This window comes from Panthera leo, chromosome D3, assembly GCF_018350215.1.
Source record: "Panthera leo isolate Ple1 chromosome D3, P.leo_Ple1_pat1.1, whole genome shotgun sequence".
NCBI lineage: Eukaryota > Metazoa > Chordata > Mammalia > Carnivora > Felidae > Panthera > Panthera leo.
The window spans coordinates 53,177,845-53,248,670 of NC_056690.1; the positions used below are offsets into that span (position 1 = coordinate 53,177,845).

General features: G+C 36.8%; 1 protein-coding gene across 1 annotated transcript; it reads left to right on the forward strand.

Moving 5' to 3' along the window:
- The first annotated feature begins 15,415 nt into the window (after window positions 1-15,415).
- Window positions 15,416-50,334, forward strand: DSG1 (desmoglein 1). Its single transcript, XM_042910508.1, has 15 exons — window positions 15,416-15,463; window positions 24,944-24,979; window positions 25,235-25,366; window positions 26,793-26,948; window positions 29,035-29,179; window positions 31,037-31,203; window positions 33,379-33,513; window positions 33,819-34,004; window positions 36,551-36,810; window positions 38,099-38,238; window positions 41,620-41,967; window positions 43,601-43,734; window positions 44,065-44,137; window positions 47,042-47,250; window positions 49,242-50,334. The coding sequence occupies exons 1-15, from the start codon at window positions 15,416-15,418 to the stop codon at window positions 50,286-50,288; spliced, it is 3,216 nt and encodes a 1,071-aa protein (XP_042766442.1). The 3' UTR covers window positions 50,289-50,334.
- Window positions 50,335-70,826: the final 20,492 nt, after the last annotated feature.

A 70,826-nucleotide genomic window follows, 5' to 3' on the forward strand; every position in this document is an offset into this window, starting at 1 on the left:
TTGAACAAACACCAGGAAAGTAGTACTTGGCTCTCAGAAAAGTAATTCTGATGTGGGCTGATGGAAGCAAGCAAGTGATGGTTTGCAAAGACACCTTGCTAGGGAGTGTCCTGAGGAGGACACAGTTAAGGAAAGAGAGACTGGCATGACATCCCTGTAAGGCCCTTTGCAACCTACTTAACAACAGGAAAAGAAAATTCACTTGCATCTCCTCTTGGATTAAAATAAAGCATGGCCAGTTACAACAGAGCAAACCCCAAGAACGATCCTATCAGATCCTTTCTCTTTCAACTCTACAGGTTTGGGCTTATTGTGGCTTTGGTATACTTTCCCTGTAGTACAACACACTTTCCCTGCTCAGATCCTTCTTCATCTCCAGACATCCTCCATATTCCATTAGGATCCATCTCTACGGAGACTCCTCTCACTCTTTGAAGCATATTGGTGTTTTTTCTATAGAATTTTCTTCTATTTCTATTACAGAAGCTGTGGTGTAACATTTTAATTTATTTTTTACCTGCATATAAAAAAATCACACACATACCTCACATATATTCATGTGCTCAAATCCTAGCCCAATATGTGCTCAATAATTCTTGTTGATGCTTCAGTACCAGTGAGCGTGACTCCCCCGACTCTCTGGCAGCCTCCGCTGAGAGTGCCCAAGTTGTCACTGGTAACCCTGCTTGCTGGCCAGGAGATTAGCACTACCTCTTTCCCCGCCATGTTCTCAAGGATTCTTGAAGCAACATCCGTATCTATGGTCTTCAGTATTCTTAGATAGTGAGGCCTGGGTTCAGTGGAGCTGAGATTGCTCAGGGAGAGAGGGAGAAGAACTACTTGGGTATCTCTAATAAAATAAACACCATGAGACCACACGGATGGACCATAGGATTTGAAAAACTATTATCCTCAGGCTCAAATGACTCCTATGGCTATGAGACCATTCGTAACTTGGTTCCTGCTGAATCCTCTGGTTTCTCCCCTCATATTCCCCTTCTCATGGTTCACTTCTGTTGAACTACTTGAAGACCCACCAACTCACCATGATTTTTCGGCCCCTCATTTGTCCCGCAAACTCTTGCCTATTAAACAGATAGCATCATCTCCATTTCTCAAATGAGAAAACTGAAACTCATGGGCATTGATTGATTCACCCAAGGTCACACAGTGGAAGATGTGGATTTGGTCTCAATTTGTCTGACTCCAAACTTTATCTTCTCTCCTTTAGGTCAAGCAATTTCTCCTAATTAACGGAAGCATTCAGGTTGTTCTCCATTGCTGGTAATATCACGAAAAGTATAAAAATAGAACACTCTCTAGATCACTGTATCTCTGTAATTTGTGTAACATTTGTGATACACATGCCAAGGCAATTTAGAAATAGAATCTTAGTAAGTTTCTCTGTCCAAAGTTCTCTAATTTTAAGATACATCTAATCCACTCTGGGCACTAAGTAAATATATAGTCTTTGGCCAAGATCTCACTCTAAAATTGTGGATTTAGTAAATGTAAAATAAGACCTAAGAATTAACATTAAGAGCTTTTTGAAAAATAATTTTCCAAATGCTTTTTTGTGTGCAAGACATTTATTACCATGAAACTTCATACCTCCGAATGGAAGTAAATATGTTTGATGGCAAAAACTTATATTAAGATTCTGTAGTTACTTGATATTAGTCTGAGATGAGTTGATGATATAATATCAACACAAGATTGCTGATAGAATGGGGTGTTTCTTTTATACTTCTCAATCAATATCTCTGAATATATGCAGATGTCCCTGGGTGTTCTTCTCACTGACTCTAAATCCACAATTCTGTGACTCACGATATACAAGTTTGACTGCTTGGATGTGCAGTTCCAGAGGTTAGTCATCAGCATTTCATGATACCTAGTAGATTATATCATGGAATTTTGATGATGTTTGCAGTTGCTAGAGCTGAAAAACCTTCCCAAGAATCAGAAACATGTTTTAAAAACCTGTTCCCAGGTTTCTTGTTGTAACTCTGTCATAATTGCCAAAACATATGCACTACTCACTGACTACAAACTGAAAACTTATTCTTAAAATCCCCAATAGTAGAATTAAAAAAAAAAAAAAAACATTGCTTGAGATGAAGTGATGAGGAAGTAGATACAACAAATACTGATTATTTTTCAAGAAGGTGCAATGAAATAGAATTTATATGGAATTAACTGTAAGACATCAAGTCTAAACAAGGCTGTAAAAATTAAGGTGGTAAAATTTCTGAAAAATGGGGCTTTAAGTAAGTTTAATGTAAAATATTTATTGAGCATATATGGGCTCTTAGGCAATGCTAGGAAAGCAGAGGGCAGACGTGCTCCCCTATTTTATTTTATTTACTTATAATTTACATCCAAGTTAGTTGGCATATAGTGCAATAATGATTTCAGGAGTAGATTCCAGTGATTCATCCCCTATGTATAACACCCAGTGCTCATCCCAACAAGTGTCTTCTTTAATGCCCCTTACCCTTATAGCCCTTCCCCCACCCACAACCCCTCCAGCAATCCTCAGTTTGTTCTCCATATTTAAGAGTCTCTTATGTTTTGTCCCCTCCCTGTTTTTATATTCTTTTTGCTTCCCTTCCTTATGTTCATCTGTTTTGTATCTTAAATTCCTCATATGAGTGAAGTCATAAGATAATTGTCTTTCTCTGACTGACTAGTTTCACTTAGCATAATACCCTCTAGTTCCATCCATGTGGTTGCAAATGGCAAGATTTCATTCTTTTTAATTGCCAAGTAATATGCCATTGTATAAATATACCACATCTTCTTTATCCATTCATCCGTCGATGGACATTTCATGCTCCCTAGTTTTAAACAGCTTTTTCTCAGGAAACTCTAGAGTACCATTCATACAAGTTCTTATGGCCACACCCAAGTTCCTATGGACTCACTCTTTTGCTTCTAATACATAGGTCTTTGACCTTAGTAAGACCTCTAGATTCCTATACCCTGCTTTTCTTCAGAATTAATCATTTAGGGGATCTACTCCTCACTTCCTTCCCTTCCCAGAACATACTCCATAGTCTATTTCTTTGGATACTCTTGACAATATTCACCTTCATGTTATTCACAAATTTACCAAGAATCATCGATTTTCAAATTTGTTGACTTTTCAGTATTTACCATCATCCTTTTAGATCTGTTGACAAAGTTTGAGACACACGCTTTTCCTCTTAAACAACTCCCTTTTGTTTTCATTCATTTATTACTTAAAAAATATTTACTGAGCATTATCACGTACCAGATTCCAGAAATACAATTTTGATGTAAAGAACAGCATGGTTCCTCTTCCCATGAATATAAGAGTCTAGTGGTGAGGACAGAGAATAACAATCACAAAAACACATGTAACCTTGCAACTATGATAACTGCAAAGGAGACGGATAAGGTCTTGACATTTGTTCCCCTTTACTCTAAAAGCCATTGAAAGTTTTTAAAAGAGATTGTTATGTTTAGGCTTGCTCTTGGAAATACCTTTTTTCCAGCAATAGTGTAGTAAACAGATTAGAGGTTAGCCGGAATGGGATGTGGATCCGTTAGAAAGTTACAATAGTAATCCAGGTGAGGCACCATAATCGCTCGGCTGGGACAGTGGTAGAGTCAAGATGGAGAGAAGAGAATGAATCTGAGAGATATTTCCGTAGTAAAACCAGTAGAACTTGGTGATAGATTGGAAATGGAAGGGTAAGAAGAAAAAGTTGCTGATACCTCTCAGGCTTCTGTCTTGTACAACCAGATAGATGGTGGTTTTACTGGCTGGTCAGAGTGAAGGGACCCTGCAAACTGGTGCAGCCACTGTGAGAAACATTATGAAGATTCCTCAAAAAAATTAAAAATAGAACTACCCGAATCATACTACTGGGTGTTTACCCCCAAAATATGAAAATACTAATTCAAACGGACATATGTACCCCTATGTTTATTACAGCACTATTTATAATAGCCAAATTATGGAAGCAGCCCAAGTGTCCATCAATAGATGAATGGATAAAGAGGTGATATACATATGTATATATACATAAGTACACACAGTGGAATATTATTCAGCCATAAAAGAATGAAAGCTTGCCATTTGCAGTAACATGGATGGATCTAGACAGTATAATGTTAAGTGAAATAAGTCAGTCAGAAAAAGACAAATACTACATGATTTCACTCATAAGTGGAATTTAAGCAACAAACCAAGTGAACAAAGGGACAAAAAAGAGACAAAAAAAAGACTCTGAAACACAGAAAACAAACAGAGAGTTACCAGAGGGGAGAAGAGGTGGAGGGGGGAGGGGGTGCAACAGGTGAAGGGGATTAAGAGTACACTTGATGAGCACTGAGTAATATATGGAATTGTTGAATCACTATATTGTACACCTGAAACTAATATAACACTGCATGTTAACTATACTGGAATTAAAACAAAACAAAACAAAACAAAGTGAAGGGACCCTTTCTGAGAGGGAGAATGTAAGTTTTCAACACTCTGAGCTGTATCTGAAATTTCCGAAGGAAATGTCAAGTAGGCATTTGGATATATAGGTCTGGAGTTGAAGAATAAAGGTCTAGACTGAATAAGTCTATGGGTAGATTTATTGCATAAAACCAATCTATGGGAAGAGGGATACAAGACCAAGTTTCATGAAATAATGCATCGAATGGGTCGTTGGAGAAGAATATGCCTGCAAACAAACAGCAAAGCAAGAACTAGAGAGTTGGGAGATCAATCAGGAAAATGTTGGTGCTCTATTTTTCTCTTGTGTTCAGCACTGTTCTGGAAACTACTCATCTTAAAATTCTTCCTGTGATTTAAATTACATTGGATTGAACCAGTTTGACCACTTCTTTGAAGCACCTTTTCTATCTCTTTGCTAACTCTTCTTCCCCTTTACCAAGCAAAGAAAGTTTTCTCTTCAGATATTTTCATATCATTCTCTTCATCCTCTCCCTAAGTGATTCTACCACTTACACAATTTTGTTGTCATCTTGAAACTGACAACTTTCACATGTATCTCTCTAAACCTTATCTGTCCATCTACCTCCAAATGGACACTTAATATTGTCTCTTCTATTTCCAAAAGGTCAATTACAAAGCTTCAAATATCTTCACCTTTTATTATAAAATAAGGCCTACTGATGATAAAATATAGAAATGGGTCAGAAGAGTATAAAATTCAGCATGCAATTTCTTCTCTAATAAACAGATTTTTGTAATTCCAGACAATTTCTATGCATATAAAGAAATGAATATACACAACGCATATTTTTACACAAGAGGTGTGCACAGTGTTCTGCATCTTGGTTTTTAAATTTATTGTAACTTAGATCTCTTTTCATATCAGTATATTTAAATTGGTCTCATTTTTTAAAATTCCACTATATAAATGTACCCTAATTCATTTAACAAACTGTGCCCTGATAGACATTAAGGTTGTTACCAGTTTTTCACTATTACAATAATGCAATGAACATCCTTGTATGGGTATTTTTTATCAGTGTATCTGGGGCTAATTTCTGAGAATGGAAATGGTTGCATCAAACTGTATGTATAAATTTTTGTTATTGTCAAATTACCTTCCTAAAACATTCTACCAACTTGCACTTCCACTTTCGGTCAAGACGATGATTTCATATTTTTCTACTTCCTCTACAATAATGGGTATTATCCAATTTTTTGTTATCAAATTCTAATCTGATTGGTGAAATAGTTTTCTCTTTTTTTGTTGTTATTGTTATTTATATATCCAAATTTTTTTAAGTAGATTTCATGCCCACTGCAGAGCCCAACTCAGGACTTGAACTCAACCACCCTGAAATCAAGACCTGAGCTGAGGCCAAGAGTCAGAGATGCTTAACCACCTGAGCCATTCAGGGAGTCCCTATATTTTCAGTTCTGACTAAAGTTGGGCGTCTGTTTTTCGGCCTATTAATTTTGTAGAATTGTTAAATTCTACAAAAAAAGAAATTTGGGGTTTCATTATCATAAGGCGTCTTTCTGTAAAAAACAAGGTATATCTTTCTATTGATTCATGTTTTCTTCATGTTCCTTATGAAATCTTTAATATTTTTATCATGCAGGTTCTATACATTTCTGTTCTGCTTCATGATGAGGTAGTTTACATTTATGCTCACTACTACAAACTATTAGATTTCTTTTATTATATTTCCTAATTGATAATTATTTAGATTACCCATTTATATTTCTTTCATTATAATCCCTAACTCAATTTATTTACATTACTGAATTTTATTAATTAGGTGCTCAACCAACTTAATAAATTTTCAAGTTGTTTGCAATATATTTTTAACTGATATTCTTGGAATTCTCATGTGAATGAGAATTTATGATATGTGAATAATCATAATTTTAAGTTGTATCCAATATTTTTATTTGGCCATTCATTCCAGAAATAAGTCATATAATAGTGGGATCCTTTTCCTGAATTTAATAAAAATGTGCTTACCATTTTGACACTGAGCAGAGTGGTAGATTTTTGGATGATATATAATTTTTATCAAATTAGTGACTTTTATTTCTTCATATTCATTCTTTCATTTAGAAAGAAGTGATGAATTAAATCAAGCTTTTAAAAGCATCTGTAGAAGCTTTTTTTTTTTTTTAATTTGAGCTATTACAATGGTTAGACACTGCCATAGGTTTGTCTAATATTGAACTACCTTATATCTCTAGGGAGACTTTCAACCAGTCACAATTTTTTAACCTGCTCCCCAAATCCATTTGTCAGTATATCATTTCCAACTTCAGCAATTGTATTAATGAATAAGATTGTTCCCTTTGGTTTGTTATTGTTGCTTTTTGTTTTTGTTGTCTTTGTCTGATTTATTTTCAGAATTATATCTTTATAATCTGCCAATGACTAACGTTATAAATGAAAATCTCTTAGTTCTATTTCCCCTGCCTTTTTTCCCTTAGAGCATGCTATGCTATTTTGACTTGATTAAAAAAGGTTCTTGACAATGACTGAATTTTCATGAAAAATATTCTTCATGATATTTAATTATTGTTTTTTTTAATTGTGTCAATTAAACTATATTTCATCAAAAATTTATAACGCTATTCCTAATTTTTTGTTTTGTATATACTGGTGGTAAAACTATTTATAAAAATAGACATCAGGGGCACTGGGTGGCTTACTCAGCGCAACTTCAGCTCAGGTCATGATCTCGTGATTCGTGACTTCGGCCCCGTTTCAGGCTCTGTGCTGACAGCTTGGAGTCTGGAGCCTGCTTTGGATCCTGTCTCTCCCTCTCTTCTGCCCTTCCCTCACTCATGCATTGTCTCTCTCTCTCTCCCTCTCTCTCTCTCTCTCAAAAAAATAATAAAATAAAATAAAATAAAATAAAATAAAATAAAATAAAACAAAACATTTAAAAAATAGACATTAAAAACATTATAATTTCTAGGGTTAAAATGCCCAAATCAAAATTTTTCAATTGTCCCATAAAAAAGTTCTTTATTGCTAATCTTCATTATCATTGAACATTCTATGATTCAGAACAAAGAATCAAAAATTATGTTTAGTTTATGTCGCCTTATAATCTGATACAAGCCAGCATTATATTTTGTATATCATAACTGACATTTTTAAAGGTTCCAGGCCATTTTATTATAGAACATTCCCAAACTGACATTTTTCTGATTGGTTTCTCATTTAACGATTCAGGTTAAATATGTTGGACAAGAATACTATATAGGTGACATTATATATAGTTTTTATAGCATCATGCAAGGAGGCACACATTGTCAGTTTGTCCCATTACTGGAAATGATTAATTTGATCAGTTGGTGAAATGGTATGATATTTTGAGATCATGTAAATATCCAGTTTCCCAACAAATTTCCATTCAAGAGTATTAACATTCATTGATGATCTTCACCTGAATCAGTTATTATTTTGCTGGGTACACTATTAAAATAATCTAATTCTACTTTATCCCCCCTATATTTATTAGCTGGCAATCTTTCTAAAGAAGAACTTACTGTCCACCCCACTACCCTGTTGAGGAACACTATGGGCTCACGTATTCTTTTTTATTCAGAGCTCATTTGTAGCATTATTCTTTTTGATCCTTTTTGCATCAAACACACAAACTATGGTTACATAGCAGAGGACTTTGTTATTAGTAGATATATATAGTCATGGTATTGTGTCATGATATACACAACTTACTTCCAAATTATTCAAAGCATATAAATACACAAACTATACAAAATATGCCTTCCAAAATGTATGTGTATATGAACAGAGAGCTAATGTGAAAAAAGCATTAGCAGATTTCAAATTTGGATGAAGGCTGACTTTTTTTAAGCAGAAAAGGAACAGAACAAGACAGACAAAATGTTAAAAACTGCTTAGTTCTAACATCAAAACGTCAGGTTCCTTTTTCTTCCATTTCACCTAATATGAGAAGGAAGTGTTTCCCTCCAGTCCCCATCACCCTATTGCTTCACCATCATCCAACCTGTCTGCTGGTTTATTTTACTTTTGTCACACTTCTATATCCTTTTCCTTTCCTACTGAAACCAAACTATTTCAGGTTCATCACTTAAACTATTATGGTGGCTTCCAAATTCATCTTTCTCTGGTGTCTCTTCTCTATCCATTCCAACAGTTCCACGACAAATTCCCAAAGCAGGTATGACTTTGGTCCATACCTTGCTCAAAGCCCACAGTAGTTCTTTGCCATAGAAGATCATCCAAATACCTGAGCAGGGCATTTAAAGTCTTCCACATTCTGTTAACACATCAGCCCTGCTACCTCTCACAAATAGTCCACATAGGTCCAATTTTATTCCATTTTGGCTGGAAAAATGCATGTTCCCCTCTACTTTCTTTCCCAGCTACGTCTCCATTTATTGAGAATGTATTCAACCGAAAATTTCAAATTATACCTCTTCCATGACGAGTTCTCCAATTCCCTTAATGTAGAAATTATCTCCTTTTTTTCAGGGCTCATAAAATGTTACAGACCTTTCCTACAGCACATACATCAATGTGTCTCGTCATAGAGACAAGACAAGCCCCATCACTCCTTTTGAGATCCAGTCAAAGTTATAGCCTTCTTAAAGATAGAAAGTTCTATTACCTATTTTCATCTCTCCTGACAGCCAGCATAGTACCTAGTAGGCCTCAAGAAATATTGGTAGAATTGAATTTTGAAAACTACAGTCACCAAAAGTTTCTGAAAATGACAAAGTAAACTTTTAATGTGCTCATAGACTGTATACACACCCCTAAATGGAAAATACTCTAGACAAATTTCAATCAGTATATTATCCTGACACATATTAATACCACTATCATCAAAAGCAGGGTCTTCAAAAATGAAAAGCAATGGTGGAAAATGTTAAGAATGTGCAGAGTGACTGTACTTTGTTTACACCAAAAATAATAAATAACCTGGAGACATAAATTTGCTGCCAAGGGGTTTCAATATGAAGACATTTTTATCTGGAAGGAAATATGAATTTATGAGAGTTTTTGAAAAGAGGTGTGACATAAGGAGAACAATGTTTCAGAAACACTATTCTGGAAAATGAATGCAGTATGTATTAAAAGGGCAAGTGCACACATACCATTAGAAGTGTGGCACAGAATGACGGGTGAAGAGGGCCTGGAGAGGGTCTACAGCAGAAATGAAGACAGAAAGGCAACATTGAATCAAAAGGAGATATAAATTTGAAAATATAACATGAATTGAAAAGAATAAATCATGAATTTTAAAAATCAACTTTAGGGGCGTCCGGGTGGCTCAGTCGGTTAGGCATCCGACTTCGGCTCAGGTCATGATCTCACAGTCCGTGAGTTCGAGCCCCGTGTCGGGCTCTGTGCTGACAGCTCAGAGTCTGGAGCCCACTTCACATTCTGTGTCTCCCTCTCTCTGACCCTCCCCCGTTCATGCTCTTTCTCTATCTCAAAAATAAATAAAAATTTTAAAAAATAAATAATAAAATAAAAAAATAAATAAAAATCAGCTTTATTATGTCTTACAGGTGTAGTCTTTAACATTGTAAGATTTCTCCAACATCATCTCCAACAAAACAGGGTTAAGGGTTCCCAATGTGCCCCATGTTTGTTTCTATTTAGCAAGTCGGGGGAAAATCTGTTGTCTTTCCCATTCCAGCTAGCCTGGAGCCATGTGAGGGCAAGAACCATGGGATATTCATCTTTGTAACCCCAGTTCCTAGTATAGTCAAAGCATGTAGTAGAAAAAAAAATATATATATATATATATATGCGTGTGTGTGTATATATGCATATGTGTGTGTGTGTGTGTGTGTGTGTGTGTGTGTGTCGTAGAACTGTACTGATGATAATTTACTGTAAGTAAAATGAAGGACTGAACTTGCACATGAAATCCAAACAGTCCACAGGGGTGGTAGCCAATATATACAGGTAAGTGAGTAAGAAAGCCTTCCAGAAGAGAGTAACAATAGTTCTATTTCAGTATGTTTGCAGCTACAGAGTAACCTCTGTAAGGGAAAGTTCAAAATGATTTTGAATGTTCCACAATGCCTAGCATAGCAATGAAAATGAAGTGGATGCACAATTAAAATTATTTTTTTAATTTTTTAATAATAGCTTAGTCTCTAACCACTGTTATTTTATCATAAAATATTTAACTTTTAAGATACATCCCAAGGACCTCAAAATCATCTGATATTTTTTTCCCTGTTCATGAACATTCTTTCTATATAGAGAAAAATACGTTAAGATGTGATGCTATCAAATTCTTATTCTAGAATTGACTAGAAAAAAAATAAAATTAAGATTTTCCTTAAATCGGGTTTAAAAGAAAGGCAGAAGAGTTGGGCCATAGATTATTCTAGGCAATTAAACAGTCTTTCTGAAAACATAAAACTAAAAATATATTTCTATTATAAAGATGTATCTTTTCCTCGGTGATTAACTGCATTAACGTTGGTGGTTACTTCCAGTCAGGATTTCTGCTCATACACTTTGAATCAACTTTGTGGATTCTCCTAAGACAACTAATTTACTAATGAGTCATATTTTGTATTACAAATTATAATCTGTTCACCTAGTGCAGGGGTCAGAAAACTTGTGTAAAAAGCCAGATAAGTAGTTATTTTAGGGTTTGCAGGCCACTCTGTCCTAACTACTCAATTCTGCTGCAACAGAGGAAAAGTAGCCACAGACAATACATAAGCAAGTAAGCAATTTTTTTCAATAAAATAAGAAAAAAGGCAGTGGGACCAATTTAGCCCATGGCTATAATTTGTCAACACCTACTTCAAACCATTATTTTAAATGTCACTATGAAATTTTTCAAATATACAGAAAATCAAAGAGAAAACCATATACTATAATTTAGATTTAACAATTAACATTTTGCCACATTCACCCCATGTTATTGCTAAATTACCGTAAGGGAAATTTCTTTTCTTTTTAAGTTTATGTATTCATTTTGTGTGTGAGAGAGAGAGAGTGCACAAGCTGTCGAGGGGCAGAGAGAGAGGGAGAGAAAATCCCAAGCAGGCTCTGCACTGATAGCGTGGAGCCCAACCCAGGGCTGGAACTCACGAACCATGAGATGATGACCTGAGGCGAAATCCAGGGTTAGACACTTAACCGACTGTGCCACCTAGGCACCTGTACCATAAGGAAAATTTTTGTCACCAGTTTTGCCCATGCATAATTTAGCAGTGTCTTTAAAAATAAAGACATATTACTACATAACCTAATAAAATGTATAATAATTCCCTGTCTATATTTAAATTTTGCCAAATATCTCCAAAGTTATTTCTATAGCTGTTTTGTTCAAATCAGGGATCTAATGAAGGGTCAGACATTATATTTGGTTGTTACATATTAAAAGAGAAGTATCTTTTAATCTAAACAGCAGCCTCCAAGGGCACCTGGGTGGCTCAGTCAGTTAAGCATCCGACTCTTGGTTTCAGCTCAGGGCATGATCTCACAGTTCGTGGGTTCAAGCCCCACGTCGGGCTCTGTGCTGACAGTGCTGAGCCTGCTTGGGATTCTATGTCTTCCTCTTTCTCTGTTGCACGCTTGTTCTCTTAAAAATAAATAGCTTTAAAAAAATAATAGCAGCCTCCATCCCCCCAGACTTTCGTGTGACTTACTGAGAAATACTGTGATTTTAAAAAATGTGAACAAGATCTGAAATCAATACATCTCAAAGGAACATTAATATAAAGACAAATACAAACATTTTTGTTTGTATTATCCTTAATATAGTTACCTCAATTTCTCTATTTTTAAGATTTATTTTATTTCCCTTATTTTTTAAACAATTTGTGGAGCTGATTAGGGTAATTTGACACATACATGAAAGCAGAGTTCCACATATGACATCAAAGCATATTTCATAGGGTTTCTCTGAAATATATGAATCCACGCTATGGGTATTATGTATATGAAGGGGGATAGAATGGTCAGTTACTTTAATTAGGCTTAAGACATTCTAGATTCATAGAATCCATCACCTTTAGTGAAAGATACTGATTATTTTGTCTTTCAAGAAGGTATTACAGTATCTCAAACTGTGAACAAATATAGAAAGTAGGCACTTAAGACGACATTCTAGAGTTTGCAGTGCCTCATGAGAGAGAGGAAAATCCCTTCCCAGGAGAACTTTGATCCCTGTCAGAAAAATCTGTCAGCTTCTCGGGGAAATTCCAAATACAGAAATTACCCCAAATTTCATAAAATTTCTAGAAACAAGAACTGTTGGTATATATGTGGTAACTCCCACACTAACCAATATCAGATAGAAACAGGGTCTGGTGAGACCAGAAACCAACTTGTGTAGCAATGTTATGTGACAGTGTGATATGAAATCACAGATAAAGTGGCTGGAAGAAATAATTGAGAAAATGTGAATATAGAAATGGGAAGGGTTTGTGTTGACTGTGTTTTAGAGTATCTTAACTCATTGTCATCAAGAAATAGGATCACTAAGGAGGAAAAGGGACTGGGTAAACTCACATAACAAGAGTTCATAAAGGAAAGGGAAGCAAAAGGCATTAAATGGAAACTCAGAAAGCTAGAAGTCTCCCATATGAGAAAAGGAATATAACAGATTTAATGAAAGGGAGTTAAATTTCTAAAGAACAAGCATTAAGGCTTAGGACGAGACAGAAGATAATAAAAGCAATGATGCTCTCACCTCTCTACACTGTGCAATATGTTAACCACTGGCCACATGTGGTTATTTAAACTTAAATTAGCTATTAAATGGAGTTAAAAATTCAGTCATATTAGCTACATCTCAAATGCTCAGTAGCCACAGATGGGTAGTGACTACTGCACTGGATAGCACAGATAGAGAACACTTCCTTCCACGTTTCAGAAAGTTCCATTAGACAACACCGTTCTAAGGAGATGAAGATAGTAGGAAAGAGGAAAAGGCAGGGAAAGAAGTGAAGGGGGAGGAATGATGATTCATAAACTCCCTTTCCTACTTGTGCTTAATGTCACTCGTTCTCATGGGACAATCAGGAGAGCCACTGCTCTGCAACATTAAGGTTCTGTCACACCTCCTCTCCAGAGAGCTGCTGGAGAGATCACTGCCAACAAAGGCTCTAGGTGCCTGGGACTCTGGGAGTAGGGCTTTGAGTTAGGGGTGGAGCCAGGGTTGGGCCAGGGGAAAGGGCATTCACTGGATGAAGAGGGCCTGTGCATAGCCTAGCACCATGCCCAAAATTCAAGGTGGATAAAACATTCACTTGCCACTGAAAAGGTGAAAGAGAAGATCCTCTCATCTCTGGTGCTCAGTGAGTTTTCAGTCATTCACAGTCATACAATCCTACTACTAATATCTTGCTCAGACTAAGTCATAGGTCAACACTCACATTCTATCTTACTCCCCTAAGAGAAATTTGGCCTGAGACTATTCCTCTTATTTCATTTATTCATAACGATCAATTCTTATCATTAGCATTCTTATTCACTGAAACTACATACAGGCATTGCATTTCCTTCTCTCTAAGCTCCATGAGGAATGGCATGAAATTTCAAACCACCATTGAGGGACCTTCTTTGCCACACATCTGTAATGAAATGACTGCATTTGGTAGAGCCTCGGACCCTCAGAGATATCCTCTCTTTCTGAGATATGCTTTGTGTCTTTTTGACCATAATCAACATCTTCTCAGCTGGATCTCTTGTTCCACACTGCCATTTCAAGATTTCCCACCACTCACGATATGTATACTATACGCTGCCAGGTGAAGAGAGCATAACCCAAGAACACTTTCAGTGTTGCCCTGTGAGAGTCACTATTTTCATAAATTCCAGGGCTGCCTTCAGTCTCCCATTTGCATGTGTGGGCAGCCATTTCTTCAGTGTATTCCCCATGTTCTAATTGGCTCGCTATCCAGATTCTTGGCTCTGTGCTTGGGACTCGTCATTGACTTTTCACCCACCTCACCTGCAGAGCAGCTCTCTCTGGATTTTCATTAGCATTTCAGGCAGTGATCTTCATTTGTAAAACTATTGACAAGATTTTAATTGGTGGTCTTGATTTTTACATTTAATCTGGCTTAGAGATATTTTAAATTTTGTTTTGCTACATTTGATAAGGGCAGAACCTTAAAAAGGGAAAAGTACTTGAGGAGAGAAGACACTCGGTTAGAGAGAAAAGAGAGGCTTCCTGGACTCCAGCTGTCTGCTTAAAGGGAACTGTGACATATGCAGAGGACCTTATAACAGTAAGTATCATAGTTTTGCTTGTTTGGATTAACACTTTTTAAAAAAATCCTCACTCTTAACATCAGCAAATTTTCTGTTTCTTTTACAATAACTTAAAAAAATGACTGAATATTTTCTAACATCCACTGAAATGGAAAGTTTATGATTTTTGACTCTGACCTGAAGGTTCTTACTATTATTAGTCTGAACCAGATAATCCTTTTTGAATAATATCAGCATCCAGACTACACTTGCCTGTTTAAGAGAGAAGCTTAAGCAGCTTATAAATAAAGCACAGGGAAAGCCCCTATCAAGTGTATAACTCTCCATACGTCTGATCATTTTAGATGCTTGACACTGAAAGCCTTCATTAAAGAAGTGAATCTTCCAGCCCCACAGAGAGCTGCCTTTCAACTGGAAGAAGGGTGTGTCCCTAAGCTTTTACCTGGGAGCAATGATGATCTTGTCAAGCATTTCAGTGAGACCAGCCCAAGTTTTTAGGGTGGGGATCTAGACTGGTTATACGTACCTTCAGTTCTTCTCCCAGAGAAGGCAGAAACACCTCAAAGCCTGCATGTAAGAACATCTACTGAGAAATTATTTTAATCAGACACCAGCTGAGTGGGGGAAAGAAAAAGAACAGAGAAGAACAAACAAAACTCCCTTGGTCTTGGATGTAAGAGAACCCAGCTGCAATGGACTGGCACTTTGTTAGAACAGCTGCAGTGCTGTTCATTTTTCTGGTAAGTGGATTCTGTTAAAAAAAACCCTCATAATCATGCTCATTGTGAACAAGTGAGAACTTTTTTAGAAAGTGTTATTTAGTGTTATTTCTAACCTAAACCCATTAAAAGTTTATGTTAATGACAAGGTGATTTTATGAACTAGATTTTTAAATAGTGTTTCTCTCCTTAATTGAAGACTCGAGCATATTAATGCATCAGTGTCAACTCACCCTATCACATCTCTGATACTGAAGTCAGTGCTAAGTCATGCCGGGAAAATACTGACTTTGGGGAGGTCTTATCGCTGCTCGATAGCATTTGGTTGTTCAAATTCCTTTTTGCAGGGGGGCTCTTAAACTAATATCACAGGTGTGTCCTGATTTTTACCCTAAACATTTTTCCATTCTTTGGGTAACTCTGCTGGCAAATTCGCTATAAAAATGGGATACATATAAATTAAAAAGCATAGCAATTTGCGACTGGCCTCACAATCCAAACTGTCTCATTGGTTCCAGATATGTTTGGGATTCATAACACTAATATCAAAAGCCCCACACTGCTAAGCTATGATTTATTTAAAACATTTTTTAATGTCAAAAACCATGACAATCTGGGAGATTTGTAAATGATATAATAAGTGAAGGAATAGCTATAATTAAGGAGTGAGTATAATTATTATGATACTGGTTCTTACTACTGGAAAATCAGCAATGACTGATATGAAAGTTGTGTTTGATGGTCAGACAAATGTAATGAGATGTTTTATCACCGTCTCCTTCACACGTCATTAATTTTCTCTTTTTAGAGATAATAAAGATAACACTGAGTTGCTGCATCAAATTTCACTTCTGTTGGGAATTTTAAAATCAGAGTCTTTCTCACAGGAAGGTTAATGTTATCCAAAGAGGCAAGTGCCAGGCAAATCACCCTCCAATTTGGCAGCATATAGTCCTGTGGGTCATATTTGTTTCTACTTGCTTAAGTTTTGAACTGGATTGTTGGGTTTCTACAATAACAGGTCAGACCTTTGATTCAAACATGCTGGTTGGTCTGAATTCAGTTTATTAAGTAAAAGTGGTCATAGCAGTGGATTTGTTACGAATAAGCATCAATAAGCTGGTAGCTTTAGTTCCAAGCTGCCTTTAGAAGACTAGCCCTATTCCATGGAATTTTTAATGGATTTTTAGGATCAGTTAATATAATTTGGGATGAGTAAGGATTAATGAGCACTTGTATACGAGCATCTGTGTATTGCCGAGTAATCAAATGTTTTTATTTTTTGTTTATTTTTAAATTTTTGCTGGAGACTATTCATTTTTGAGAGACAGCGTGAGTGGGGGAGGGGCAGAGAGAGAGAGGGAGGCACAGAATCCGAAACAGGCTCCAGGCTCTGAGCTATCAGCACAGAGCCCAATGTGGGGCTCAAACTCATGAACTCCGAGATCATGACCTGAGCCGAACTAAAATGCTTAACTGACTGATCCACTCAGGCGCCCCTCAAATATTTTTATTTTTAATTTCATTTAAATCTGATCCATTAAGGCCTATTACAGTTTAATTTGATTAGTTTATTCAGATGCTTATGTGCTTTCATTTAATGCATAATATACCTTATTTCTTTATTTTTATGATTATTTCTAATTAATTACATCCTATGAAACTCCTTTAAACAGTCATTGTCTAATTAGTCATTCTTCAGTAAAATGTATCATTTTATCAAAATCATGTATCCTCATTGACCTTTCTTCTTTGTAGAGACGTTTCTGGACATTTGTGCTTTATTTTCTGAATTTGGAAAGTTTTGGTTTTTTCTTTGTGGATTGTTTGTTTGTTGCTATATTTTACCTTGGAATCAGTCACAAATTTCTCATTTGTCTTATGAGATGTATTTCTCAAAGAACTTACTGCATAATGAATTAAAACATTTCTTTTTCCTGTTATTGTAACTTTTCTGGTAAAACATTTTGCTTTCTAGGGTTTGAAAAATCATAATTTATTCTTACGGCAGATTTTATCAGATGATCTGGATAAATATCCTTTGTAGTTATATAATCTATTTCTGTTACAAAATACTTTTGTTTTCCCCTGAAAATTAACTACCTTGATAGCAAATTCTTCTACTTAGCTTATGGCTAGCCTCACTATGAATGTATGCTTTCACCAGAAAAAAAAAAGAAAAAAAAAAAAAAGGAAAAAAATCTATGTGAAGTCTTTATTCTTCTCCATTCAAAGTCTAGAATAAGTAAAAATCTACAGTAGAGAGCATACTTAGGCAATTTTAAAAAGCTTTAAGACATTTTTTAATGTTTATTTATTTTTGAGAGAGACAGACTATGAGTGGGGGAGGGGCAGAGAGAGAGGGAGACAGAATCCAAAGCAGGCTCCAGGCTCTGAGCTGTCAGTACAAAGCGCAATGCAGGACTCGAACTCACAAACAGAGATCAGGACCCAAGCCAAAGTTGGACGCTTAACCGACTGAGCCACCCAGGTGCCCCAAAACCTTTAAGACATTTAAACAGGCAATATATTTAATGCAAATCCATTTGTGAGCTGAGCAACCATCTGTTTATGTGTATTTTGCGTAGTCTGTTTAATATACCTTTTAGACCTTGTTCAGATTAGTGGGTTACATCAGGGAGAAGAAAGCTGAAGAATCTGCTCTTACAACAAGCAAGACTGCCACACCACTATTCCATTATTTAGACAAGCCGCCTAGACAGGCAATGGCTTATACCTGTTAACATTCTGCAAGCCAAAGAAATGCTATTGACCCCTCATTTATTGTTCTTTCTTTTCTGTTTCCATGAAGTTAGTGCATTGGGGGGGGGGGAGGAGGAGGTATATGGAATATATTCTAGGCTAGAGAACAATGTTGCCTATGTACCAAATACAAGAGATCTCTGTGAATGGTTGTGACAATAAGAAAATGTATGGCAGGGCCACTGTAGGAAAGTAAAATAGAACCAGTAGACTTTCTATAGTTCTAATGATTTCTGAAAATTACTTGCAACTTTGCCAGATTCAATTAGTCAACACAAATCAATACAAATCTCAAGGCGTCAAATTCTATAGAGGCAAAACTTCTGCAACTCACACTCAAAGAACAAATAAGCCTATCTTTATCAATTACCAAGAATAACCCAATTTGCACAGCTTATAATACCAGCCTGGCTGCTGCTCTTTCCATGGTTACTATTTCCTTTCAAAAGAAAACCTCTGACCACCTGATAACCCTGCTCCACAATTTGAACTTAGCTGAAATCATTTGGAATATAAGCAGGAGTTTTTCAGAGTATTTCTCAGCACAGGCTAAAATACACAGAAAACAATACATATTTTATTACATAGTTCATCAACTTATTTGAACTGGACATCTTCAATTCCCGTAATTGTGTTCACTGATGCATAAAGCAAGAGAAGGATTAACAAACTAGTACAGACCAAACAGAAGACAAGCAAAAGAGAGGATTCTTCATGCTTTCTTGTGCATATAGTGATTTACAGTGATATATATTATGGATAATTGTACATCAGTAAAATATTTTATAGAAAATGGAAATATTTCTGTTCACCTGCTCAGTAAGATTTACAAATTCTATTTAAGGAAAATAATTTCCATTTACACAGTGTTCTTGACTGTGGATTTAGGATCAGAGTCTTCTTGCACCTTTGTGAAAACAGGGACTGCAAGTTTATCATCATTTAATTAGTTTGAGTTGCCAAAGAGGATAAACATTTTGCCATGCCTGATTTAGGTAACAGAAGAACCTGAAGCACCGAGAATGCTGTCTCAATAAATTTGAAGGTTTGGCCCGCAAGGGACAAGATTCACCTATTTAATAAGTCTTATGAATATAGAAAAAAACACTCTTGTGTATACCCAGAGTACTTAGTTTCTGATAACTCTGTCCACTCTACATTCTTCAAGGACATTGGTGCTGAGTATTCCCATGTCCAAACATGCATTGCCTAACGAAAAGGCAGAAAGTATGCTCATCACTGTAGTTATTTATTATGCTTCCATCAGTGAGGGAACGCCCTTGCAGAGTGCTGGGACAGGCCACTCTTGTCGGTTACGCTTGCTATGCAAATTCCTTTAATGGATTTAGGCAGGTTGAATTAGTTTAAGTGCCATTGGCTGCTGATTTATATTCTCAATTGGTCTACGAGAATAGGGTGGAGCCTTTTATACTTGCCTAATGAAAAACCACATCTCCACAAAATAATGGTTGTCTGTTGCTCATAAAACTACTTGACTGTAAGTTATTTGAGGGCAGATTCTGTGTCTGATTTACTTTTGGATCCTTCATAATGCCCTTGCATCATAATGCAAGATTGCTCAATAGATGTTCAATTACACAAAGCAAGAGCATCCAAAGGCATTTGTGGGATAATTGATATTTTTCTTTCCCTACACATTCCAAAAAAATCAAGAAATTAAACATGGAAACAATCAGGTTGAATTTCCCCCAACACTTAGTTCTATGGTGTTTTATTACATTTACTTTACATTTCACCTAAAGTTTACTATCGTATTTTTAGAGCTTATGCCCTTTAAAAGACTTAATCCAGCCTTGGATCCCCATAATACACATTTGATACAAATCTATCAAATAAATAAATAAACCAATGAACAAATAAGAGAAATCAACCTATGAAGGTGTTGTGAACTCCAAACTGATAGTAATACAAAGACACAAGAGGAGGTTTATCGAAAGAAGCAAATTATTATATTTTAGCTTTGTCTCAGGTTCATCCTTGGGATGTAATATACAGTTATCCGATACATTAGCAGTTCATGCTTAATGACTAACAAGTGGCTATGGAAGACAACCTCCCAATTATTATATATGAGAGGTTTCCTTGTAGAAATCACTTAATACTTTCAAGACCATTTTATTATTTGCAAAGAAATGTAAACCTCACTATCAAAAGAAGAAAACTAAAAATGTATTCATTTCTAAGTGAATTTCCTTCACTAGCCTCCACAGCACATATTTCCAATTTATTTAGGAATCCAAAGTACTCTGACAGAAAACCACCTTATCCTTACTGTATGGACAAGGTCTAGATCAATCAGACGATTTTCTTCAACTTCCTCTCATAGTCTATTGATTTTAATCTCTGATCTTTTCTCTTCCTTCGTCTCTTCCTTCGTCTGCGTTCAGAGCCCTTTTTTTTTGCCTATTCCCTCCTGCTCTCTCCATTACACTTCTACCAACTAATTTCTTTTTGAACCTCTCTCTCAAATCAAAATCTATTTTCTTCACCTTCAAAAATCCATTTCTCCCTCTCCCAGAATATTTCCTTGGACACCACATCTAATTCTATGATACCATTTTTGTTTCCTTTTATAAACAAATCACCCAGGAAAGTGGCCATCTTTACGTTCTCTTCCCCTCCATCTTATTCCCTAATCCTTTCAGTCAGGAGGGACCTGTTCCATCCAGCCGGAAGGATTCTCCTGAAGGTCACAGGCATTCTCAGGATTCACTTTGCTCAAGTCTTTTATGCCACCTGACACTTGTTCACATCCGATCTCTCCTTCATTTCTCTCTTCCTTTGACATCTGTGACACTGCATTATATTTTCTTCCCATTTCTTTGGCTATTTCTCTTCTCTTTTTCTTTGTCACTTGTTTCTGTCACTGTTCCCTATTCCATCAATGTAGGAATTCCCCTAGTTTCACGCTCAGCCACAGGCTGTTTCTTTGTTGTATTTCCTCTTTTGGGTCTTCAAATTCTCCCATGATTTAAACTGCCCTACCCAAGCAGATGTCCCTCAAATCTGTGTATGTGGCCTGAACTACTGTTCATGGTGCTGATACATATATCAAATTGCTAAGCACCTTCACCCGACCATTTCTCTAGCATCTCAAAATCAATGTATTCTAACCTGATCAATTCTGCAACTGCCTTGCCCCTCATCTCTTGGTTTAAAATGGCCATCATTTGGGTGGAGGGGCGGCGCCTGGTGGCTCTGTCAGTTGAGTGTCCGACTTCAGCTCAGGCCATGGTCTTGCAGTTCGTGAGTTCGAGCCCCGTGTCAGGCTCTGTGCTAACAAACAGCTCAGAGCCTGGAGCCTGCTTCAGATTCTGTATCTCTCTCTCTCTCTCCCCCTCCCCTGCTCATGCTCTGCCTCTCTCTGTCTCTTAAAATAAATAAATGTTAAAAAAAAATTTTTTTTTTAATGGCCATCATTTCAGCTTCTTCCTTCTCTTGACTCTCAGACCTTGTCAAATTCAACCATGTGGAATCTCTCTCTTGATCTTTCTGGTCCGTTACCACTGCCACTGCTCCTATTCGGCTTCGGCTCTTCCTCATCTCTGGCCTGATTTGATGTGGAACACTCCACTGCTTGTGGCCTATAATCCTGTCTCTTGCCACCACCTGTGGTCAGAGTAATCTTTTAAACCCACAATTTTATCATGCCTTTTCCGTGATCAAAAAACTTTGATATTTTCCAACTGCACACAGAGATTTAGTGTTAGAACTGGAAAGGTAACCATATATAATTTAGTCTACCCCTGTCATTTTGAAAATGAGAAAACTAAGGCTTAGAGAATTTGGGAAGTACATTGAAAGCGTTCTGACTCTACCAAGTGCTCTTTTTATCTCATTATTTTGCCTTTGAACATCCAGTAGTGACTTCGTTTCAGCATTTATTCTAGACACTGAGCAAAAGACAATAAGGCTATGTCAACACAACATATTTTTAAGCAGACTTGGCAGTTTTTAATTACTGATTCAATTGAGAGGCTGACACTATGGTGAAACTTACTTGGTCTTCTGCCTAAATTGCCTCTCATGGGAAAAAGAATGACCCAGCTTCATAAAGCTGGAAGGTTTGTTAGTCATCTGGCATAGTTCTCCAAAACAAACAGTAGGCTCTGACACTGCAGTGTGGTCAGGGAAGTGCAAGACAGATAACAGATGCCTACACACTTCTGTAGCTATGAAGAAACAGCTTCCAAATAGACAAATAAGGCATCTCCACACCCCCATTCCACACCCACAAATGAGAGAGAAAAGAGTGCCCATGAGTTCACAGGTAGCAAAAAGTAACATCATCTTAATTCTGCACCCGCGAGGGACTCTATACTAACTTTTCAGTTACTTGTCCAAACCATTTGGGCCATCTACTTTTTTCTGCCCAGAATCACTATTATTATTGTTATTATTATACATAAATATTCCTAATCATAAGGCTAATATGAGATTAGATTAAAATCAGAATGTTTTGACTTCTCAAAGTTGTAACGTCAATTCGTTGCAGTATGTTGTATTTAGTAATTTAGTTGGAACAGGCTATCTTATATTTTATTGTAAAACCCACACCTCAAGCACAAATTTACGCTGAATTGTTGTGGAGGGTATTTAGCCATAAATTAATGTCCAAAACTCAATTTCCTCACCTGTAAAATAGAGATAATTAAATTATAGCACTGACCACATGTATTTCTGAAGATTGAATGCATGGATTTCTCTAAATATGTTGTCTAGTAATTAGTCACCATTCAGTGAATTGTAACAGTGATAATAATAATCAACATTACAGATACACAATGAATATATCAGTCCTATAAAAAAATTATCTCTTTACACTACTCTTATTAACCAAAAAATACATATTTTCCTGAAGTATCATTTATAATAATTTTTAACAACAGGTACTTAGAAAGCAAAATTTTATTTTTATCTAGTGGTGAGACTGAAACTATAAAAAGTAATTTACTATATTTTAAAATTACTACTATTAGTATATTATAATGCAGCTATAATTTCTTTTATCAATGATACAGATGAAATCTAATCATAATAATAATTTTCATACTTTGCAATTCTGAAAAAATTGAAATAGAAGTTGAAAATTTCTTATTTAGAGAGAAATAAACACAAGGGTTTACACCAACTTTAATGATTCTAAGTGCAAGTTAAAACTTAATAAATGCAACTAGCCTTCAAATACACTAAGTTTTTAGATAGGTATTTTACTATGTCTTAAGTATATTGATATTTTTTTTAACATTTATTTATTTTTGAGACAGGGAGAGACAGCATGAACGGGGGAGGGTCAGAGAGAGAGGGAGACACAGAATCTGAAACAGGCTCCAGGCTCTGAGCTGTCAGCACAGAGCCTGACGCAGGGCTCGAACTCACAGACCGCGAGATCATGACCTGAGCCGAAGTCGGATGCTTAACCGACTGAGCCACCCAGACGCCCCAAGTATATTGATATATTAAACTTAACATATAAGTGTCTGTCTTTTTAGAAATGTTTTAGGGTTTTAGAGAAAAGTAATTTAAATTATCCTGATCTTTCACTTACAAATCATATGTAACGATTGAGGCCAGAGCCAAAACGAGGCAGAGCTCTGCCTAAGTAGTTGTTTGTTGGACAGGGAAATTACTTAAATCTGAAGAAGAGACTAATGGAAACTGCTACCCACTAATTTGTCCCTAAATGCCTGCAATTTCTTCTTGCTATGGGAGGATGCATTTATATCACTTCTTTTTTTTTTTTTTCTTTTTTTTTTTTTTTTTTAGTGTTAGCATGAAACATCAAACAGGAACTCATTTTACAGAGGAAAGAAATTCTTTGCTTTTATCGTAGGCCTATTTATTCTCATATCTCAAAGCAAATATACCATCTTAAGACTTTCAAAAACACTTGAGGGGCACCTGGGTGGCTCAGTCGGTTAAGCTTCCTTGGCTCAGGTCATGATCTCACTGTCTGTGAGTTCGAGCCCCACGTTGGGCTCTGTGCTGACAACTCAGAGCCTGGAGCCCGCTTCAGATTCTCTGTCTCCCTCTCTCTCTGCCCCTCCCCTGCTCATGCGCTCTCTCTCTCTCTCTCTCTCTCTCTCTGTATCTCCCAAAAATAAATAAAGATTTTTTAAAAAATAAAAAATAAATAAAAATAAAAACACTTGAAAATCTCCCATTTAGGATTAGAATGTGAAGGAGCAAATATTCTGAAACTTTTCAGATACTTCCTGTTTCATATCCTTTCTTCACTCCAAAACATTTTTTTTTCTATTCCATCTATGACTAGTCAGATCCTGAAACTATAGTCAAAAGTTTAAGTATCATACCTTACTGTTGAATATCACTGAACAGCATTAGAGTATCTCTAGCTTTTCAGGCACAAGATTTACTAAGAAAGCCTAAATTTCCAACGCTCACTCCTCCTGGGTTCAATGTCCTAGCTCATATGATAATGAGTATCTGCGTAGGTGAAGAATGAAAAAGAGGTTAAAAAATAAAAGAAATTAAAAAGAAGAAAAGCATAACCGAAAAGTAAAAACAAAATGAAAAGGAATCCACAGTATCATCACGAGACCTGAGAGTTAAGAAAGATCCATCTGCTATCCAGAATGATAAAATAATTCTAATGACTCACAAGACTTGTTTGATTTTTTTTAAATGATTGGATAACATGAATTATAAAGCACTTAATTAAAAATTAACTGTTGTGATTATATTGTTTTCTTATAGGTGGTGGTGGAAGTTAACAGTGAATTTCGAATCCAGGTAATATACAGCAAATCTATTTTTTTCCAAATTAAAAATTGAGAAAATGGTTTGGGAGTCACAACATATTTTCCAAAGAAAATTCACCCGTATAAGTAAAATGAATGTTATGCTAAAATTAATAGATTATCAAAAATTTTTCCCAATTAAACATCCTCTCTGACATTACAATACCCTCTCCTCCAAAACCTTCAGTGGAGTGAGAATTCTGAATAAAAGTTAATAGATACTACTACTTTATCCTGCCCATTCAAGGTAAGAGATTACAACACCAAAAATGGCACCATCAAGTGGCATTCAATCAGGAGGCAAAAACGTGAATGGATCAAGTTCGCTGCAGCCTGTCGTGAAGGTGAAGACAATTCAAAGAGGAACCCAATTGCCAAAGTAAGTATCCACTCCAAAGCATAGAATCGAAAGTCAGAATGGATGGGGTGGTTAAAGCTCAAAAGAAAATGCCTTTTAAATATTTTATGAGTATAAATCACCAAGAAGTTATAACACAAAACAGAATTATAGTCACTTAGATTATGAAAACTGAACCACTAAAAGGATAAATTAAGAAATTTAGGCACACGGGTAAACAAACATTGACTAACCTCATTGGTAAAATAAATACAAGTGACCATATGTTACCCAAATTCTAGGTAGAAAAATATAGTGATTTAAATTTTTTTTTAACATTTTTTATTTATTTTGAGAGGCAGAGAGAGACAGAGCACGAGCAGGGGTGGGGCAGAGAGAGAGGGAGACACAGAATCGGAAGCAGACTCCAGGCTCTGAGTTGTAAGCACAGAGTCCCAAATGGGGTTTAAACCCATGAACCATGAGATCATGACCTGAGCCAAAATCAGTCACTTAACTGACTGAGCCACAATGCGCCCCCAAAAATATAGTGATTTAAATAATGAATTTAACACTCAGCATACTCAGAGGGACTATTTCAATGTGTATTCTTTCTGCCTTGATTGATTAGAATTGAATACCTACTTTTGGCTTTTTAAGTAAGAATTCACAATGCACTCTCTTTCATATTCTCTTGTATATCTTCCTTTGTACAAAGACACACACACACTCATAAATACATCCCCACACACAGATTCACAGACAAAAATATATATACATACATAAACACATATACAAATATACACACATTCAGATAGATATACAGACTCCCCAGTTAGAGTTGCATAGAGTCCTATAATATTTTATTTCAAAGAAAGAATCCCAGTTTCTACAAGTCATTTATTTGGGATGATCTCCTTACTTTTCTGATATCACATCCTCCCCATTTTCAGAATTAAGAACTTCTACAAAGCGTCAGATAACTCTTGTTACCTACATAAATCTACTTCAAATTCTCTTCTGAAACTTTACATTTAAAAAACATTTTGAATCAGGAGATCAAAGTTATATGATGACAACATTGCTAAACTCCTTGAGAGGGCAAGGAGTTCCCTACTCTAGAGCCAGTGCTAGCACAGAACCTGAAAATAACACAGACAATTGTAAATGTTGAATGAATGAATGAATGAATGAATGAATGAATGGTGACTGCATAGTCCTGCATTTATTAAGGTGATATTTTATTATTTTCTTATTTGGTAGAAATGGAATTGAATTTCTTTTATTACACTGCCAGTTATTATGGAAAATACTACAGCTATAACTAGAAAAATATCTATTTCCAGCATTTCCCAAAAGAAAACAGGTACTCACATTGAATAGTTCTTGGGAAAGATGGCTGTTGTTTATCAAACATAACACTTTCTATTTGCTCTCTGTAATATTTTCACCTGTGCTCTCTCTGCAGATTCACTCAGATTGTGCTGCAAACCAGCAAGTTACATACCGCATCTCTGGAGTAGGAATTGATCAGCCACCTTATGGAATCTTCATTATTAATCAAAAAACTGGTGAAATTAATATAACATCCATAGTTGATCGAGAGGTCACCCCTTTTTTCATTGTAAGTGGGCTCCATGTAATACATATGTTCAGGCTCAAATTATTTTTGGAATACCTTAAGCTCAGATCATTTGATTTGATTTCAGGAATCCCAATATGAGACATTTTTGATTGTCTCAATTCATGAGCATCTCATGACCCAACAGAACCAAAGTAAGATTAGGAGAAATGCCTTTATAAAATGCCTTACCAAAAATGTTAGCCTCTGGTCTGTCTCCAGTGGCAAGCTAGAATATTTGTTTGGGAGGGCAAGTACCTAACTCTTACTCCTTTTTTTTAAATATTTTTTTAATATTTTTATTTATTCTTGAGAGAGAGCAAGACAGAATGAGAGCAGGGGAGGGACAGAGAGAGAGGGAGACACAGAATCCGAAGCAGGCTCCAGGCTCTGGGCTATCAGCACAGAGCCCGACGCGGAATTGAACTCACAAACCATGAGATCATGACCTGAGCCTGAGTCAGACGCTTAACTGACCGAGCCACCCAGGTGCCCCCTTATTTCTTTTTCTTTAATTCAGTTGAGAATAATTGCTTCTCTTTAACTCCAATCCTGAGAGATTATTTTTGAGTTACTAAGGGAGCCTTTTCTGAATAAACATACTTTATTATAAATTCACATTGCTCAGTCTCACCTGAGCTCAGAACGTGCTTTGGAAATACTCTAATCCATCCTTAACTGAATCACACTTCCATTCTTGAGAGTGGCTGGGACAAAAGTCCAAACCCTCAGCTTCATTTGCACTTTAAGCAGCTGACCTGATGACCAACTTCGCTAAAAAGTGTGAAGCCTTCTGTCAAACATTCCCACAATTAATTCTCTCTCCCCCAGCTCAGAAATGTTCTGCATTAAATCCAAAAATAAAATTAATTTTCTGCTTTTTCCCCAGAGTTTATCCCCAAGATATCCATTGTTCCATAATTATCTGTTTCTTCAAGAACCTTATTCTATCAACTTTGTTTTCATCTCTCTTCTGCTTTCTCCATTGGCTGCTTCCATGTCCATTTATCATCATGATCAACACTTGTTAATACTTAAAATGAAAAGGAAATAAAGAAAACCTTCCTTGATCTTGTAAGCTCACTCGGTTAAAGCCCCTTCAATCCAGGGGTGCCTGGGGTCCAACTTGATTTCTGCTCAGGTCATGATCTCACGGCTTGTGAGATCGAGACCCACAAGGGGCTCTGTGCTGTCAGTTCTGAGACTGCTTGGGATTCTCTCTCTCCCTCTGTCTGCCCCTCCCCCACTCGTGCTCCCTCGCACTCTGTCTCTCTCTCAAAATAAATAAATAAACATGAAAAAATCCCCATCAACCCATGTGCCCAAACACCTTCAAATAGTAATGGATGTTTGTGCTTTCAGTCACACTGCCTGTTTGTACTCCTTAGGCTACTTCAATTCCTTAGCCTTCTATTCCAAATCTATACTCCTGCCTTACCTCTGACAATGTTTACTCACAAAACCTCTGAGTCACCATGCCAACCTATTAGCTTTTCTTGAAGCACAATGCATTTTTATATGATATACCACATGGGTAAAATAGCATCCATTATACTTATGTACACTTCATATATGAATAATAACAATAACAGCAGCTACAATAATAATACAGACACCCACATAGTCACCATTTAAGCTTACCAAATACTCCCTTTCTTTGATGCCTCCTTTACCCCATCCTCCAATAGCCCTGACTCCTAATTTCAAATAATGCATTTTCATTACTCTGCTTCTTTCCTCACATAAAACCCTTTGCTTGGAACATCTTGCCAATTCCCAGTTCCACTTGCTGAAATTCTCCTTCAAGATCTCTCTCAATAATTACATCCCCCTATAATGTTACAGTATGTTAAATCTTCTTCTAAATAACTTATCATGTTACCTTTTCTCAAATGGTATTTTGAGTTTGTGTTTGCCTCCCCTTATTGATTCTAAGTACTGCTTGCATCTACCTTCTGTAGCAAATAATAGGTCTTATTTATTTATTTATTTTTTTGGTTACCCACAACACCTAGCATAGTGTCCAAACAAAATAAAAACTTAATAAGTATCTGTTGCACCAAATAATTATTCTTATCTTCTCCCCTAGATCTATTGCCGGGCTCTGAATTCCATGGGTCAAGATTTAGAGAGGCCTCTCGAGCTCAGAGTCAGGGTTTTGGATATAAACGACAACCCTCCAGTATTTTCTATGTCTACTTTTCTGGGACAAATAGAAGAAAATTCTAATGCAAGTAAGTAATTCATTTTATGAAGTAAACAAGAATATACTGACTTCCAGATCACTCTTTACAGCCAAGCAACGAGAGGCCAACCTATGTGAAGGTACTACGTCATCATGAATGTAAAAGATTAAGTATAGAAAAGCAACCAGAACAGAAAAGCACGAGAAGTCTCCATAATGGCTTCCCTTTAACTATGGAAGTAGCTCCAATCTGGCACACACAAGAAACAACTCCAAAGAAATGAGAAGGGTCTTCTCATGTAACTCACGCGCACCAGCTCAGTTGTAGACCCCTCGGGAGAAATCCCAAAAGTACTTTGTACAGTGGTGGCAAGGGCACTGGGAGAATTTAGCCTCCCAGCCCAGCTGTTCTGAAGGGCAAATCTCATCCATTTCTGTTCATGCTGCCTTTTTTTTTTTTTTGTTAACCTACTTTCAAGTCGTTAGTAGAAATCACTTCCAGGCCATCTATTTTGTGACCACAATCTTCAAGAGTTTTTGTTGACAGTAAATAAACACAAAGCAAAACTTGTTTTCCCTTTTTATATATGATGTCATAAATATAGGTTTTCCTTGCTTTTTACTCAAATTACTTATTTTATGTATTTGGAATGTACTATAACCTTAACCTTGTTTGGCCCCTTCATGCATAGTGAAAGCTGATGGTCCCAAGTGGTTAGTTACGGGGCACCAGAAAACCTATAAACTTGGTAGAGCATTTATTTGTAAGAGTTTTGACTATCTGAAGGTATAATGTCCTCCTCATGGATTACTGTAAATGGCAACATTTTAACTGCCAAATATTGAGTCACTTGGGAAAACTAACTGTCTAGCACACCAGGGAAGATTGTCCTAAATATATTTAAAACAGCAGTGATGATTTCTCATTTAAATTCAAAACTTCAACTCACCATAGTTACTTTTGATCTTTGAGTGGTATAATTTACTATAAATTCCAAAAATCCTTACAGTGTACTTTTATTTATTAAAATACTAAACGTATACTTTGAATAGGTATCCCTTGTAAAATATCACTCTAAAAATGTTTGCTGTAAAAATTCACACAATATAGAAAAGAAAAATGGAATAGAAATCCACTGTTTGTTTTCCTTAGTACCATTCTTGAGAGGCAAGTGCGTGTGTGTGCACACAGTGAGAAGGGAGATATCTCTTGCATTTGTGTTTACAGACAAGGCACTTGTGCTAAAAAAGACTGAATGTAAAGAAGAATTCTAGCTCATGAACACTGGCAGCTTTTCCTTCTCTAGTGTCCTTCATCAAAACTGTTTATAAGATTCACGGAAAAGATAAGGGATAAGACAAAGTATGTAGTTAAGCATCTCTTTAAACCAATTTGTTACCTAACCGCTTCACTAAGGACCATGCAAAACAGAACTCAGCCAATGGGAACTTCCTATAATTCTTTCTCATTAAACTGTTTAATTCTCTCATGAGCTCAATGAACACAGTACTATTATCTTCCCCATTTGTAGGGGTGGACACTGAAGCCAAGATTATATAGCTAGTAAGTTCTATAGTTGGGAAAAAGTTGGTCTGGCCTTGATATCATTTGTTTCACCACAGTAGGCTTTAAAAAAAGGATAATACTAAAACATGAAAAGGAAACACAGAATAAAACATATCTTTGTTTTCTAACTGTCAGAAATGTGTAAGTTCCTGGGAAAATGTGATCTTTTTGTATAGGCAAAAGTTTAGAAAGGAGCTAAGCTGTTGAAGTAGACAGGGAAAATGGTAGAGCATACCTTATACGGACCAACCAACTTTAACACTTGTTAAAAAAGCAATATACTGTATTATAACAAAAATGCAAACTGTCCATTTCCAACCAATTTTTCTTGATTTCTAGATACACTGGTGATGAGACTCAATGCTACTGATGCAGATGAACCAAATAATTTGAACTCAAAAATAGCCTTCAAGATCATAAGACAGGAACCTTCTGATTCACCAATGTTTATTATCAATAGAAACACTGGAGAAATTCGAACAATGAATAATTTTCTAGACAGAGAGGTAATATTCTTTTTCTTTGATTGGTTTGTTAGTTTCCAAGGAAGTGACTCTAAAAGCAAGAGTATCTAAGAAAGAAAAAGAAAGCAATATGTTTAAATTTTCTCGTAATGGTAATGGTATAACAAATATCTTCAAAATGAAAAAATGAGAATTCCGCAAATACATTTTAAACTGTCACTTTTCATTCAATCCTACCTAAGAATTACCTCAATTTAAGACAACTAGATTCTGAAAGCACATGAGAATATCCATAAGGCAGAGGCAAAGTCTCTATTTTTTTCTATTTTTTAATGTTTATTTATTTTTGAGGGACAGAGCATGAGTGGGGGAGGGGCAGAGAGAGAGGGAGACACAGAATCCAAAGCAGGCTCCAGGCTCTGAGCTGTCAGCACGAAGCCTGACACGGGGCTCGAACTCACAAACTGCGAAATCATGACCTGAGCCAAAGTCAGATGCTTAATCGACTGAGTCATCCAGGCACCCCTAAAAGCTCTATTTTTTTAATGTGTTCTATAATGAAATAGATTTAAGAAACAGTTGCTATTACATCCCCCATCTTGGCGAGTCACAGTGCATGAACATGGTAGAAGCTCTAAGAATTCCTACAAGCTAAGAAACTTGTTTATCTTTCTTTTAGCCCAGAATATCCTAAGCTCATCTGACAACAGAACTCTTCTTTTTCCTTCCTATATCTCACCTACTGACAGACCACTGATTACTTTGGGAAATGAATCACAGAATCAGTATGATGGAAAGGAATTGAGTAACATCCAGACCAACCTTCTCATTTACAAATAAGAAAATAATTAGTGATTGTTAGCAAGTTAGAATCAAGTTAGAATCTATTAATGCCATGTGGTCCCATTATTTAATATAAAAGTATCAACATTTTCATCTTTTAAAAAATATTGATAGGATTTACCAGGTCTGTATGTATTTGGGGGATATAAATGAAGAAGTTTTATTTTTGAATGGATAGTTAATTAAATTTTAGTTTAATTATTATAGTTATTTTGAAATGATGATTCCCCTATTAATGACTCCTACATTTAGGATAAATGAGATTATTTTCACACTGTTTAATGATCCCAAAACTATCAGTTCCTAAGTCACCTGTATCTCCTTTTTCACTTGTTTGAAAACAACCATCAGAAGAAATTAACTATTAACATTTTCTCTCTTAAACTTCCTTAAAGAGCCCAATGGAATTCCTTTCTTGTCACAAGACTTTTAGTGGTGAAGAGCCCTAAATATTAAAGGAACTCTGCAGTCACTGGCAGGCCACCAGAGCAGATATTTTTAACGTAGAGACCACGGAGAGCCCTCATGATGTCTCTAACTATGAATCCTATAAAATGATATCCACAATCTTGAATGAGGATGTGTGTATGCATGTGTCTGGAAAAGGCTTCACGATTTTTTCTAGCTTGTAAAAATTTAAGCACCATTGAGTAGAATCAAGAAGACGGATCATCAATAACGCCACTGCTTCCACCTACCACTCCCACCTCCCAGAAATGCAAATCATTTCTTATGTGTTTATTCTTCTTGCACATTCCATGGCTGAGTATTTACGGTTTGGAATTTTCATGCCATTAATTCTTGGTAAACCTTAATCTCTCTCCTCCTGACCATTTTGGTCATTTTATAAACTTTTGGTCACTTTATAAACTTTTTCAACCCTGGACATATAATAAGGAATGAGGCCTTTAAAAGTGTTGTTTCTTTTAAATGACGCTGGATAAGCATTGCTGGAAATAGAAGTACCAACTGCTTGGGGCGCCTGGGTGGCTCAGTCAGTTGAGTGTCTGACTTCGGCTCAGGTCATGATCTCACAGTCCTTGAGTTCGAGCCCCGCGTCGGGCTCTGTGCTGACAGCTCAGAGCCTGGAGCCTGCTTCAGATTCTGTGTCTCCCTCTCTCTCTGCCCCTCCCCTGCTCATGCTCTGTCTCTCTCTGTCTCAAAGATAAGAAAAAAAGAAAGAAAGAAAGAAAGAACCAACTGCTATATTGATTCATTGAGATCTGCGGATTTTCAATATTCTCTGTTACCCTGTCTTAATCATAGATTTACGTTGAACTAACATTCTAAAAGAACTTTGCATGAGGCAGAATCAGGACTGTCTAGATCAACTGTGATATGTTTTGTAATGTGTTTTGATATGTGTGCTTTTAGCAATACAGCCAGTATTCCCTTGCTGTGAGAGGCTCAGACCGAGACGGTGGGGCAGATGGCATGTCAGCAGAGTGTGAATGCAACATTAAAATCCTTGACGTTAATGATAACATCCCGTACTTGGAACAGTCTTCAGTAAGTGTTTGTCCTTGGAATTAATAACTTTAATTCTAAAATTTGTTCAAATGATTCTATTCATAGGGACACGTGATAGTTTTAGTCACATAAAACCCAAATGTAAACAAACACGTACATTGTCTTGTGTTTGTGTACATAATACCTGGGCAAAATATGTGTATTTGGACAACGAAGCATGAGACTATAAACACAGATCTCTTTTCTAAATAATGAATGACCGCAAACATTCTCTGAAAATCTGGTATAGTTCTTCTCTCACTCACACAGTTGGTGTTAAATTTTTTTTTTCCTTCTTCTTTCAGTATTCTGTTAGTATTGAAGAAAATGCTCTGCATTCAAATTTGGCCCAGATTAGAGTAATTGACTTGGACGAAGAGTACTCAGCTAACTGGATAGCAGTCATTTTCTTTATCTCTGGAAATGAAGGAGGTTGGTTTGACATAGAAATGAATGAAAGAACAAATGTGGGAATTTTAAAGGTTGTTAAGGTATGGTATAATTACCCTAAATAATTTAGTTTTTTAGTCTTTTTCAAAATGTTAATCTTAAAATGTTAACATCTCACAAAATTGAGTAAAAGAATAAAATACAGTGTTTTAAAATGATATATGACATAGAGCTTTTTTACCATTTTTCCGCTTACATCACTTTATGAAGCCAGGCATTAAACTTGAACTTGACAGTCTCTTCTATTAATACACTATGCCTTCACAGATCATATAAATTAAGAGAATTCTAAAAATGAATCTTATTGTACACTCACAACAAAGTATGAGTAACCCTTAAGGTTCAGTTTCAGACCTTTGAAGAATATTTTTAAGCAGATTGAACATGGCCTTCTAAAAATGTGTCTGTGTCAATAATGTACATTAATTAATATGCACTAAGAATATTTATCATGTAATTAAAAGTTTAGTTCTCCAGTGTGTTTTTATAAAATTAAAATTAAATTACTGTCATTATAGAATTATCACAGTCCCATCTCCCTGTGGCTGCTGACCAAGGCTTATTATGAACACAAATATGCTAGAGATTTGGTCCAAGCAACAAAGATTTGGTCCAAGTCAACAGAATTCTCCTATGTCCCCCCTACATTGATGACCCACCACATGTGCCAGAGGTAGAATTTCCTCTAAGATGTGAGAAAAAGAGAATGTGACTCCTGGGGAGCTGATAGTGAAGGTTTCAGCCTGTGCTAGAAGATGGATTGTATGCATTCTTTATGGCAAAACATAGTCATTTTTAAAACTATTTCCTTCTTTCAGAATAGTCCTGGGAAACAGACTTCTAAGAATTCTGTCCCCATAAGAATGTGTGATCATTTATCTCATGTCTTCATAAAGTGTCACTATGCCTATAGCTTCTATTTCCTGACGTAGGATGCAGATGTTTTAGTTTATTCCTCACAGCATCCCTGCAAATTAGGTTATATGCCCATATTGCAGATAAATACACTGAGGTTCAGAGACAGTATGTAACCTGTTCGAGTTCTGATAGCTAGTAAGTGGTACGGCTGACATTCAAACATAGGTTTCTCTAGCTATAAGTTCATATTGTCTCCTCTGTTCTATATAGGATTCCATACTGGGGAAAATGAGTCCTAATCTTTTTCATCCCAAATAACCACATTACTTTTAAAAATTAGTCTATTTATCTTCAATATCTCTACCCATAAAATAGGAATAATGTTGATTTTTCTTCCAGGCATGACATCCTATATTAATTCCTTTATTATAATTATGTGTAATATATATGTATACATGATATTATAGACTTTCTTGGAATTACAAATGAAGCCAACATTATAGCAAGGATCAAAAATTGTACTAAATGGAGGGGTGCCTGGGTGGCTCAGTTGGCTAAGCATCCCACTTCAGCCTAAGTCATGATCTCACTGTTCCCTAGTTTGAGCCCCATGTCAGGCTGTGCTGACAGCTCAGAACCTGGAGCCTGTTTCAGATTCTGTGCCTCCCTCTCTCTCTGCCCCTCCCCCACTCATTCTCTCTCTCTCTCTCTCTCTCTCTCTCTCTCTCTCTCTCAAAAATAAATAAACATTAAACAAATTCAAAAAAATGTACTAAGTGGAGAGTTTGATGTATGAATCGATGGTCATCTAAATTACTCTCACATGAAAATTTAGAAAAATACACTTGGAACTTATGGGCATAATGCATAGTTGTTTGTGAATTTCATAAGTGGTGAATTGACACCAACTTTCATAATGAAAATGACTACTTGATTATTTTATAATATGAAATAAATTTTTTCCAGAATATACTGAAGAAAATAAGGATTTTTATTATTTTTATACTCTGATTACTAGACTTATTGAAAGAAGTCACATTTACAGAAGTAAAATTTCTTCTAAATAGTACTTTATGGGTAAAAAGTGAAATGATTGAATGCACTATATATTTGGTCCATACTTTGTAATAAATAAGGCTACTTTAAAAAAAAATGTTTATTTTTGAGAGAGAGAGTATGTATGCATAAGAAGGAGAGGGGCAAAGAAAGGGGGAGAGAGAATCCCAAGCAGACTCTGTGAAGTCACAGCAGAGCCCCATGTGGGGTTCGCAGGGCTCAATTCCACAAACCATGTGATCATGACCTGAGCTGAAATCAAGAGTTGAACACTTAACCAACTCAGCCACCCGAGTGCCCCTAGATCTACTTTTTGAGAAAAATGAAATGAAAGAAGCTAACATAAACTGTCTTTTTGCTACAAAATGCAAAAGACAAAAGACAAAATGCATCTATATATTTTAAGTTTTTAATTTGCTTGATGTATAATTAAAATTCATGTCATATATTACCAACTGTTTTGACAAAGGACCTAGGACAATTGGATTTTTTTCTTGCTATATTTTCATGTGTTTGTATTGAATTAAAGAAAGAATAGAGCATGTATGTATATGTATTTATATTTAATTAAAGAAAGAGATGTAAGAGTTTTCTGGCCTATTACCAAAGGATTTGCCTTTCTTCCAAAATGTTTTTTTCTTATAGTAAAACTATTTCACTCTGTCATTTCTAGCCCCTAGATTATGAAGATATGAAGAATCTGCAACTTAGTATTGGTGTCAGAAATAAAGCTGAATTTCATCATTCAGTTATGTCTCAATACAAACTCACAGCAACCGCCATCTCTGTGACTGTGTTAAATGTAATTGAAGGCGCAGTGTTCCGTCCAGGTTCAAAGACATATGTAGTGACTAGCAACATGGGACAAAATTATAAAGTGGGAGACTTTATAGCTACTGACCTTGACACAGGTGTAGCTTCAACAACTGTTAGGTAAGACTGATATTCTCCAAATAACTTTTACCATATATTGAACTTAAATACAGTGTGTTCTCTTTAGAAATTTTAAGTATCCAAATTAAAATACTTTTCTCTATTTTTGAAGCCGTCATTCAATCATGAAAAGTACTAACTACTGAATTGTTGTTTAATTTAGAGCTTTTAACTTAAGAAAACATAAAAAATTGTGCAAATGTAAGATGTAAAAAAAGTAAAGGTGTAAAATGTGGAAAATATTGGAAGTTTGACATTTCTGTGTTTATGTATTTTATTGACCAATTAGCTGATTACCACATATCATGGTTATTCTCCCAGAAGATCTGATGGACTGATTTTCCCATTGCAGATCTGCCCAGACTGAAATCAATTAGATTTAGTTAGCTCATTTCAGCTACTCTCTTCACTTTATAATCAGCATTGAATAATGATACACTCTCTTTGTACTCCACAGATGTGAGTTCATTGAGGGCGGACCATCCCTCCCCATCCCCTCCCATCTAGTCTTTGAGTTTCACAGTGCCTGAGACAGAGTTATCTAAGCAATGTTTAACAAATATGTAAATGAGAAGGAAATTCAACAGAAGCCCTATAAAGTCATTGTGAATATGAGAAGGGGGAGTAAAAATTGGGAGAGAATGAAACCACAAACTGATGGAGAAGTAACTTAACTTCTTAGGGAAGAGAACAGTTTAGAATTAGAAGCAGCCCAGGGAGTTCCAGGATCTGGGTCTTCCAGGATAGTTCTGATGCTACCAAAACCAAATGAAAATGAGACTTCGAGCATCAAAGATGATTCTGACATCCAAGTGGGCATAAGAGATATTCCATTAGAAATGGCTGCCAGCAATTTATTTTTCTTAAATTTAAACCTTTCCTATTTATTTTTTAAAAAAATTTTTTAGAGAGAGAGAGAGTGGGGGAGAAGAGCAGGGGGGAAGAAAAAGAGAGAGAAAGAGAGAGAGAGAGAGAATCTTAAACAGGCTCCACACTCAGCAAGGAGCCTGACTCGGGGCTTGATCTCACACCACCCTGGGTTCATGACCCGAGCCAAAATCAAGAGTTTGATGCTCAACTAGCTGAGCCACCCAGGCACCCCAAACCTTTTCTATTTCTGAATGTGGTGGCACTTCCCTGATAAAAAATAAAGTCTCTAATAATCAAAAATAATATCCAGGGGTTATAACTACTGACTTGAAATATGTGTTTTATAATCAAAATCTCTGTCTCTCTGTTTCTCTTTTAGATAGCTAACATTAATTTGTACTGTTTTCTTCAAATACAGATATGTAATGGGAAATAATCCTGCTAACCTACTTGATATTGACTCAAGAACAGGCATAATTACTTTGAGAAATGCAGTTACCATGGAACAATATAAAATGCTTGGGGGGAAATACCAAGGAACAATTCTATCTATAGATGGTAAGAAATCAACTTAACTTTTTTTCCCTTCTAGAGGAAATTATATATACACTCAAATATTAAAATCTTAATTGTTATATTTTGAAATAATCCTTTCCCAACAGAAAAATCATACTGGCTATTATAGATTCAAATTTTTAATAATATGAGAAACAGTGTAACTCAGTGGCTAAGCCCATGAGCTCTGGAGTGAGACTGGATTGGTATCTTTCACCATCCCTTAGTAGCAATAAGATTTTAAAGAAGTTACTTAACCCATTTATTCCTCAGTCTTTTCTTCTGTAAAATGGGACTCTAACATTATGGATCTAGAGATATTAAAAGAATTATTAACATGTAAAGCACTTAGAAAAGTGCTGACATTCAATAGATATTAGTTCTTATTCATTTCAAATGAAAATTTTAACTTGCATTCTTAAATTACTTTCAAATAATTAGTCCAAAAGAAAAGTTGACATGACTTTACATAATTTTTTTGGAAAGGTGATATACAACTTCATGTGAACAATTTGGAAGTAGCATGCTTATATTACTTTGCCAAACCAACAGAATTAAAATTAGGTTGGCCACAAGAGGAGAGAAGTCCGAGACTAATTCCACTAAGCAATATTTGCTAATTCAGTTCCTCTTCTTGACTTTCTATTTCTCCCCTTTTCTCTCTCTCTTGTCTCTTTTGATTGTCCTAGACAGGGGTTGACAATTTCCACTTGCTTTACAGATTAAAAACAAATGAAATAGCATGTCTTTAAAGTCATTCAACAAGGTGGCCCAGTTGGTTAAGCATCTGTCTGCCTCTTGATCTCAGCTCAGGTCATGATCTCATAGTTTGTGAGATTGAGCAATGACAGCCTAGGGCCTGCTTGGGATTCTCTCTCTCCCCCTTTGTCTGCCCCTCCCGTGCTTGTGAGTTTGTGTACACTCTGTTGCGTGCACTCTCTCTCTCTTAAAATAAATAAACTTTGAAAAGAAACCATAAGTTTAAAGTCTTTCAACAATTCAGAAATTTACCAAATTATACTGGTTTTTTATCATAATTAGTCAAAATAAATGTAGTTTTAAGAAAATTATTTATTTATTTATTTTGAGAGAGAGAGAGACAGAGAGAGAGCAGGAGCAGGGGAGGGGCAGAGGGAAAGAGAGAGAAAGAGAATTCCAAGCAGGCTCTGTGCTGTGAGTGCAGAGCTCTACATGGGTCTGGAACCCACGAACTTTGATATCATGACCTGAGCCAAGACCAAGAGTTGGATTCTTTTTTTTTTTTTAACTTTTTTAATGTTTATTTATTTTTTTTTTTTTAATTTTTTTTTTCAACGTTTTTTATTTATTTTTGGGACAGAGAGAGACAGAGCATGAACGGGGGAGGGGCAGAGAGAGAGGGAGACACAGAATCGGAAACAGGCTCCAGGCTCCGAGCCATCAGCCCAGAGCCTGACGCGGGGCTCGAACTCACGGACCGCGAGATCGTGACCTGGCTGAAGTCGGACGCTTAACCGACTGCGCCACCCAGGCGCCCCAATGTTTATTTATTTTTGAGAGAGAGAGAGAGAGAGAGAGAGAGAGAGAGAGAGAGCACAAGCGGGGGAGGGGCAGAAAGAGAGAGGGAGACACAGAATCCGAAGCAAGCTCCAGGCTCTGAGCTGTCAGCACAGAGCCTGTTGTGAGACTAGAACTCTAGGACTGCGAGATCATGACCTGAGCCAAAGTCAGACGCTCAACCGACTGAGCCACCCAGGCACGCTGCCGCCCCCCACCCCCCACCCCGCCCCAAGAGTCAGATTCTTAACTGACTGAGCCACTCAGGCACACCAAAAATAAATGTGGTTTTAAAAATATACATTACAAATAGAAATGCTGATTTAATCTATAGATAAAACTTGTTTTGATTCAGTGCTGAAATTATCTTAAGCAATTGCTACTTTACTCCTTTTGCAGACAGCCAACATCAAGCTTAATTAGATACATGAAGAAACTGGAACTTCTGCTTATGAAATTATTAGACTTATGGAAAATAGAGAGCATTCCTTTTGTCTTCAAAAAATGCAAACTTATAAGTAGTGTATGCAATGATAATGATAAAAATAACAACAAAAACAACAGCAATAGCAGAATCAGCACAGCTGAGCTGAAAGGGCATGGGCTTTGATATTGGATAGACTAAATTTAAACTTGTCTCTGTTATGTTTCTTCATTTATTCAAAAACTATATATTGAATCCTGATGAAATGCCAGCCATTGTGCCAGGTTCTAGGGTTATATCAATGAACAAAGTCTGACACAGAGCTCACATTTCTGTCATAGAGATAAAAAACAATGACTTCAAACAAAATCATTCCTATGTGTTTACCTAATTTTAATAATCTTAGAAGTCCTAACTATAAAAGTCTGAATGTACAGAGATGTTAATTATAGCATTATCTATAATAATTAACAGGTAATATGTGTAGGTAAACTATGGTCCACTTGATGTGAAATTATGTAGCCATAAAAAAACTATATAATGAAAAGTTTATTGACGTATGGAAGAATTCTCACAATGCAAATTAAAAAAATATAAAATGGAATGAGCCATATGATCTGTCAATATAACATAAACAAGTAACAAATTTTAGGCATTATAATTAAGGTTAAAAGATAATACAACAGTGCCCAGGTGACTTAGTCGGTTAAGCATCTGACTTCAGCTCAGGTCATGATCTCATGTTCAGGAGCTCAAGTCCCACATGGCGTGTAGAGAACACTTAAATAAAAACTTAAAAAAAAAAAAAATGAAAGACCGTTAAACAACAAATAAAATCTAGGTCTAAAATATCGAGAAGTGTGTAAAACATTGTCTAAAAATGCCTCCACTGTGGCTTATCACACACCACTGGCAAATACATAACATGGCATTTATTGTTTATGCTTCTCAACGTATGGGACAGTTTTTTCAGGAGAGCACTAATATTCACCTTGGTCTCGGGTTGTCCTGGGTGGCTCAGTCAGTTAAGTGTCCGACTTTGGCTTAGGTCGTGATCTCACAGCTCATGAATTCCTGCCCCATGTGGGGGTCTGTGCTGACAGCTCAGAGCCTGGAGCCTGCTTCAGATTCTGTGTCTCCCTCTCTCTCTGCCCCTCCCCTACTCGAGCTCTCTCTCTCTCTCTCTCTTTCTCTCTTTCTCTCTCTCAAAAGTAAGTAAACATTTAAAAAAAATTTGTTTTAAATATTCATCTTTGTCTTATTTAAAAACTCAGTCACAAACAAGAGACGATTTGGGAAGTTACTGAATTGATGAGAAGAAAAACACTGAAATAAGTTATTGATTCAAAAAATGGCTTTGTGTTGTTTGACAATTATTACAGTATGTGTATTAGATATTTCTTCCATTTTAAATCTTGTTACAGATACTCTTCAAAGAACTTGTACTGGAACAATTAATATTAACCTCGACGGTTCCGGCTGGGAAGATGAAGATAAAAGTAATCAGGGAACCACTACTGAAGGCGGTGGAAATGACGGCGGTGGAAGTGCCACTGGAGGTGCCACTGGAGGTGACACCGGAGGTGACACCGGAGGTGACACCAGTACTAACACAGCCGACAAAACTTCCACTGATTACGGCGGTGGTACCAATACAGACGGCAACACCTATGACAGACCAGGTAGTGGTTACCAGAGAAATCCCTCAGATAATGTCCATTTTGGTCCTGCTGGCATTGGACTACTCATCATGGGATTCTTGGTCCTAGGATGTAAGTACTTTTAACAATCTTATTCATAGGCATCCCCCTCCCCTGAAATTATGGGGAGGAGATAAGCTTTCTGATCCTTTGATGAAAGGTACTTTCCAAATTCTTATTTTGTGCACGTATCAAGAAATGCCTGTTTGCTGTTGGGTTAATAAGATAAGAAAGTCAAAGTGCAATGGAGGACAAAAAGTTCCTTGCATTCAATCTCAGTGCAATGGGAAAGTGCCATAACAGGCAGGTTCAGACTGCTATTTGAGTGAAGAAGACAATCAGAAAAGATCCGAACAATCAGAAAAGGCTACACGGAAAAAGCAAACTTGCAGAATGTAACATAAAATTTATGAGAAGAGCTAATTCTCTAATTTCACTTTTTTAGCCATAGTAATTATTAACCAACATTTTAAAACTTTAAAATTAAGTATTTTATAATGCTTCTTTATTTATTTATTGAGAGACAGAGAGACAGAGACAGAGTATGAGCAGGGGAGGGGCAGAGAGACGAGGGAGACACAGAATCCAAAGCAGGCTCCAGGCTCTGAACTGTCCCCATAGAGCCCAACGGGGTTCGAACTCACGAATTGTGAGATCATGACCTAAGTCGAAATCGGACGCTTTACCAACTGAGCCACCCAGGCACCCCTAAAATTAGGTACTTTATAAAAGTAACTTAATTACTCAGGCATTGTTTATCTCTACTGCAAGTAATAGATGACTTTCACTTTGAGCTTGTTTTTTATATTGTTGATTACCTTTGGGTAGTGTAGTTGGTAACAGATTTAAAAATTATGCATGGGCTTTGGGGTCAAATACCCCTAGATACAAAGCTATCTCTAAACCCAGCAAATTTTCAAGAAAGCGAAATATACAGGATTCTTTCCCTCCTTTCTTTCTTTTTCCCCTCTCTTACTATCCCTCCCCTTATTACTATCCTTACTATGTTCCTTCCTCTCTACCTTGCTTATTGTTTCTTTCCATCCTTTGTCATATTTTCGACTTACATAGCCTTTACTTCATCCATCCGTTCATTCCAAATCATTTATCAAGATTATATTATATAAAAAACTCCGTGCTAGAAACTTATTTAAATGAATAAGAAAACCCAAATGATTACCAGAAAGACCTTGTTAGGTAGCATAATATTCTCTATTTGTGTGTGAATAAATTCAAGAAAAAATTCCATGTGGGGGAAGTCTTTAGGGAATAATTACTTGAAGCATGGGTAAGATTTTACTGCTGAAATAAAAAAAGCATGCATGTGTGAAAGGAAAAAAATAAAGGCATGGAGGAGGGAACACAAAGACTCAAACACATTGTCTGTCCTCTGCAGCTCTCCTTTTTGTCTCCTTTAATATTTTCCTGAGTAATGACAGCAAAAAGACTCATCTGTTTTCATGGTGTAACAATATCTATAATTTGAATACTAGATAACAAATTAAAAAGTTGATCACAGTCTAGAATACTGAAGCTCGCACTGATTTTGGTAACTGACCATCAGTTTGTTTTCTGAAGCTTTCATAGTAATTTTAAAATCAAGTGCCATTCTATTAGAGGTTCAAATTTAATCATAAAAAGCAAGTTGTTTTATTTTAATGTGGCTCTGCGGCTGATTCCAATATTCCTATCCTTTCCCCATCAGTGGTCCCGTTTTTGTTGATCTGTTGTGACTGCGGCGGCGCCCCTCGTGGGGGCGCTGGCTTTGAGCCTGTCCCCGAATGTTCAGATGGAGCAATTCACTCATGGGCAGTAGAAGGACCACAGCCGCCTCCCATAGTAAGTGCTAACTTGTAAGAAATGGCCTTTGGCAGTCACCGACACTCACCCTCATGCACTGGAGCCAAGACGCTGGCCATCACTTGTGGTCGGTGCTGTTCTTCGCTCTGGGACAGCCAATGTGGAAAATGAAGAGAAATCAAAGGTACATCGAAATCAGATGGAAGTAACCAGGAAAGGCTTTCGAAATGAGGTTCAGGTTTTAAATGGATTTCAGAAGTTTCATAAATAGTGTTCTTTTAGAACCTGAGGTAACTTGAGAACAAACCCAAAGTATAATGATAGAAGCAAAAGAGCCATTAAAATGGGGAAATGTTTCTTGTCTTTTAGAGTGGACCCACTGTCTGTGTACCACCGGTACTACCTAGTAATGGAAATCTGATTGAATGCATTGACACCTCAGGTAAGAAGTTTTTTGGGTTTTGTTTTGTTTTTTTAATTTTAACAGCTCAAATGACGTAAGAAGGAATTCTGTTTTGTCTTTGCATACCATATCAGTTCTCAATTATCTTATTAATCTTTAAAATTATTTCTATCGTTCACTTTTAAATGACTAATTTGCAGATTCAATGGTAAGGAAAAGCCTATAGTAATTATTATTTTTATATGTTGAATTTTTAAAATCTTCCTCAATGATTAGAGAGCACTTATGAGACGACTTTATTAGGACCTCTACAAACAGGAGAGAAGAACTGAAATGTAGCCACAAGTCAAGTTTGGTCCAGGTCCAAAAAAATACAGTTGACCCCTGAACAACACAGCATTAGAGATGTCGACCCCTGTGCAGTCAAAAATACAAGTATTAACTTTTGGCTCCCCCAAAACTTAACTACTAATAGTCTGCTGCTGACCAGAAGCCTTACTGCTAGCATAAACAGTTAATTAACACATAGTTTGCATTATATATATATTATATATATATCCATATATATATGGATATATATATAATATATATATAATATATATATATTATATATATATAATATATATATAATACTGTATTCTTACAATAAAGTGAGCTAGAGAAATAGTTTTTAAGAAATCATAAGAAAGAAATAATACATTTACATTACTGAACTTATTCATTAAAAAAATCTGCATTCCAAGCCCACGAAGGGTCAACTGTACTAATTAGAATTAACATACAACCCAATGTTTTTAAGTTTATTTATTTTGAGAGTGAGAAAGAGAGCACAAGTGGGGGAGGGGCAGAGGGAGAGAGGGAGAGAGAGAATACCAAGCAGGTTCCATGCTGTCAGTGCAGAGCTCAACGCTGGGCTCGATGTGAGGCTCAATCCCATGAACCATGAAATCATGACCTCAATCAAGAGCCGAAATCAAGGGTCAGGCACCTAACCAACTGAGCCACCCAAACTCCCCAATGTATGACCCAATTAAAATAGATCTGTGCTCATTTCTTGAGGCTAAAATCTACCTTCACAATTCATGAATGATTCAAAACTACTCTGACTTAGCCGCTATCTTGACAAAGAAAAAAATTGCATCCATTCTCAGCATGAGCATAAAGGTTGACCTAAAAAGACTTGTCTGGTTTCTTAAACTGAAAGTAAGTGGATGAAACACCATCAGAATCTTTCCACATTCTCAGCTGAGGCTGTGTACAGGTGATGGGAGTTTTTCCTTGCACACCGTTAACCAAAATTATAACTATGACACGCCTTAAACCAGGGGTGTAGACCAGTTCACAGGCAGAAATGAGGGAACAATTAGAATTTTACAGCAAAGGGATAGCTACCATGTTAGTAAAAACAAAGGTTTTTTTTTTTTTTAATTTTTCATAACTTTGAAAACACTTGTACCATCTTGCCTTTTCTCAAAGTAAACAAAGTTAGTGATTCTCTTATTTTTCCTCTCAGTCTTTTTCAAACTTGTTATCGTTACTTTCCTACTTAGAACTCTCTTTCTTTTCAAATGTGTATTTATTTTTAAGAGAGAGAGAGAAACAGAGTGTGAACTGGGGAGGGGCAGAGAGGAGAGGGAGACACGGAATCCAAAGCAGGCTCCAGGCTCCAAGCTATCAGGACAGAGCTGGACATGGGGCTCGAACCCATGAACCATGAGATCATGACCTGAGCTGAAGTTGGACGCTTAACTGACTGAACCACCCAGGAGCCCCCCTACTTTGAACTCTTTAAAACGGGAGAGGCACAGGAATGCTCACAGCTTGTAGAAATGTACCTTACCCAAAGTACTAGACACACTAGCCTTTAAACCTATCTCTCCTCCCAATGTCTCCATTTTTGTTAATGACACCAACATCCCCTCACCTCAAAAGCAGAAGCTGGTTGACTCTTCTATCTTTTTATTCTTTTTTTTTTTAAGTTTATTTATTTATTTGGGGGGCAGGGCACACATGCAGGCCAGGGAGGGGCAGAGAGAAAGGAAGAGAGAGGATCCCAAGCAGGGTCCCCACTGCCAGTGCAGAGCCTGACGTGGAGCTTGAAACCATGAACCACAAGATCATGACTGGAGCTGAAATCACGAATCAGAAGCTCAGTCGACTGAGTCACCCAGGCATCCCTCTATCTCCCTATCCTTGACACCCACTCTGTTCTCAAGACTTGTCAAATCATCAGTCTATCAGGATTTACTTACACATTTATCCCTTCATTACATCTATAAACCTTTACACAAATCTAGAACAAAGCACAATGAGAGGCACCAGAGTCATAAAAGTATAAAAAACACACTGTCCCTAAAATCAAGATCTTTAAAATATTAAAGCCATGAGGCATTTATCCCACAGTCAACACTTTCCCTCTCCATGGCTCTTCTATAGTCTGACCCATGATTTTATCTAACTTACCTTGAATATTGTAACAAGCTTCTATCCACGCATCACATCCAAGTGAAAGCCAAGGTTCTCCAAGTAAACCTTTCCTCAGCCATGGCCTCTCCTCTGAAGCCAGTGGTTCTTGGGCGTTCTTCTGGACACCCTGTGCTTCTAACATGTTGGAGTATTCTTATACTATTTAACTTTTAGAATTTCGGTATTTCCCCCCCAGACTTCCTCAATTTGAAATCAAACTCTCTAAAGCATATGTTTTTATAACCTCTATGCACCACTTCCAGCACGACACAATTACCACAAATAGTTAACATCAAACAATTAACAAATTAACAAACTGATTAATAATATTATTTTGAACTCAATATCATAGTTACAGCTCTTTATGTTTTGTCTTTATTTGATTTAAATGAAGAAACCATACATTATAGAAAGTTATCAATTTTTAGTCTACAAGACACTAGAGAAATTAAACTTGATTTTATCAACAACCTTTAGGGGTTTACACAAATGAGTATGGCGGCAGAGAAATGCAAGATCTAGGAGGAGGAGAAAGAACAACAGGATTTGAACTAACAGAAGGAGTTAAAACACCAGGAGTACCTGAGATATGTCAAGAATATTCTGGAACATTAAGAAGAAATTCTATGAGAGAATGTAGAGAAGGAGGTCTGAATATGAACTTCATGGAAAGTTACTTCTGTCAGGTAAGGTCTTTAGTCCCATGCCTTCCTTTCCATCCTGTGCCCCTGGCTCTACTCCAGGCTGCCACTAGTCCCCAGCAGGGCTCTAGCAGTTTCCCAGCCTCTATTCTATGCCTGACAAACATACTGCTGCTGGATAAAATTTCCGTAATTCTGAACTGATCACTTTACTGCTCTCCTTAAAAACAGCCAGTGGCTCCCAGCTCTATTTGTCCAAGGCATGAAGTCCAAACTCCTTAACATGACAATTAAGATTATTCATAAATTGACCCCTTCCCTCATCTCCAATTACTCCTTACCACCAATCCCACATACCACATGTCTTTGCCTCATTCACACTGGTCTATTCCCCTCCATGCCTTCGCCTATGCTGTGCCCCTCGTGGGATGATTTTATCCATTATCTCATACTCATCTTTTAAGACTCAACTCAAATAACACTGCCTCTCTGAAGTATTTACTGTTAACCCTCACGTCTAAAACAAAATTGATGTTTATCTATATTTCTGTAGTGCTCTGTGTATACACCTTATAGAATATACCATTTATATTGGTAAAATATGTTTATATGTCTACCACAGTTTTTAGTGCCCTGTCCATATGTTCTCTACATCATGTTACCAGTACCTAACTCAGTTCCAGGCACATAGTAAACGTTCAGTAAGTGTGAGTTCAAGAGCCATAGACCCTTGCATAACATTCTAAGAACAAGCAGGAATTAATTTTGCCATCCCCAGGTAGAGACTGTCTGTAACTACTTAAACTTTCAGGGATTTCCTATCTCTGAAACTGTCTTATCTCTGACAGATTTACATCCTTCTACATCCTGGCCTAAAATATTTTCTTTAACTCTCCTATTGGCTTAGAGGGTGGCTGATATCTTGAAAGAAAACACTGATAAAGCCTTTCAAATAGCAGTAGATAATAATAAGAGAACTGTTGTTGAAACCCACAGGAATACTTCCTATCCATGTCCCTACAAATGAATGTTATTTTCATGAAAAGTATATTTCTGCCTCAAAACTTGTGCATCTTACCACTCCTCCTGCCCAGGACACACTGTGTGCTTTATTTACCCCCACTGCTTTATTCTAACCTCTGATCAAATATCATTTTCTGAGATGCTGCCCTTGGCTATTCTGTCACTCTATCCCTTGGCCCTGCACTTACCACCTCCTGATAAATACCTTATATGTTGTCTGTCTCATCCTAGTACAAGGTAAGCCTAATGAGAGAGAGACTTCAAGTGTTTTTGTTCACTGCTGTATTGCCAAGTTCCTAATAGAGGGTCTGGCAAATGGTAAGGACTAAAAAATATTTTTGAATGAAATGGCACAACGATTTGGTTTGCTAAGAAAAGCACTTATGATACTTAGCCTGAAAGTTTGCGGTCCAATATTACAAATGATAAAAAATGAAATAAAGGTGCACATGTCTGTGGGCTTTCACTTTGAATTGAAGGAGATCCGATTTCTAAAAACCTTCAGTTTTAAATCCCCAAATGGCATGGAGCCAGAGTCAAATGTTCCTGTTGTTTTGCTGAAAAAGCCACATTCAAATAAATCTTCACTGAACCTCCAAATTCACTCCATTAAGGAAGGAAAGGACAGTCCTGGATGAACCTGAAACAACTATGAACTACCTTCTTTTCTACAAACCAAGGGAAAAGATTGGTGTACTTCAAATTCAGGACTTTTAAGTACCTTCTTCTAACTTGGTTACAAAATAATTTATGCAATATTTTATTTGTGCTTTTGTATCTAAAGTGCACCTACGATGATTTTAAAAGTCGAAATGTATTATCAGAATAACAGCTAAAATAATTTCTAGCCAAATTCTTTCAAGCAATTATATAATGATTTTTAAAACATCTTGGAATTTTGTTTTATATATTCTTCTTTGGGTAGTGCCCTGGAAGAAAAAAAGGGATAAAGATTTCTATTATTGCTAAATATGTATCCATAATTTCATTTTCTCTTCCCTCTGCAAATCCAGAAAGCATATGCTTATGCAGATGAAGACGAAGGACGCCCATCCAATGACTGTTTGCTCATATATGATATTGAAGGTGTAGGTTCCCCTGCTGGCTCCGTGGGCTGTTGTAGCTTCATCGGAGAAGACGTGGACGACAGCTTTTTGGACACACTGGGGCCTAAATTTAAGAAGCTGGCAGATATCAGCCTGGGAAAAGAAGCTGAACCATATCCAGACCCTGATCCCTCTTGGCCACCTGAGAGCACCGAACCGATCTGCCCTCAGCAGGGAACAGAGCCCGTCATTGGTGGACACCCACCCATCTCCCCACATTTCGGCACTACAACTGTCATCTCTGAGAGCACCTACCCCTCAGGACCTGGTGTACAGCATCCTATGCCTATTCCTGATCCTCTGGGCTATGGTAATGTCACTGTGACAGAATCTTACACCACCTCTGGCACTCTGAAGCCCTCTGTCCATGTTCATGATAACCGACATGCAGCAAACGTAGTGGTGACCGAGAGGGTGGTTGGCCCAATCTCTGGCACTGATCTGCATGGAATGTTAGAGATGCCTGACTTGAGAGATGGGTCAAATGTTATAGTGACAGAAAGGGTAATAGCACCAAGTTCAAGTCTACCCACCTCTTTGACCATGCCTGATCCTAGAGAGTCATCAAATGTGGTAGTGACAGAAAGAGTCATCCGACCAGTTTCTGGCATGGTGGGCAATCTAAGTATACACCCTGAGTTATCAAATGCCCAAAATGTGATTGTGACAGAGAGGGTTGTTTCCGGCTCTGGCATGAGCGGAATTAGTGGCCCCGCTGGGATAAGTGGAGGCAGTGGCCTGGTTGGCAGTGCAGCTGGAGTAAGTGGCAGTGGCATTGGGCAGAGCAGCCTGGGAGGAGGTGGGGGCCTGAGTAGCAGCATGGGGGGGACAGCCACCATTGGCCACATGAGGAGCTCCTCTGACCATCACTTTAGCCAGACCCTTGGATCTGCCTCCCCTAGTACAGCCCGAAGTCGAATCACAAAATACAGTACAGTACAATATACGAAGTAGCCAGGATCCCAGCACACTTGTTCTCAGTAATGGTGATTCAGATCCAGTTCCCACCACCAAAAAACTAACGATGTGATTTGTGATGCACAACTCGGTGCTAAGAAACCGTGGAGCAAAGTGAGAAACCACAATGGGAAAAATAGATGGAAACAGTGCTGTTGGGCAAGAGCTCTCCTGAGCATTTGTAAACTTTTTTCTTACATTAATACTAATGGGATCGCGACAGTGAACTAAAACTTGAGACAGCATCTTCTTTGTGCCTATATGGCCTGTAGGGTCTTCTTTGCTTCTGTGTGGCCTGTCATGTATCTCCAGCACATGGAATAAATTAAGCTGAGTCACGCAAAGCACTGGCCTTAAGACGGCAATTGGCACAATTCTCCTTGCCCTGTTTTGACTTGCCATGTAGCTCACGCAATATTGAAAAAGGACTAAACATGCAATATGTGCTCATGTATGTAGGAAGAATTTGAAATACGTGTCAGGCACCCTGTCAATTTCACAGATAATAGATACAAAAATCCAACCATACATTCAGACCATGATTAACCGTTAAAGAAAAAAGTCTGACTACACAACCAAATTCACAAGCCACCACGCTTAATAACTGCACTAGATAAAATAAACCTCATATTAGGAAACGTTTCCTGGGAGGAAATTTCCGTAAGAGAAACCTTACTTCCGTAAGGCAACCGGGTAAGATTCGTTTGGGGAAAACTGGCAATGTCTAAACCTGAATCTTGAGATGGGGCTTCAGCTGAAATTCCCATGGAGACAGGTTTTCTGACTCTAGTTTGTGTTTAGTGGAAGGTGCAAGATTTACAAATATTGCATGCTGGTGAGGTTGCAGGATATCGCACCCCTTCTTATAACTGTGGCTGACCTAATAACGGAAAACTTGCCGAGTGTACTTCTCTGACCAAAGCAAGTAACACCTGACATGGTTGTCATCCTTAGTGGTAAATTGCCTTCCAAGGAAGCAGATGGAAACCACATTGTATTTTCAGATGTGTGTTTTATAAGTGTTACTCATCCACATCAGCTCTTTATTATACATCTCCTAAGTTAAAATAATTTACTTAAGCTGAGCTGTGGAAAAAAAAAAAGCCTGCAGTATGGTTAAGCTTTGGGGGAAATTTTTTTAAGGGGATCTAAAAGAAGTTTTTAGAACATGTAAAATGTTTAATGGGAAAAGTTAGAATTGTTGCGTAAAAGTAACACCACTAATAGTTTTAATTTACTTTTTTAAATAACCCTCTGCTGCTATTTTGAAGGGGTCAATTAAAAACTTTTAACAGAGTTGATGATATTGTGTTAATACAAATGAAATTGTTCTCAACCACCCCATTTCGTTAGTCTATCTCACTCCCTAACTAAATGTTCTCACTAGAGTAAATGTTATATCCCTGATTTGATTTGTCAATAAGCTCTTGGTTGATATATGCTCCAGTTTATAGGTAGTTCCCAAATTATGCAGTATGATATATTTTTCTAGCTTCAAAATTTAATAATGTATTATTTATGGTATGTCATTTCTATGTGTTTGCTATATAGTGTTACCTGGTTTAAAAATCTCTAAATAGAATCAAAGCATTCTTAGACAGGGGTAAATTTACTGTAGCAAGTTAGAGGAATTTTTTTCTCTTTTCTAAATTCAGTGTTAATGTGAGCTCACTAAAGTGAAACTTGACAGGACAAAATTTTTTAAGGATCATTCCCGCCAATGACCCAAATTTCCCAGGGTATTACAAGATCAAAGAACAGTCACTCAACTTCCAACACTTGTCAAAGGGGGCGAGGGAGTGAACTATTTTATTAGAGCTATTTTTCTCAGTGTTATAGCAGATGGTGTCAATACTTTCAAAGCCAAAAGATACATCCTATTCCATATGTAGACTATGTGAAATGTTGATAATGTGTAGCATGCCCAAATACAGAGGTGTAAATAAAGTCATTCACAGGGACTCTTCTTTTATTTCTTTCTCCCATTTGGAGGGTCTTCCATTAATGATGGAATCTTTCCAGAAATAAAGTCAAAAGGCATTTATTGAGATAAGCTGGGTCCAGGAGTTTGAAGGAAAATAATTGCTAGTTAGTTATTAGTTAATTAATAAAAAAAGAATCAATAAAAAAGAATTTGATTTGACATATCATCAGAAGTGTTTTTAAAGATTCCTGATATCTTCCAAGAAAGTTTTTTAGGTTGTCTAACGAATGCTAGATTGACCATCTTTAATAACTGCTGTTATTAAGATCCATTAGTTACATAAAACCATGGGAGATATAAAAAATGACAGTATTAGTTGTCGATCTTTCTAGGAAGCCACTTTCAAATAAATTTTTTTCAGGATTACACACTGATGTTCTAACTCTTTATTCTTAAGTCTTAAAATTATCTTTTTAAAGATACCATTCTAACAATCATTTAAAGGCACGTCATTTTTTCAATAAAGAACCTTGGGGGAGAAATTAGTTCTACTCTGTACATGCTTTACTCTAACTCATGGACCATAGGTCATTCTACAGACCTAAGATATGGAAGTTATTTTATAAGTGAATCGTTATAATTCAAATCTATATTGCAAGCTGAATACCAGATCAACATGCTCTCAACAAAAGAGAAAAGGAAGAAACAGCAATTTAGAGATTATGTGTATATAATTTGAAAACAGTGTGTTTAATGTTTATAAAACATCTGACTTTCTAAAGAGGTGGTACTTAGGGTCAAAAATTATTGGATCATAAATACTTTATAATTTAATATCAACCGAAATGCCATCTTTAGCTAATTTTGACACTGAATCCCAGTTATATCTGCTATATATTATTAGCTTCTATGTATATTACCTGATGTAATTGTGTACACACCAAAAATTTACGGAAAAATTATCTATTTGGGGAGACTTTTAGGCCTTCATCTGGACACCTATTCTACATTTGCATATAGTTTTTAGCCTTATAATCTCCACTCAATGTAGTTCCTTAACAGAATTTTAACTATATAGCTCCAAAACGTACATATTCACACTCCAACTGGATGTTTTTAGTTACATACCCAATTAATTTCTGAATTTATACCAACCTCTGAATGTCAACCAGGGTATAACACATATGATACCCTTTGACTTGGGTAAAGGTTTTATAATCATTGGCTAAAATAGTCATGGCTGTATAAGAAAGACACTCGAAACCCAAAACAAACTTTTAGAAGTATTAGCCACGTTTTCCCATGCTTATTTAATAAATTGCAACCTTTTGTAAGATTTCTGGTATTTTTAAGATTTACTTCACTTTGCACTGCAGTACACAGTCCACAGAGATTACTAGCCCCCATTAAATAGAATCCGCCTTCCAGTTCTAGATTGTTCAATTTATGTTAGGACAAACGCATGAATGTATCAACCTATTATCTATCAAAGAATTTTAAAACAAGGAATAATCTACTGTTTGTCTATATTCCTTCCATTTGATTATATTTGAATTACTAAACACTTTATCATCAAGCTGTACCTAGTCTAACTTATTTTTCTTTTGCTATTTTACAAGTATTTTTAAACTCTAATATTCATCTTTGGTGATGTTTAAAACAAGGTGCTTTCAGGTTTCAATATAAAAGTTCTTGGTTTATTTTGGTGATAGTTCCTTGCTTGGTCCTCCGTTGGCTATTACAAGTCGGTTTGTAATTTCCAAAGACATACTTACAGCAATAAAATGATTGGTATGCCTCCATGATCTTTTCTGAATTGTATAGGTGGGGAGGTTGAGACTGTAAGGAATAACTAGAGGTTATCAAGTCTAATGACTATTTTCAACCCATATGAGGGAAAAAATATTTTATTTTCACACTTTAAAACTTATTTTCCTTTTCCATTTTCTAGCTCTTTTTTTTCTTCTGTGTTTACTAAGAAGCCTCCTCTCCAGAGTGCTTTTCAGCAGATCAGAGCATAGGCTTGAGCCGCCTCGCACAAATACATTAAGTGATAAATAGTTGGCCTTTTAAACTTCCTTCCGATACTTTTGGCATCTTCATACTATTCTTTCTCTCTTTCATACTCTAATTTTTATTTTTGCTTGCACTAGCATTATATTTCTTTTAAAATGGATTTTCTTCTTCTTTGCCTTTAAAATCATGCCCTTCCATCTTTATTGGGAGTACTTTTTGCCTCCACCTAATGCTACTTTCAGAACACTATCACCTTCATCTTACATGAAACCTTACCCTTTTCAGACTCGTATGATCTGCTTGTATTCCTCTCCCTCTCTTCCGCTTGTGTCATTCACGGAACGCCCAACAATATCCTCGCTTTTACTGAAGACTCATATTCTGGCCCACAGTCTGCTGTAAACTTTCCAACTCCTGTGAGGATTCACAGTAACTTAAGCGACCACCTGGATGACACCCAACACCTGAAATTCTCAGTTCTTAGACCCCCATTTTCCCCATCCCACTTTAGCCACATGCAGCCTTGTCATAACCGAGCAGGGCACTTCTGTGGATGCCTGTTCCAGCCTTCACAGCCTCTGACCACTTCCTCCTGACTCTTCCAGCTTATGTGCTGAAGTATTCTGATTGTGCAATTTCTCCACTTCAATCAAAGCTGCCATGTTTTGACTCCTCCTACTTTCCCCTATCTGCCACCCCATGTTCCTCGTTGTCTAATCAAGCTTCATGAGTTCAACCACACTGCCTCTTGGGGAATGCCTTCAAACTCCTTGCCCTGCCCTCCCCTTTCATATCCCAAATCTTTCACCCTCCATCTCTGTCCTCACACAAACAGCTAAACAAGTGATTCAAGTAAGCTGACTTTTTTTTTTCATTTTTAATACTCAATCTCAAATCTCAGATTAATATCAAATGCTTCTCTACAATCTTACCTGCTTCTCTGATAGACTTCCCATCTCATTATACTAGATTACTACTCCATACCTTCTCTGTCTTCAAAACTTCCACACCTCTTCTTTCCTCCTCATTCTTAGTTGATGACCTAATCCTATTGTTCACCAGGCCTACACATCCACCTGTACTTGGACTCTTCCCCCCTGCCTTATTACAATGGAGTTAGTGTCCTATTTATATAAAAAGACAATCCCCCACTTGTGCTCAAGGACTTTGCTCCTTCCCTAATAGTCTCTTTTTTGAAATCATCTCTCTCTCTCTCTCTCTCTCTCTCTCTCTCTCTCTCTCTGTTTTGATCATTTTCATTAGCACCCTTCCTTGACTTATTTTTTGTTTGTTTTCACTAAACTTCTTAAGAGTCATGTACACATGCCTTCTTTTCTTTCACATGCCTTATCAAACTTCAACCCCATCCCATCAATCCACCAGAATGGCTCTTGTCAAGTTTGTCCAAGACCTATAGATTGCCAAACACATGGCCCAATTTTCTGTCCTCGTTTTTTTTAACCTCTGGGAAGAATCTAAAAAAACTATTCTCTCTTCCTTGAAACACTTTTCTTTCTTGGCTTTTATACCATCCTTTAAGGATATAGCTTACATTTCATTGGCCTCTCTCTCTTATTCTGTTTTGTTTCTTCCCCATCTACCCAACTATTAAATGGTGATGTTCTCCCTAAAGTTTGGCCCCATGACCTCTGCTCTTAATACTCTACAATGTCACTATGAGACCCCATCAAGTCCCCTTTTAAATTTTTTTAAAATATTTATTTATTTTTGAGAGAGGAGAGAGAGAGAGAGTATGAGCGGAGGAAGGAAAGAAAGAGAGACGGAGACACAGAATCTGAAGCAGGCTCCAGGCTCTGAGCTATCAGCACAGAGCCCAAAGTGGGGCTGGAACTCATGAACCGTGAGATCATGACCTGAGCCAAAGTCAGACACTTAATTGACTGAGCCACCCAGGCACCCCGAGGCCCCTTTTAAAATGTTCAAAATTAAACATACTTTTACTCTCCCAATATCCCCCATTCCAATAAATATGACCCCACTGATCCATTTCTCAAGACAGAAACTAAGTACTCCTCCTTGATTTCATCCCTTCCCTCATATCCCCCTCCTCCATTTCATCCATTGGTAAGTGCAAATGGCTTTGGCTGATTCTATAACCAAAATATATCTCAAGCTATCTAACAGCTTCCAACCCCATCTGCCCCACCCTACTTGAACTGTCTCTTCAATAGTCTCTCTACTTCCATACTGGCCTTCTTCAAACAATTTTCTACAGATGAGCCTATGTGGCCTCATAAAATGTAAGTTAGATTAAGCCAATCCCTTATTTTAAGAATTTTAATGGCTTTCCATTGCATGTCCTAGAATAGCCTATAGGAACCCACCTGACCTGGTATGAAAGATGATGGTGGAAAGATAATGGTGGTTTGGACTAGGATAGTTATAATGGAGAAGGTGCAAAAGAAATGGATTAAGGAAATGCTTTGGGCTTTGCAATTGGTATGCACTCTGTATGGCACATTTTCTCTTTATTTTCATATGGTTATATCCTTTGATCTTTTAGGTAGCAATTTAAGTACCATTTACCCAGAAATTCTTCTTGACCAAACCATTCATTCATTCATTCATCCGTTCATTCCACAGATAATTAATGAATGCCTAACACTTGTGCCAAGCAGCATTGATATGACAGGGAAAAAAACAGATAAGTTCCTTTTCCTGACCTTACATTCAGGATAGGGAGTGGGGTGAAGGAGGTCTAACAATAAACAAGAAAATATATAGTGTGCTGCATGGCAGTAATAGATGCCTATTGAGTAGACACCTGAAGAAGCTTAGGGAACAAATCATGTGGCTATCTGGGTCCAGGACATTTCGGGCAAAGGAAACTATAAAACTACAAAAATTCTGAGGTAGATACAGGCTTGGGTTACTGAAGGAGGAACAGGAGACCCATGTGACTGCAGAGAATGAAAGAAGGAAAGCATTAAGAAATGAAATCCGAGAAGTAACAAGGAATGAGACTAACTTTGACCTTTCAGACCATTGTAAGAATTCTGACTTAATCACAAGTGAAATAGAAAGCTGTCGGAAAGCCTGGGCAGAGCACTCCTCAAAAAAAAACAAAAAACAAAAAAACAACATTATTTTTAAAAGATAACCTATAGCTAGCTCTCTTCATGAAGGACTCCTGCTACCTGGTTGGACCTTGTAGTTTGATAGCAAAACGAGCGACAAAAATAAAAGAAAACGCTAGACAGCTGAATAAAGCAACATTCAAAAAGAAATTTAAAAAGGACCTTGAGAAATAGATTAAATTCAAATCTCATTATAAAGTGTCTTGAAAAAACTCAGTCATAATAAACACAAGTGGGGATATAAAATTCGTCAAAAGGTTTGAAAATGAGCCAGGCATGTACTTAGTGACTAAGTTCAAATAAGACAAACTCTAAGTGACCCTTATTTTCCTAATTTTACAAACAAAACTTAATTATGAGAAACTTAGTATATATCTGTCTGTTCTGTGCCTAATGTGCTAATCCTTATAAAAAACGTAGGGTGAGGTGCCTGGGTGGCTCAGTCGGTTGAGCGTCCGACTTCAGCTCAGGTCACGATCTCGTGGTCCGTGAGTTCGAGCCCCGCGTCAGGCTCTGGGCTGATGGCTCAGAGCCTGGAGCCTGCTTCCGATTCTGTGTCTCCCTCTCTCTCTGCCCCTCCCCCGTTCATGCTGTGTCTCTCTCTGTCTCAAAAATAAATAAATGTTAAAAAAAAAATTGAAAAAAAATAAAAAACGTAGGGAGAAGAGCACACCACACAAAGAAATCTACAGATTCAATGCAATCCTTATAAAAAAACCAACAGTATTTTTCACAGAACTAGAACAAATAATCCTCAAAGTTGTACAGAACCACAAAAGATCCTGAATAGCCAAAGCGATCTTGAAAAGAAAAACAAAACCAGAGGTATGATAATCCCAGATCTCAAAATATACTACCAAGCTGGAGTCAAATAGTATTGTACTGGCACAAAAACAGACACACACATCAATGGAACAGAGAGCCCAGAAATAAATTCACAATTATATAGCCAATTAAACTTTGACAAAGGAGGCAAGAATATGCCATGGAAAAAAGACAATCTTTTCAACACAAGTGTTAGAAAAACTGGACAGCTCCATGCTAAAGAATGAGACTGGACCTCTTACACCATACACAAAAATAAACTCAAAATGGATTAAAGACCTAAATGTGAGATCTGAAGCCATACAACTCCATAAGAGAACGCAGTCAGTAATTTCTCTGACATTGGCTGTAGCAACATTTTTCCAGATATGTCTCCTGAGGCAGGGAAACAAGAGCAAAAATAAACTATTGGGACTACATCAAAATAAAAAGCTTCTGCACAGCAAAGGAAACAATCAACAAAACTAAAAGATAATCTACTAAATGGGAGAAGATATTTGCAAATAACATATCTGATAAAGGATTCGTATGCAAAATATAGAAATAATTTATGCAACTCAACACCAAAAAACCCACAAATAACACAATTTTAAAATGGTCAAAAAACATGAACAGACATTTCTCCAAAGAAGACATACAGGTTGTCCACAGATACATGAAAAGATGATTAACATCACTCATTGTCAGGGAAATGAAAATCAAAACCACAATGAGATATCACCTCATATCCATCAGAATAGCAAAAATCAAAAACACAAGAAACAACAAGCATTGGAAGGATGTGGAGAAAAAGCAACCTTCATGGACTGTTGGTGGGAATGCAAACTGGTACAACCACACTGGAAAACAGTATGGAGGCTTCTCAAAAAACTTGAAAATAGAATTACTATATGATCCAGTAATTGCACTACTGGGTATTTACCCAAAAAATATAAAAACACTAATTTGAAAAGATAGATAAGGATATAGATATAGATGTAGATATATTGTATAAAAATATATAATATATATATATTGTATATATTATATATACAATATATTCTATATATCTCTTTTCAAATTCAAATTTTCAAATATATATAATATATATTTAATTGCTATATTATATAATATATATAATGGAATATTACTAAGCCATAATTGCAACCATACAGAAGGATCTAGAGGGTATAATGCTAAGTGAAATGTCAGTCAGAGAAAGACAAATACCATAATTTCACTCATATGTGGAGTTTAAGAAACAAAACAAACAAAGAAAAAGGAGACAAACAAACAAAAATGGACTCTTAAATATAGAAAACAAACTGGTGGTTGCCAGAAGGGAGGCAAGTGGGGGATGGGTGAGATAGGAGTGATGAGAGTACACTTACAATGATGAGCACGGAGTAATGTACAGAATCGTTGAATCACTATATTGAATGCCTGAAACTAATACAACACCTATGTTAATTATACTGGAATTAAAACAAAATAAAAATAAACACACTGAATAAAATCTAGGGGGAAGAGCCCTTACCTCAAAACCTTTCTCACAACTGCTCAAAATGTCAGGCTCTAATCCTTGTCAAAGGTCATATCTGGTTGGAGCCAGAATGTAATTTGTCATATCTTTCAGTGGAAAATACTTGCTGTATTCAAATTAATAGCTATCTTTTTCAAACTGTATGCGTTTCTACTCGATAAATTACTGACCTGGGCTTCTCAATTTGTTTTGATCACATCTGAGATTGGGTTTACCTAGAATTAGACGCTGAGAGACAGGACTTGTGGGCAATCTAGGGAGGAAGGGGATGGATATAAAGGAACTACTGGTTAATAACTGGGAAATGAAATAGAGAAGGGAAAATAGCTAACAAAGGCCAGTTACCCCCATGGGCAAATGAAGGTCAGCTCTCCTGGGGAAAATGTTGGAAGTCGGTGTAGGGCATGCACTGCAGAGTTAAACCATCTCAGACATGAGGGAGATTGTATATTTAGACAACAGCTACCATCAGTTCATAGTTAGAGACTACCTGTGCCTGCTGCATGAGTGGGCAAAGTGGCTGTAACATCGGTGAGAATACACAATAGCTGGCAGTTAGAAATTGGGTGTGTGGGTACTGAGATATAAGGGCAAAGTATAGAGAGAGAGCACCGATGGCATCTGTTGCAACCGCTGGTATACTCAGCAGCACTCTGGTGAGATATGCTCTAAGAAACCTCAAATTTTTCTGATTTCACAGGCCTTCCCTACACATTCCACTGTAAATAAGAATGGATCATAAATTAATATATTGATAAAATAGATGACAAAACCATGTGGTGTAAAATAGGAAAGTCTTCAAGTCCCCCTTGGCGTTAATTTATACCTTTATGATATTATATGATTCATGTTAATTAGATGCCTGTCCCTGTAAAGTGTTTAGACATATAATCATTCTCCTATAAGAGATGACTTAGCTTTACTGTTACAAATTTAGGAGTGACCTTGATAGATAATTGGTTTTGATGTCTATTTACTACTAGAAAGAAGGGTCATGAGTCAATTAAAGTCATCATTTTTTGTATACACAGCCCAACATTTTAATAGCTTATTTCCAGCAACATGATGTTAACTCACTCAGTTTCTAAGACAGGTTCTTGCACCTAGCTTATTTAAAAAGGTACATCAAAAACTGTATGGTCACTATTTGGCTATGGAAGAAATTAAATAACACATTTAGAATTAATGTGTGATGGGGATTGAGGAGGGCACCTTTTGGGACGAGCACTGGGTGTTGTATGGAAACCAATTTGACAATAAACTTCATATATTGAAAAAAATATATGTTCCAAATGAAAAAAAAAAAGAATTAATGTGTGATACACAGAGGTCAGCACAGCAACAAGCAGAAACTCAATAATTATTTGTTGAATACATACATAAATGCAATGCATTCACTACTCAACTTTTCTAAAATCCATCCTTGCATTGATGGTCTATATAAGAACTGACAAAGCCCCCAATTCTATTATATTGCTTGTCAAATACCACCATTCCCAATAGAACTTCTCCTTTGAAATTATTCTTTGCCATGATGATTCCTCTTTAAAATGAGGGGCAATACAGTTTAAATTTGTTAGATTGCAAAATATATTTTGACCAATTATCTTAAATATGCTTTGGGAAAAGATAAGATATATAAAAAATTAGATCCTACTAGGATGTAGTGAGAATCAAAGTGTAAACTAAAGAAAAGTAGTTTATTTTCAAACATAACCAAACATTTTTTAAATGAAAAATATTTGGAAAACAGAGTCCTAAAACAATGAAATGGAACTTTTCTTCATATGACAAAGGTCATGGTGGCAGTAGAAAACTACTCCCAGAACTCTATGAGGCTGGCCAACCAACTAGTAGGAACTTCATAATTATTTGTGGGAGACATAAATAAATGCAATCCATTCACTACTCATGTTTTCTAAAATATATCACCTGGTAGATTAAATCAAATATATGTAAAAGTTCAGGCCTTTCCACATGCTATTCTCTGAGAGAATAAATAAAGGCATTTTCTCTCCTGGAGAAAGAATATTTTACTAGATAGCCCTGCAGCTTAGAGGAAAGGCATGTCAAAATATCTATCCACCTTTGCTTTCCATTCACACCCAATAAACATTTTTGAGCTAGTACCTGGATTGCTAGAGTAAGTGGAGGGCATTTAGAGACAAAATATGAACTTTATAGTTATCCTGCCATGGGAAACTCTCCCCAGTGAAAATTAATAAATATTTTACTTCATAAATCACCTTCTACAAAGATGATGACTGAGCATCAATCACCAGGAAAACTGATCTACTTTTTTTCTTTCTTTCTTTTTTTTAACATTTATTCATTTTTGAGAGACAGAGAGAGACAGAGCACAAGTGGGGGAGGGACAGAGAGAGAGACAGAATCTGAAGTAAGCTCCAGGCTCTGAGCTGTCAACACGAGCCCGATGCAGGACTCAAACATACGAACTGTGAGATCATGACTTGAGCCAAAGTTGGACACTTAACTGGTGAAGCCACCCAGGTGCCTGCTGATCTACTTCCAATATAAAGGCGAAAATAATGTGAGGTTAGAAAGCTTGGATGTAAAGCGTGAAATGGGGAACTCAATTCAAGTTAGGCAATTAATGGGTCCAATTTGGGTGCCTATCTGGCTGGATTTCTCTTTGCTCTTATTATTGACGACCTAAAAGCACTCCTTCTAAAACACTGTTATTTATGAAGTAAGGATAATGAGCCAGATTTTTCAAAAGATGTACAATGTATTCTAAAAATCATTAAAACCAAAACAAGGGGGCACCTTGGTGGCTCAGTCAGCTGAGCATCCGACTTCGGCTCAGGTCATGATCTCGTGGTTCACAGGTTTGAGCCCCACGTCAGGATCTGTGCTGACCGCTCAGAGCCTAGAGACTGCTTCGTGGATTCTGTCTCCCTCTCTCTCTGTACCTCTCCCGCTCGTTCTCTCTCTCTCTCTCTCTCTCTCTCTCTCACTCTCTCTCTCTCAAAAATAAATAAAACATTAAAAAAATTTAAAAAATTAAAAACGAGAATTATAAGCCAATTAAATAGGGTGCTTGGGTAGCTCAGTGGGTTGAGCATCCTACTTCAGCTCATGTCATGATCACACGGTTTGTGGGTTTCAGTCCCGTGTTGGACACTGTGCAGAAAGCTCAGAGCCTGGAGCCTGCTTCAGATTCTGTGTCTCCTCTCTCTCTCTCTGTCCCACCCCTTCTTGTGCTCTCTCTCTCTCAAAAATAAATAAATAAACTTAAAAAAAATTTTTGTAAGAAATAATTAGATTGAATAGCGTTTCAAACACAGGTAAAAAACTGTCAAATCAAAATGCTATAAACTAGAGGAACAGGCAATAAAGAAAACCATATTTATTGGCTGACTCGCTAAAAATTAAATATTAGTATATAGAAAAAAATAGCATATCTATACTTAATGCCATAGACTATAATCAATGGCAAGTCTGTTACAGACATATACACTCTAGAAATTATGAAGAAAGAATACTACTCAAAGAGAGTGTACTATGTGTTAGTTTCTCTCTATAAATGTATCTAATTTAACTCCCAGAATCTGCCAGGGAAGGAAATAGATGAGGTAATTGCAATTTACAAAGATAAATTAACTCACTCATAGAAACAAACTAAATGAGTGGAATTTCTGGAATTTGAGCCAGATCTGCATCTTTATCCATTTCAATATGCTACGCTGGCATTACACATTTACCTTAAATATAAATAGCTAAGTCTATAAGCATGACAAACTAGAAGCTATAATTAGGGATAAGCTACATAAATAAAATAAACTATGTAATAAAATTAACTTCTACATAATAAAAGCTAACAAATGTGATATAATGACACATTCTTTCAAGATCTAGTGCTGGAACCAGTTCCGCATCATTGGTCAAGAGGGGAGTTGAAGCTGAAAAGCAGATTCCTTAAAGATGTCACCTTTATTTTCTGTAACTAAGCTTCCTCTCCCATAGAGATCTTTGGATATGAGCAGGATGCAGAAGCACAAAGAGAGAGAACACAGTAGTACGTCCAAGGTAACTCAGGGACCAATCCCAACTAGATCTCATGAGTTAAACCCAACAGAAACAAGGGAAAGCCGAAAAAGACTTAAAAAAGACTTCATATATTAAAATCATCAGGGATTTACTATCAAACAATCTAATAAATCTAATAAAATTTATATACCTAGTAATACCTAGTATATAACTAGTAATACCTAGTATATACCTAGTAAGACTGATCAACACAAAAAGAGAATGCACAAATAATATCAAGAGCTCTTTAAAATAGGGTGTGACTGTAGATTTCACAGACATTAATGAAATAAGAGGAAATTACAAATAATTTGTGGCCAATTAAAGGATTTAGAGGAAGTAGACAAATTCATAGTAAAAAGTACCATTGACCCAAACTTTCAAGAGCCAAAGCCTCAAGAAAGAAATAATTTCCATCTTATACAACTGTTCTACATAAGAGAATAAGGCTTACAATCCTTAGCTCATTTTATAAGGCTAGCATAACTTTTTGACAAGTTCGACTAGATCAGCATAAGAAGGGAAAACTACATATTAATTCCATACATGAACACGGATGGAAATTCTGTTTGGGGCAGTGGGAGGTACAGGCTTCCAGATGCAATGAATCTAATGGGGATGCAAGATTCAGTATAGGGCATGCAATCGATGGTACTGGATTAGTGTTGGATGGTGACAGATGGTAGCTACGCTTGTGGTCGGCACATAACAACATATAGAGTTGTTGAATCGCTCTACTGTATTTGAAACTAATGTAACATTGTAGGTCAACTATACTTCAATCAGTCAATCAATAATGCAGGCTTAGCAAAATTGCTGGATACAAAAATCAAAAGGCTAAAATCAATTATACTCCTATATGTAAGAAAATAAATGTTAGAAACTGCAATTAAAGAAAATATATCATTTATACTAGTAAGACAATGAATTTGTGCTGTTTTCAGTCACTAAGTTTGTGATAGTTTATTACCACAGCAACAGGAAACTAATAGATAGCAGGACTGTTTAGAACAGCTTATTCCAAATAAAAACATAATCATTCTCAAATGCAAAAGAGAAAGAAAAATCCAAAACAAACTCAAAAGAGAAAAAAAAAACAAAGTAAAAAATAGTTTCAACACATTTAACAGAAGTTCATTTCCCTTAAATATGAAGAATATTTACAAATCCATACTAAAGGCATCAGTAACACAGTGGACGGAAAAAAAGGAAGTAAACTTTTCACCTAAAAGGAAACACAAATAGTCAATACCAACCCCCATGAAGAGATGCTATTTTTATCATATTAGAAAAATATGTTTACCTGCTGCCATTTCTCCCCGCGCCAACCACAGGTCTAGGTTAATTACCCTGACTCAATAAACTCTTACCCTCTTAAAACCAGCATGCAACTCCAGAATTATGGGAAGAGCATGTTAAGAATAAATAATTCCAGGTGCCATGTCCAGACATTCAGATTCAGTAAGTCTGGAGCCAAGAAATCTGTATTTCCTATGTACTGGACCATATAATTTGGGTACATGTACTGCTTATCTCGAACTTCTTATCCCTGAATTTCTTTCTAAACAACCTAAGCCCACAGCCCATTTCAGAGTCTGCTAGATGCATGACTAATAGCACAAAAGGTAAACTATATACATGAAACAACTTTGCCAAAGAGGGGGTACTGCCAGTGCCATTGCAGTAGTCAGCATGACACTGAAGTAATTGCCACTGTCATCATGATCAGGAGTCAGGGGACAGACTAAGATGACATTTTGAGGGGATAAGTATGCAGCAAATATGCAATAAACATGTAAGTACACGCTTTAATTAACACAGGGCGAGAAGCCACACTATTCTTTCTGCACTTACTTAGAAGACATCCCACACCAAGAACATGACATCACAGAGAGAATCAACAAGGCACCTCTGTCAGGATGTAAGTATGATTTTAGGGTGTAAACTAACATCATCCTATGGTAATAACATAACCCTTTAGGAAACTGACATTTAATCTCTGTGATTTCCAACACCCATTAAATGACCTGGTTTGCAGGCACCATGGTTTCCATACATAAATTGGCTTTAACAAGGAAACAGGTCGTTTATCTTCAGTGCCATTAACTCAAGGTGGACAGTCAGAGGTGTGTTCACAGCACTGCTCTAGGTCAAAACTAAGACAAGTTTGTTTACATTTTGTTCATCCCCCCAGGCCCAGGCTAATGAAAACCCTTTTGCTTGAGTCAACTCTGAAACCTACTTGCCTACTGCATTTGACAAACATGGTTTAGGACCATAAATATTTTTAAAATTTCCTTTCCTCTAACACCTGCTATCGAGAAATAAAGCTGCCCTTGGATACTTAAGCAATATTCACCAGTAACCCTAAACTGATAACTTGATAGAAAAATGCTGCCTTACCATCATGTTCACAATATTTGCCCTGAACAGATTACATTTCTTTTTTCAAAAAGAATTTGTACTGGCATGCATTAAGTTATGCATTACTTTTAAAAAATGTAAGTGTTAAAATACTTGCTCTTTAAATGGACATGATATATGGAATGAAAATGTCCCACTACTTTAAAAGCAGTATGAGACAATATTACAGAAGCACAGAACAATAATTAAATATCGAGAACATCCCTGAAATTCTATGTGCACTTTCATAATAGCAAATGAAATAGGATATCACACATAAACAAAAGGACAAACTTACTTTTCGAATCCTGCATGCAGAGCCAGCTGCTAAACCTAATAGTTCGGTAAACTCTAAACTATTTAAAGAGTTTTTGTAAAAGATAATAGGATTCAGCCATCACCTCTTTTTTACATTTTGCTTTCATGTATCCAGCCAACACTGGATAGTGGCTTGGTAGTTATATAAATTGACTATAATCAGGAGGTAGAACTCTTGCCCAACTTTGGCACTTAAACTCTATAGTCTCTCAGGGTATACCTGTAACATGGATTGGAGAGAAGGGAGAAAGGAGAGATTGCATTAGATCATCTCTAGGGTATTTTTTTTTTCCATTATTTTAGAGAGAGAGAGAGTGCAAGAGGGGCAGACACAGAGAGAGAATCTTAAGCTGAGCACGGGGCCCGACACGGGGCAGGATCCCACAACCCTGGGATCATGACCTGAGCCAAAATCAAGAGTTGGATGCCCAAACAACTGAGCTATCCAGGTGCCCCATCTCTAGGGTATTTTTAAGCATTAATGATATCATGCTCCATTTTAATGATGGCTGGTACCCCACAAGAGAAACAAAAGTAGCTGTTCTTTATCTACCTAAGTCAAAATCATGACCTAAGTTTTGCCAAGAAAAGGATTTCACTAACTGAAATCCTTTCAGGATTCTATTTTGAGATCACTTCCATAATTCTCCCCAGAAGTAAGTACAAATGAGGTGATGGGACATCAACTGTCCACCTCTCAGTTATTGCAAAGTCTTTTAAATCAGCGTATAATCATAATCACCAGATTCAAATTCTGAATCACTGAGTTCAGGAGTTATAAATGGGGAAATCTGGAGGAATCACGTAAAAGACCTGGTACCTACTTCTACTGTTTGCTGTTTCTTTTCTTTTCCTTTCTTTTCTTTTCATTTTTCCTTCCTTCCTTCCTTCCTTCCTTCCTTCCTTCCTTCCTTCCTTTCTTTCTTTCTTTTCTTTCTTTCTTTCTTTCTTTCTTTCTTTCTTTCTTTCTTTCTTTCTTTTCTTTCCTTCTCTTTGTTTCTTTCTGTTTGTTTGTTTCTTTCTTTCTTTCCTTTCTTTCTTACTTTCTTTTCTTGAAACTCACCCTATGAATAGCAAGTCAGGTAAGCAGGAAATTTTACATTTCAGAAGAAATCAACCAGACATGATGTAAACAAAAGGTAGAAAGTCTTGCAAATATCTCTATCAGATATAGCCAGGGAAGAGTGTAATTTTCCCCTTGTGAAAAGCAAGAACACTCTAGATCTGTTTCATTAATTCTCTAATGCATATTAAATTATTCTAATTCAATATTAACTGAAATAAAACAAAAATGAATTTCTTTAGCTGGCTAAACAATAATCAACTTGCCCTACCTTGCATATTAATATAATGCGCTGTTACATGTTGACTCAGAGCCTGCTTGGAAATAGTGATGGAAATAAAACCATCATGACAACCACTGACTTCTCCCTCATCCCTTAGTACTTTCTTAAGCTCTGACTGACCCATTGTTTATAGCCATAAGTCTGCTAAAGAATCCTTACTGGCTTCTCCCATTCTCTACTGTTCTGCAGTGACTCCCATGGCAATAAAAGGTCCCTCAGATTTATTTCTGTTTGATGGCCCAGAGCATCATACTGAAAGCACTGAAATTATACATTCTTTTCTCTTCCCTCATACTCTCCATTGGATATGGACACCAAAAACAATTTTATGTACAGGGGCCATGGTAAACTGGGAGGCACCTAGAAAAAGGGTGTCAGTCATGTATTTTTTAAAGTCTAAAATTCCATTTATTTGAGATATTTTACATTCTCCTCTTACATGTCTATAATTCAAATCTGAAGCAGCAGGGCACATTAAATTTCCACAAGACACAAACCATCTTCATAGCTGCTTATAGCGTATTTCTAGGGATAGAAATGCACACAGCCCAGGACTATCTCTACTCACTGATAAAGCACAAATTCTCATTGTTCTTCCTCCTTTATTCCGGAATAATTCAAATGCTTTGTACAAAAATAAAACCAAAGTCACAGCACAGTTATAATCAATGAAAAGGTCTTTGGTAGGCTGGCTGGGAAGGAAACACTTTCAACCACCCTGTCTCTTGGAACTCATTTCAAGCAACAACGTCCGTTATACTTCACACATGTAGAAAAACACAGGGAAAATTCCACTGCATCCCCAAAGCCCAAAGCTCGCTGGCACTATTGATGGAGGATATATTTCAAGAGTAAAAGTATTTAATTCAATGCTGTTTTAACCTAGCTATAAAACAAAATTTTTCCATGGTGGATGCAATTGTCACATTTCAAACCTCTGAACAACAATTCATGAAAACAAAGAAGTATCGAAGCTCAGTTGCATGTAAAACAGTTGCAAAAGAATTTTTTTAACTAGGCTCCACACACTGCATAGAGCCCAGTGTGGGGCTTGAACTCACAACCCTGAGATCAAGACCTAAGCTGATAGCAAGAGTCAAATGCCTGGGGTGCCTGGGTGGCTCAGTGGGTTAAGTGTCGGACTTCGGCTCAGGCCATGATCTCATAGTCTGTGAGTTCAAGCCCCGCGTTGGGCTCTGTACTGACAGCTCAGAGCCTGGAGCCTGTTTTGGATTCTGTGTCTCCCTCTCTCTCTGACCTTCCCCCATTCATGCTCTGTCTCTCTCTGTCTCAAAAATAAACGTTAAAAAAAAAAAAAAGAGTCGAATGCTTAACCAACTGAGCCACCCAGATGCCTCGCAAAAGACCTTTTTTTAAAAAAAAATTTTTTTTAATGTTTGTTTTTAAGAGAGGGAGACATAGCACGAGCAAGGGAGGGACAGAGAGAGAGGGAGACACAGACTCCAAAGCTGTCAGCACAGAGCCTGACCCGAGGCTTGAACCCACAGACCATGAGATCATGACCTAGGCCAAAGTCAGACACTCAACCGACTGAGCCACCCAGGCACCCCTAGATTTATAAAACTTATTTACTCAAGCATAGCTTTCCATAACTCTTGTTTTAAAGACATCTAACATACAATGAAATAGTAAATTAATATCTAGAAGACCACTTGATGTACTTTAAAACTTGATCTCACACATATGCTTTATTAGCTCAGCTTATACATTTTTGAATTATAAATATAGATATCCCCAAATATAATATTTGGCTTAGGCAGATATATCCAAATACTGCCTTTTTGTAACAATTCACTTCCGTATAATTTCCTGCTCTCTTTCTTAGAGATATTTTCAACATATAATTCATTTATCTTCATTTTAGGATACTATGCCAGTGCTCTAATTGCTTAGACTCTCTCCTATGCTCCAAAAAATGTCAAACTAAGATTCCCAAAGACTGAATGCTGTTTAGAATACATTCTATTCCTAGCAATAGAGCCCATCTTGTTTCTGAGATGCAGCAATGATGCAATCCCCCTTCCAAATTCTCCAACCAACGTATATTAGCAGTTAGAGAACATTCAACTACATTCTCTTTTTATATTTGTTGATGATGCTTGCCAACCTGCAATTTTTTTCACGGGGGAGCTATACCAATTCTAAACCCACACTAACAAAGGATAAGAGAGAAATGAAAAAAGGGAAATGATATTCTGAAACATCCAGATACTGCTCTGGTCTTTTGCCCTTAAATTCTCAGGTTCCCCGTCTCAGCTTTTCTCAATAAATATTTATGAGGGTTTCAAATGTGTTACTCACTCATATTATGTACTTTTTTATCAGTGGATATGCCACGAAGAGTGAGCAAACTCTGTATTGCAGTTACCTTAAGACAGTTTAGTTAATGTCATATCATATATAACAGGCTCAACTGTATATGGAGGAAAGAATATGCTGAAATGTGCAAAAAAAAACCAAAACATACTAGTGAAATCAGAGTCTCTCTGTCCTAACCTTATTTTTCAGAACATCTTTAAACTTGAGGAATGCAGTTTGACCACAGGACTTCTTAAGGAGGGAAGCAGGAATCACCTTAATTAAGACATGAGAGTTTCATTATTCTATCTCTCTCCCTACACCATCCTTTGGGCCTGATGCCTCTTCACAATGCCCTCTGCTCCAAGTGTCAGTCCTTGAAGTTGGTTCTGTAGTGTACATATGTGTGTGTGTTGTTAGTATATATAATTTTGCTTTTATGATGTTGGCAGAAGAAGAAGCCTACTAATTTTATTCAGCATGATGATAGGCCCTAACATCTTAATTATTTTTCATGTTGTGAGTAATTTATTATTCATTGGGTATCTTCCCTGTAAATCTTGTCCTCCCTCTGTAAGATTTTTCTTTGGTGTCCAACAAAGGGTTTCATTGCAATAAGAATCAAGGTGTGTCTATGTTCTTACCCAGAGCTCAAACAATGCCAGCCTTCCAGACCAGCCCAAGAGTTTGGGGTGGGGAAACAGAGTCATTATA

Coding starts and splice junctions, on each gene's coding strand:
- DSG1 (XM_042910508.1), top strand. CDS start 15,416: ATGGACTGGCACTTTGTTAGAACAGCTGCAGTGCTGTTCATTTTTCTG. Junction 15,464..24,943: donor CAGTGCTGTTCATTTTTCTG/GTAAGTGGATTC, acceptor GTTTTCTTATAG/GTGGTGGTGGAAGTTAACAG. Junction 34,005..36,550: donor GAATTTTAAAGGTTGTTAAG/GTATGGTATAAT, acceptor TGTCATTTCTAG/CCCCTAGATTATGAAGATAT.